General features: G+C 35.8%; 2 protein-coding genes and 1 long non-coding RNA gene across 3 annotated transcripts; 2 read left to right on the top strand and 1 right to left on the bottom strand.

The window, feature by feature from the left end:
- Positions 1-23,061: 23,061 nt before the first annotated feature.
- On the bottom strand, positions 23,062-36,029 carry LOC128558028 (uncharacterized). Its single transcript, XM_053546791.1, has 3 exons — positions 35,968-36,029; positions 26,422-27,074; positions 23,062-24,413 (listed from the first exon to the last, which is right to left on the bottom strand). The coding sequence occupies exons 1-3, from the start codon at positions 36,027-36,029 to the stop codon at positions 24,076-24,078; spliced, it is 1,053 nt and encodes a 350-aa protein (XP_053402766.1). The 3' UTR covers positions 23,062-24,075.
- Positions 36,030-38,329: 2,300 nt separating this feature from the next.
- On the top strand, positions 38,330-40,560 carry LOC128557725 (uncharacterized). Its single transcript, XR_008371346.1, has 3 exons — positions 38,330-38,463; positions 38,737-38,847; positions 40,520-40,560. It is a non-coding gene; the product is annotated as an uncharacterized LOC128557725 (long non-coding RNA).
- A 10,974-nt stretch (positions 40,561-51,534) lies between these two features.
- On the top strand, positions 51,535-66,961 carry LOC123548988 (uncharacterized). Its single transcript, XM_053545770.1, has 5 exons — positions 51,535-52,170; positions 56,040-56,198; positions 56,467-56,718; positions 56,872-56,962; positions 64,252-66,961. The coding sequence occupies exons 1-5, from the start codon at positions 51,616-51,618 to the stop codon at positions 66,882-66,884; spliced, it is 3,690 nt and encodes a 1,229-aa protein (XP_053401745.1). The 5' UTR covers positions 51,535-51,615; the 3' UTR covers positions 66,885-66,961.
- The last annotated feature ends 5,128 nt before the right edge of the window (positions 66,962-72,089 follow it).

Genomic DNA, 72,089 nt, shown 5'->3' with positions numbered 1-72,089 from the left:
CCTTGCGGAAGGATTTTCCACTAAGAAGCGGCTGCTGTCAGAGTGTCCTCCCTGGGCCATTAGCGTATGGCGCTTGTAGCTGGTGACATGTTTCTTGAGGGCATCTAACGTTGTGCACCTGAACATGCAGAGACTGCAGTAATAAGGCGTCTCATCAAGTGAGCGATGATGTTTCAGGACATGGCCTATCACCCGATATCTGGCTTCCTTGTACGATTTGCCGGCCTTCTCACAATAGACACAGCAGTAGAGTCTTCCCTTCTTTGCAGGCCTGCTATCCATATCAACCTAGAAAGATAAACCGAAACCAACCTTACTTTACTGACTTCTATACCCAAGCGAATACATAATTGAATGTGCACCATAACTTACTGACAGTTTCCTCCAAGTCCGAAAGATTTGATTTAAAGTGTTCAACATAATGTTACAGTTACCATGGCCTTCTAGACGGGTTCAACTACTGACAATAATATTTACAGTTAGCTGTTTAAATGTTCATTAATGACTTGAAATACTTCGCAAATCATATCAGTTACAGAGTTAACACGTATATACTCAATATTTAATTCTTTATTCACTGTTAATAGCTTGAAAATAACAAAATAACATGGCACATTCAAACTCATGTGTCCCTAGAATATTCTGTTATCCTTTTTAATCACTAATGTTTTAAGAGGGCCTTTTTCACTTTAAGGGCCCATTTTGGCGGTTTCTGTCCTTCTTAAGGCTTAAGCTTATCATGATGCACCAATCTTTCTTGGCCATTCTGGTTCAATTGTAGGACGAAATTGAACGCAGAACTCTTCTGCTTGATTACAAAAGGCCCATCATAATTCTTTTCCAACTTTTGACTTATGCCCACTTTTCGCGTTTCGTGACGACACCAGACCAAATCTCCCTTTCGATAGTTATGGTAGTTTAACTTGGTATCATACAACTCTTTACTTCTTTTAGCACTTGCTTTCAGATACTTCCTTGCTACACTTTGGGCATGCAGCATTTGGCCTCTTATTTTTTCGACATGGTCGCAGTATTTCGGTACTTGGCCACTCTGCTGGCTCTGTAGGTCATACACCAAATCTCCAGGCAGTCGCACTTCACGGCCTAAGCTTAACAAATTTGGTGTTAACTTTGTGGATTCATGTGGGGTTGCCCTATACGCTCCCGCTAAACAACATTCATCTTGTGGACCTGTCAAATAGGCTTTTATCATCTTTAGCATTGTCCTGTTAAATCTTTCGGTCTGGCCATTTCCACGAGCATGCCTGGCACTTGTTCTGGTCTTTCTCACTTCAAATAATTTGCACAGCTCCTTAAACACTCTTCTTTCAAAGGAGGAACCCTGGTCACTGTGTATGGATAGAGGGGAGCCCCACCTTGCTACGAAGTCGTTGGCAATTCTTGAAGCACATTCTTCTGCAGATTGATTTGGCACTGGCAGGATTTCCACATACTTCGTGAAATGGTCTGTCATGACAAGGATAAATCGATTCCCACGACATGTTATAGGGAATGGGCCTACATAATCCATCGCCAAAGTATCCCATGGTGCCCCACTTCTGAGGTGACCCAAAGGAGCTTTAGGTGTCTTGTGTGGGGGCTTATCTGCTGCACATGTGTCACACCTTTTAATAAACAGGCTGATATCTTGTTTCATGTTGAACCAGTAGTAATGCTGCTTTGTCTTTTCTGCAGTCTTTTTGGTGCCTAAATGTCCAGAAAGAAGAGACGAATGCATCTGGTATAGAATTTCATCTTTAAGTTCTTTTGGGACCAATAGTTGTTTATGTTCACCAGTACCATTCTGCCGTATGAAAGTTCTGAAGAGTACACCATCAAGTAAATGCAGGTTTTCCCACTGGATCCAATAATGCCTTGTGGCTTGGCCTTCTTCTGACATTTCCTCACTAGATGGCCTGTTTCCTGACTTCATGGCAATCATCACTGGCTTGAGGTCTGGATCTCTCTCTTGCATAGAAGACATCTCACTGGGAGACTTGACACTTAGCCAAGTATTGTAAGGCTCATCTTGTCGACCCAGCTTTGAAGGTCCTGGTTTTTCTTTATCTTGAACTGTACATGTCCTAGCCTGCTGGTCCTGTTTGTCTCCCTTTAACTGAAGCATCATGATTTCTGCCCTTCAGCGGCACTTTCTGCAGGGTCCACACTTTAAAGGCTCGCTAGTGTCTACATCATGGCATGTGCAGTCCTTTGGTGTCTCGCATCTTGAAAGTGCATCGCAATGACCCTGTTTGACTCCTGGCCTGTATTCAATAGAAAAATCATATGGGGCTAATATTTCTAACCACCTAGCGAATTTACCATTTGGCTCTTTTAGGCTAAAGAGCCAAACTAATGCTTGATGGTCACTTCTCACTAAAAAGTGCCTGCCTAATAGGTACTGGCGAAAATATTGAACAAAGAACACAACTGCCAACAATTCTTTCTCAGTAATGCAGTAGTTACGTTCTGATTTATTTAAGGCTCGACTAGCATATGAAATGACTCTTTCTCTGTCATCCTGAATTTGACTGCATACCGCCCCAATTCCGACACCAGAAGCATCAACATCAAGGATAAAACCTCCCTTGTTTAGAGGATACCCCATGATATCGGGACTGACTAATGCCTTCTTTAAATCTTCAAAAGCCGCCTCGCACTCTTCTGTCCAAACAAATGCCTTGTCCTTCTTCGTCAATTCTACCAGTGGTCTTGACCTTTTTGCAAAGTCCTTAACAAATTTTCGATAATAAGACCCTGTTGCGATGAACTGTTTAGCCTGTCTTGGGGTCTGTGGTCGAGGCCATTGTATGATTTTTGAAATATTAGTCGGGTCAGGCCGAATGCCATCCTTAGATACAACATGGCCCAGAAACATCACCTCTGTTTGGAGCAAGTTGCACTTTTCAGGCTTGAACTTGAGACCTGCATCCCTGATTCTTCCAAGTACCTCATCTACTCTTTGTAAGTGCTCGTCAAAAGTTGACCCAAACACGATAATATCGTCTATGTATACTAAACAGGTCACCCACTGAAGTCCCTGTAATGCAATTTCCATTGTGCGCTGAAAGGTACTAGCAGCATTGTTAAGGCCAAAAGGCATGCGGACCATTTCGTACTGCCCGAACTTACAAACAAAGGCGCTTTTTGGTATATCTTCTTTCTTCAGTGGTATTTGGAAGTAACCACTGGTCAGATCGAAACTGCTAAAGTACTTAGCACCGGCTACTGCATCTAGACAGTCTTGCACTCTTGGCAATGGATAGCCATCAGGTTTCACAAGAAGGTTCACGCCGCGGTAATCCACACATGGCCTGACTGCCCCCGATTTCTTACGTACTAAGACAATTGCAGAAGCCCAGGGTGAGGTACTTTTTTGGATTACGCCTTTTTGCATTAACTCCTCAATAGCCTTTTTTTCTTCATCAGCATGAGCCAGAGGGACCCTGCGCGGTCTCTGTCTGATAGGAGGGGCGTCACCTGTATCAATGGTGTGTTCAGTGAGATGCGTAAGACCAAGATCCCATTCGTTTCTTGAAAATGTGTCTTGATATTTCACAAGCAGACCTGCTATGACCCCCTTTCTCTCTCGGGTCATGCCAATGGTTGACTTTTCATACAAAGCGGTCAGATGTTCTGGAACCTCTGTTTCTGTCGCCTTAGACTTTAGTTTGTCAGCAGTAACAGTATGGACCTTATTTACAGTGATGCGCCGCACCGACCCCTGGTTATCTTCTTCCCCTTCATGTTCCTGCCCTTGGACTATGCTTACCACCTTTTCAATGCTTTCCGCTTGACCTATCTCAGCATCTTGTTTTAAGACCATCTCTGAAGGGAATGGGTTCAAGACCCTGATCTTGCATGTGGCTGCTCTATTAATATTAACCAGTGTGGTAGCCATCATGAGCCGATATGTTTCCTTGAAGTGTTCAGTTGGTTCAACAATGTAATCTGCCCTCTTATCCCTGTCATCTGCTTCAAGACGTTCGACATAAACATCAACAATCGCTTCAGAATTTGGCGGAATGTGAAAATCGTCTGCCACGGTGACCTTTCTCAGTCCAGAGTAATTGCCAACCTGGATGCATGGAATTTCATGACCATCGAGAATGATCTTGTCTTTACTCAAGAGGATATCTGCAGGTCCAATCTTTCCACCCATAAGGACATCATACCCTAACAAAGCATCGTCTTCTATTTCTGCCACAATAGCGTCACATTCAACATCTAATGGTCCCAATTTCAAGGCAAACTTTGCCTTACCTTGTTCCATTATGGGTGTACTACCTGCCCCCTTCAAGCAACCTGCCTTACTGAGCATTGGGCGAGCGCCTTCCCTGATCTTTCTATATACTCGTGCAGATATGATCGTTCTAGAGGCCCCTGTGTCTGTAGTGAACATCACAGGTACATCCTCAACTGAACCTTTTACATATGCTCCATTACTGAGAGATCTTTTCTCCTGATTACCTAAAAGCGGATCATTCTCCTTCTTCATGTCAACTTTATCTATCCCCTCCCCTTTTACGTCAGTGGGTTGGCCCTCTTTCTCTAGTTAGACCTCCCTCTGGCCACAAGGTATTGTTTCGGGCTGGCTGTGTCTGAGACTTTTCAAGCTTTTCTAGTCTTTGTAGAAGCTGTTGAATAATAGCTGTCTGACTATCTTGAACATCTGTAGGTTTTGTGTCATGGTTTCTTTTCTGTTCTGGGACTTTCTTAATATCTTTAAAGTGTTCTCTGCTTACTCTCGCATGGCTATAGCCTTCAATGATACTTTCATCGGTTGTAACAGCACATTCTGCAACTGCTCTTCTTGTACCTTTTCTATTTCTTCTGTCGTAATCGCTCTTAGGGTATTTCTTGTTTGTATAAAGTTGACAACATGGAACACCGCTTCATCTATATTGTTCGGCTCCTTATGGTACTCAACTTCAAACCTAACTTCATCATCATATAAGCCATCGAGAAAACGCCTTGTCAAATCTTCATCTCTTGTTCTTTGATCACGAAACCCATGGGTCTTATCATAAAGTCTCTTGAGATCAGCTGCAAACTCTTCTGCTGTTTCGCCTGGTTTCTGCATTCGTCTGCTGAACTTGGCAGCAAATGCCCTAGAGGTCTCAATGACCCTATACCTGCTGTTCATTTCAGAAACTAAAGTATCATAGTTGTGTAACACAGCTGGCCTCAACTGTGCAAACACAAACTGAGCTGCTTGACCCTCACGTCTAGGGAGTAGCTGGTCTAATCTATCTTCTGTGCTCCACCCATACCTAGTAGCAATTGCCTCAAATCTTGAGTGCCAAACAGTCCAGTCTTCCTTCCCAGTAAATGAAGGTATCTTGACATCAGTTCTAGAGCGTATTAACGGCCTAAATCCCGGCTCATACGTCGGAGAATTCATTGTGCTGATATTGTACTGGGGCTGACCAACGGCTTGGCCTTGATACTGTCTAAATGGATTATATCTCGTGGCCTCATCAGTAGGTACCTGCCTGTTGTTGCTCTGAGACATGTTATAATATGCATGCTCATCAGCTACTGTATAACCATGTCCCCTACCATAGTTGCCATAGCTGACTGGTTGTCTCTCATATTCTGCAGGAGGTTGACGCTGAGTTTGCGCCGCAGGTGAGTTTGACTGATGGACGCTACGCTCCTTACTGTGACCCTCCTTCAGTGTGTGTAACTCTTTAACAACATCTTTAAGTATCCCTGCCATACTATGTACAGCCTGACCTATATGCTGTAGTGGACTATCACCCTGTTCATGACTGTTTTGAAACTGAAAAGATGTGTTAACAGCAGCATTTTCTACAGATACCCTATACTGATCTTCTACCGTATCAGCATTGCTAGCCGAGGAGTGTTGAGATGTAAAGGATGTTGGTGAACAAGCCGATCGAGGGAGGCAGAGTGTAACTTCGTCATCAACTTCATGTACAGTCACGCTCTCCGTATTGAAGATTGGTCTCTCATCATTAGACATTTTAGACGCAGATTCGTATCACTAGATCCGAAAGAAAATTAAGGATCCCACTTCTGACACCAAAAATAGTGTTACGCTATGGCCGATGTAGTTTCTATGTAAACTTCAATTGATGGAATCTATTTCTATGATTATGCTGACTCGGTATGATGCAATTGGCAGATAGTTGTAGCCTGATTATAAGTGTTGCACTATGGCTGAAGTATAAGCCCTTTGGGAAACTTATATAGACAATTCTTCTATAAGTAATTGTTAAACAACTGGAGGTACTATTAGGCGGGCCGGTTTTCTTGCACTTAACTACAGAAATTATCAACTCCTTTGACAGTTAAACTATAGTTTATTGAAGTAAGAATTTCAACAGAAACAGTTCATGTTCAGCATCAAACATCATTAAAAAAAACGCATGCAATAATTCTGTAAATAATTCACAGTTCTCAAGAATAGTGTGATAATATGGTATTTTTACTTATAAGGTCTATTTATTCATTAAAGATAATAATCAAGCCCAGCCTCTGATAATTTTGATAACTGTCAGTAAGCTTCTAATACTCAACTCAGAGCAACAGTTAAAATTTAAAGTTGATCCAATGAAAAATAGCAGTTTTATTCAGCTAAGAGTTTAATAATGCTTATCAAAAGTTAAAATATTAAAATACTGCAGGTAAAAAAACACACCAAGTATGACTATCTTTGTATAAAATTTGCTAGACTTCTTTAAATATTTCTTTAAAATTATCTGACTGTAACAGCCGCTCAAGGCCAGAGATCTAAGATTGTGAACCCTGAAAACAGGCAGAGTGGGGTATTTATACCTCTCAGACTTCACAAAAATAGTTGTGGAAGTGCACACACAAAAATGTGAGGATATGTGAACTCCACACAAATAAATGTGAACCCAGCTTCACACTAAAAACTGTGGGGTTGTGGAAGCTGTGAACTTAGACTGTAAGGAAACTAAAGCCAATATTTCCATCAAAACATTAAAGATCATAAATAAAATTAGTATGAAAAGAAAGAAAAATGAATAATCTAAAAGATTATAACCTCAAATTTCCTTTTAAGGGAGTTTCTAGGAAGCATATTTGCCTTAAAGTTAAATGACATTTCTATCTACAGTAGAGTAAACAAAGTCTCCAGGCAGCAGTTGCTAAGCAACTACCCACAATGCATTGCAAGTACAACAACAACAGTATGTCTGCAAAACCAGGAAGTCAGCTGTTTCTAGTGATTTAACAAAAATTACTACTTTTATAAATTAATAAAGTAGGTGAGGCTGGGCTAAATCAACAGTTTCAAGATCAAACTAGATAAATAATTACTTAAAGTAGTCTGAAACCTTATAATAAAATTACAGTTAAGCTTAAAGTCCCAATGAGTAAAGTAGGTCACAATACCCTGAAGTATTACAATATAGACCTCTATGCTGACGACTCTACTACACGGTGTATGATCAATCCTATATTTTTGGAACAAAACTTGCGGTGCTTTCACTTTTTGGTATAGGCAACGAACTTTTACGTACAAAAAATGTAAACATGCTACGGAGCAGGAGGCGAGTACGTGGAAAAATACGATTTTAGAGACGTAAGTTGATTTTACTTATGTTATCGCGGAACTTAAGTAACTTCTAAGCTTCCACCTGCATGAAAACGAAATGAAAAGCTTCAGCAGTTTTCGCTAAATAATCGTTACAGTTTGAGTACTGCTGTACAAATGACGCAAAAGTAAATCGTTTATTGCAATCCTTTTACAGATTCGTGATGTTTTGAGCACAATTTCGTACAGATATATTAAAATTTTATCCGTAGAAACAGTAAAAGAAAAGAAACCATTTTTTAAAATCAATTTATACTCTTAAAAACACGATTTCATCAAAATATAAAGCACCTATATTTTACGTATAACACTGAACTGAGGCACCTCCGTTATTTTCCAAAATTTTAATGTAATCTTTAGCAAATTTGTTTTGTTTTTTCAGTGCTAAGACTGGTAAGCGGCGTTCATCGCTACTTTGGCTCCATACGCCAAAACGAAGATCATTGACAGACCGTGTAGATGTGGTAACTTAGAAAAACGCAGCTACGCTCTCCCTTGTACCGCTGCTCATCGCACTATTTACAAAGTTAGATCTACTGTATGAAACACAAATATAGTCCGTGCATTTATAATGCTAGTAAATGATTCGTTAATAGACACTTTGTGTTGAAGTAACTAATTTTGCTGAGGGTACCAGTATTCTTAAACCTTGTGAAAATGTCGTTTCAAAGTTACGTAAAATATCTTGACATTAACCTGTTGCAGAGGTGAATGTGAGTGTAAGGAAGGACAACTGCGTGGCGATTGCGCGATATACGCTGTGGAAGGCGAAGGGCAACAATTTAATTTAAATGTCACGTAACAGGATTACGCAAACTTTTTCTGTAAATTAGATGTTTCAGACGAGGCAGTCATGGTTTTGCCGTAATATGTACCACATACGCTGGTGTTCAAGCGAGAGATTCGGTCGGGAAATGTATCTTGTATTTCTTGTATTATATTAAGCATTCATACTCTATATGAACCCAGTATACATAACAAACAGACTGTGTCACCAAAGGACGAGTTTGAAAAATAGCCTATTTTGCTATTTGAGAAGTTTACATTATGTAATGGCAGTGGCTAGGATCACGGTACCGATTCTGTGATTACCGAAGTTCCGTATCTCCAGATAAACCCATGAGGACAGGCTAGGATTACGAAAGTATTTATGAGACATATAATGTATACGTAAATATATACATTTATGTTGTTGTTAGCTTACTTATTTTACTTAAAATAGCGAGTTACAGGTCTGCCGTTGATTACTTCATTATCTGTTCGCCATTTTTGATTAAACCATTGCATGGAGGAAATATCGTTGTCATTCTCGAATGATTTAAGCTCAAAACATGGTTAATAAAACGCCTTTTTTTCGTCATTGCCTTTTTCATTAAGGAATTTTTTATTAACTTTAAGCATGTTTTAACGTAAATTTCATGCTCATAAACACTTCCGTACTCTTAGCCTATCCTCATACATTTGTATATATAGGTTTACACTGCCTTATGTAAACAACTGTTTAAAAGCAAAGCTTGTATGTAGATCGGGGAGAACATTTTTAGCCCAAAAAAGGACTCTTAAGTTAATCAATGTGATCATGAAAATTTGTATAATATATACTAATACAACTGAAATACAACATTGTACATATTATTTGTTCTCGATTGCGAATCAAGATAGATAAATTGAGAGAGTGTGTGTGTGTTCGGGTTTAACGTCTTTTTCAACACTTTTTCAGTTATATAAACGACGGTGTCTACTTGTAGCAGTGAGCACAGTGCCCAACTTTATAGTGTTGCCTCACTGGAATATCACGCCGTAGACACGTGGCATAATACCCCACCCAGTCACATTATACTGACACCGGGCTGACCAGTCCTAGCACTATCCCCTTAATGCTGAGCGCCAAGCGAGGAAGCTGCTAGTACTATTTTTATGTCTTTGGTATGACGCGGCCGGGAATCGAACCCACGACCTCCCGCACTCGAAGCGGACGCTCTACCACTAGGCTACCGAGGCGGTTAAAATTGACAGAGAGGGAGAGAGAGAAAGAGAGAGAGAGAGAGAGAGAAAGAGAGATCGCTATATCTACATTTACTCAGATACATCCAATGAACACACATACAAAGTTTGCGTCTCCTTTGACCTAGCGTCCGCCTTCAGAGCGGGAGATCGAAGTTCGAATCCCGTCAGGCCGCCTGACCTACAAGGATAGGATTCGGGAGGTAATGCGCACAGAGAAAATGTATCTCATAGTCCAAATTTGACTTGACCATTCAATAAGTCGACACTATAATAAACAAAGTCTTATACAAAAATTAAAAACTGGCACGCGCATGTATTGACAAATAGGCCTATATACCGAAGGATAAAAGAAGGATTTTTCCTGCCAGAAACAGTCGCCCCTCACAAATACCTCCCAAAATTAATGTTTCCTAAGCTCTGGGACGAAATATTTGTGGCATAATATAGGTGCCTTTATACAAAAAATATAGTTGACTTACTAAAAACTAAACTTTGCAAGATTTTTGCATTTGCGAGAAGCTATTTCCGCTATTTTTATGTATAAACAGCATTCTAATATTAAATACCATATAATTAAACATCCGAACAATATCAAAATACCAAGATTCCTATTTTAAATGCATTTTCAACACACATGTTACCTTCCTCTACTATGACATGAAACTGAAAACACATTTTATTTCATACATTGGATACAAAGTTTGGCAAAATACTGTGTCGATTACATTTTTACATCTTCGATTTGTTCCGTAAAACCATCCACGATATGAAATAAAGACGAATTTAAGAATAAAGGGATGATAAATAAGGTCACTACATTTCCGACTTATCTTGTTTATCCATGGCTAATAGAAAAAGTTAGGTGCTTGTACGCACCAGTGAGTTGAAGACGCGACTTTTATACCAACAATATAGGATTGATCATACACCGTGTACTATGTATGAATCAGATTATGATTTAGATAAAGTGCAAACAAAACTCCAGCAGAATTTAGATGTTGTGCAACAATGGTGCAATTTAAACAATATGTCACTTCATCCAAACAAACCGAAATGCATGGTTTTGTGTACTAAATAAAAAAAGTAACAATTCTAAAGAATTATTTTTAAGTATTTCCAAGCAAGTAATAGAAAATGTCAAGGTGCAAAAATTATCAGGTATTTATATAGACAACACATTGTCGTGGAAAGTTCAAATTGAAAAATTCAAAAATAGCATTGTTGAGACGTATATCGTACTATTTGACAGATGAAATGAAAAAGTTATTCTATAATGCATATATAATGTCAATATTTGATAATTGTTGTACTGTATTGTGTCAATGAAATAAGAGTTCTTTAAAGAAAATAATGAAAATTCAAGGTAGAGCTGCAAGAATAATTTTGAATAAAACGTTTCAAACAAGAACAAATGATATGCTAAAAGAACTTGGGTGGATGTCATTTAATGAAAGATGTAACTTCCACACGGGCTGTCTTATTTACAAAGCTTGCAACAATTTAGCACCTTCATATATCTCTGAAATTGTAACCTTTTCCATGCAGCAATGAAACATACAGTCTAAGATCTGCTGCTCATAATGACATAGATATACCTAAATATCGTACAAATTATGGTAAAGAACCTTTCGTTACAATGGTGCAAATGTTTAGAATTCAATACCAAATGAAATTCGCTCCACATGTTCTCTAGCATCTTTTAAAAAGAAATATAAAAAGTATATCTTGCAGTTGACTGCCTAAAGAATCTCTTTGTTTATATCAGCTGAATTATAACTATGCCATTAAAATATAATTGATTATTATAACTAATTGATTGCCTAAATGAAAACTGAATAAATGGATACTTAAAGGCAATATCTATTTTTAGGGGTATTTGTCTAAGAATGAATGTGATATTAATAGTCTTAGTCTCCCGGGGTGTAAGATGGATTTTTCCAGCACCGGTAAAAATACCGGAAATCCCCGTCTGGTATGCAAGAAAGACAGACTCCTATACATATGGAGATATACTGAAACATTCTTCTTTGTCTGACGCTGACGTCAATACGTAATCAAAAGCTTAACGCCACTCTTGGGCGGAAGCAACGGCACATCACGTGACATAGCAACGTTGACGTGGAGACCGATTGTCTGCTACATTTTTGGTACAGCGAATAAAAAATCACCACAGACTGACAAATATGAAAAAATACAAGTAAGTTATAGTTCATAGTGTTGTATAGTTTTTTTTTTATCTTTCTCAGGTGACGGATTCAGAGCTTCCCTGATTTAAAACACTACAGAAATTTAATACTAGAATTCTGAAGACTGTAAATGTTACCGAATCATCCATTTAGTTGAAGTTTTGATTCACTATCTACAAAAAAAATGCAAAAAATATGAAAACACAATAATGACGTTTTAAATATAATTATTTATTATTAACTTAGGGCTTTGGTAGAGTTTTTTAGTCTGTATATGCATCATAAAGCTGTAGATCTACTTCGAGTTAAAAATATCTTATAGTACATGTATTATGATATAAAGGATAGTTGTTTGTTTCAATGAAGGATTGAAATATCTTTCACGAGTGAACACCAGATGCAATATTTTTACGAGTGGCATAACCACGAGTAAAAGTGTAAAAATGCATGTGTTCATGAGTGACAATTTTGATCTTACTTGTGAAACAAACATTATTTTTATTTTAATTTTGACTAATTTTTTTAATTTTGTAGTTTCTTGCCAATGCACAGATATTTGTGTTTTTTTTTTCACTGTGAAAATACCAGATATGTTTTATTCTCATTTTTCGATGATTCAGTGAAAAACATGACATTGTATTAAGTGATAAATATCTAATAATATAACCACAACGGTTGAAAAAAAAAAAAACTCCGGAGTATCTGTATCCAAAGTACACACAATCGTAATTTCTGCAAGTAATTTTTCTAGGACATAACCGAAATAAAAATAGTATTTAGACTTAAAACTATGACTGTTTCTAGATTATAAATAAGAACATATCAGCAATATTTATGTTGGAATTTTCAAGTTCAAATAATCGGTAATTCTGAACCAGTTCGTTCCCTCTAGGCAAACAATCGGCCATTATTCATAGATTTTGGACATTTAATAACACTGCAGAGCTGTGCACTCCCAATTAATACATAAATGTTAGTTACATATGCCTACATCATTGTTGTAAAATGGCAACAATGGGAAAGAACTCAAATCATCCAATTCATGATAATAATGTAAGTCTGTAAAAGATGTACAGACACACAGATGGACTTGAAAGGGCACACATATTCCCGGAAGTAATCGTAGTCATATTTTTAACTTACGTGTTTGTAAACTTTGTACACAAAATGTAGAATCTGAATATCATTTTCTGTTATGCTGTCCAATTTATAGAAATCTTCGTCAAAAGTATGGTATTGTTCAGTCATTTCCATGTATAAATACATTTACAAGGACATTATCTTCAAGTAATAATAAAAATATAAGAAATACAGCCAAATATGTATAATTATGCTATGCAATTAAGAAAGGAAAAACTTACAGATATTGCTGCTTCTTAATGATTAATATATATATTTAGAACCTATAGTTGTTTTTTACTATATATTTTGTGATATCTTGGCCATCCTTTTTATTTCTGTAAATGGCCAAAGGTATATTGTATATGCCGATATGCCAATAAATCTGAAACTGAAACTTTAACACTCCATCGGTCACCGCGAGAATTGTGTACATGTAATTCAAATAATAATAATAATAATAATAATAATAGCAATAATGATAATAATAATAGGGGGACGGGTATGGAGATAAGGATATTTCAAAACATAAGAAACTGAGAAAAAAAGTAAAAAGAAATGTTTTATTTGCCTGGAAGCGGGGGATGTAGTGAACAACATTCGTATGAAGTTTCATGACCCTAGGTCAAACTTTTAGACTTTTTTATTCATGCATATTTCAATCCAACTCGAGAGCAAAAAAATCCGGCCTTGCTGTGAGCATGAAATCCCAATCAAAGCCCACAAGTGCACAACTTCACAATCATGCTGTACAATATTCCTCCAGTTTTATGAACTTACATCATTATATATTTTCAGACCTGTTGACACAGTATATGAAGACATATATGACTTTGATGATATCAATGGTAATATTTTATTTATATTTTCATCGCTTAAAAATGTTATCTCTACATGAGAGGCCGAATAAAGATGGGTTTGGATTTTTCCTGTTTTCTATTTACACTGCAACTGTCCATTTTATTTACCAGTAGACTAAAATTACTATAGTTAGCCGTTCAGTTCAGTTTTTGTTTTCAATAAATGGCTTAGTTCTACACTTAGTCTAGAATTAACGTATTATAGAAATAAAAACGTTTTACTTTCTGCCTACTATGTTAGAAATTTAAATACGCGCCTGTAAAATTTTGCTAGAAGTAGCTATACTTAACATCTCGAGGGCTGAGGGCGAAACTATTGTATCTTGTTCTGTATTTATATACAACCGTTACAATAGTTTCGCGCTCAGCCCACGGTTTGTTAAAATTACCCTATAATGTTAAAAAAGTGGAAAGGATTAACTAAGATATATAAACATGATAAAGTAATATCTATAAAGTTTGGATATTTCAACAATTCGTTTAAACTAAAACTCGACAATAGCATCTTCTCAACATTTGCTGTTCAATATTTACAGGTATATCCTTTGAGGCGCCAAGGTCAGGTAAAACATACATAGCTGATGATTATGGGGACATTGTGCGCCCAACCCACAAACCGAGAGTCACAGATGATAGGGTACGACTTCCTCCCATCGTCGTCGGTAACGCTCTTTGTCCGCATCCTCCGACGGCTAGACATGGTACCGATTATAGACACGAGAAATCATCCGTAGAACTTGGGCACACAGACAATGACCGACATAAAGGAAGGAAAATGCCATATGGTAAGTCGAAAATTCTCACTTTAATAGCAAAGCCAGAGCCCCGCTGAGTTGAGCAATATATATTCAAAGGCAGTCTTTGACAGTGCTGAGAGATTCAGCAAATATTTATTGATTCATGTCTATCTGATCGAAACTCAAGAGGGCTCCATGGATAATATACTTTGCACTTACAAGGTCTTAGTGACCTTGACATTTGATTTTAATAAGGGTCATTCATTATCAATGGGAAACATGTCTGACAAGCTTGAGGATCATAAGTTACCTGATATTGAGAGAAAACAGTTTTTGCGCTACAGTTACTGTGACCTTGACATTTTACTCATTGACCTTAAAATAAAAAAGAACACGATAAATTCGCTCAGTAAGTTTGAGGATCATAAGTCAAAGCTGTCTTAAGTTAATGAGAGAAAACTAAACTGCTAACAGAAAAATGGATTAGAATTGAAGGCCAATGAGTTCTCTCAAACGGATTTTGTACTATTAGCCGCAGTGGCCTTTTGACCTCAAAATCAATACGGGTCATCCCGTGAGCAATGTGCCTATTAAGTTTGAGGATCATAGGTCAAAGCGTTATTAAGTCAATAGGTTTAAAATAGACTGGCTCCCGTACCTATGTTTGTTCTGTCATATTTCTCATATATAAATTTTCTTCATTAAAAGTGAAAGTAACTCCAGCAGGGTGTTTCTGTATTGACATTTTATTGCCCCTGGTTCCGAACAGATAAAATGTGCAATTTTAGAGGCTTAAAATTTACTTATAAAAGGTTTGCAGTATTTAAAAAAATACCATGCAGCCAGAGAGCCAGGCTAGGTTTAAATTAAATTGTTAATAAACAGAGAGATGACCAGCGCCATCATATATGTCCCTTAATTGCAGATTCAGCAGTACCTTTGTCAAATACACAGAAGTATTTATACTCGAAATAATTAATAAATATTTTGTACTAAATCACATTTTCTTTTACAATACAATGTAGTTCCGAAACAACCACAGAAAGAACATAACATCAGCTTAGAGGGACCAGCAACAAAATCACCGCAGACCACTGCATACCTTGATAGATATACAAGGCCAGGATACTGTCCTTCTAGACCGGAACCTGCCGACCATGATGCTCTGTACAGATCTCTGATGGAAGGTGTACAAGACAAAAGCATTCTAGAAAAAAGTCCCCAAGTTCTAGAGTATGAAAGAAGAAATAACATCAAACACGAGGGGTGCAAGAGTGGAATAACTGAGAACAATGCAGACACGTCCATCCATCCCGATGGTGTTCTCACGAAGAAGGTAACTTACTAAGGGCATATAAAGAAGCTACCGTACAAGTGCCGATGATCCGAAACGACATTAATCACTTAAATTCAGATCATAATCTTTCTTGTATATTTAACTTTTGCATAAAATAAGTTAATAACACAAACACTGTAGTGATTATTTTGTCTACTTGTATACATTGTTAGATCGCCAAAGTACCTTTCTTATGTCGCAGTAACATAATGATAAAACCACTACCATAATGGATACTAATAAATTATTCTTTATGATTGACATTCGTGGACTAAAGGTAATTTCACATCTATTTTCCAGGAGTCAGTATACCAACCAGCACCTCCAACAGCCCCTAAGCCCGAGACCCAGCATGGATACAACAGAAATCGACGAAGATTACTACATGCCAGAACTCAGCTTGATCAGGATGTTTCCGTCCACAACCCGCAAAAGCCACATCACAAGCTAAGACCTCCAACAGCAGAAGTTGCGATCGACTACGACGGTGACGTACAGGAAGCGCTCAGGGTCGCGAGAGAGCTTGATCGTCTCCATAAGGCGCTTGAAAAGCAGAAGAAAGCCAATCTGCCATACGGAATGGAAATCCTCCCTCCAACAACAGCTGCTGCAGCCAATTCAAATCTTCCAGGGTGTTCAACCCCATGCCTGATCCCCACTGCCACTGTCCCTTACAAATCAGCTGAGCATGTGAAAACCTGGAATGGCGATACTGCAAAGAGAGGGTTGGGATTCAGGTCAAAGATCAAGAGAGAACAACAGGAGAAAAGAAAGCTTAGTATCAATCTCATTCCTGACAAAATCAGGAAAGAAATGAAAAAGTATTTTGACTAAGTTACTTTTTTTAATCATGCACATTTTTATCTTTTCCCGTATTTTTTTATGAAATTTTAGTTTACTTTCTTGCATTTTAACAATTTGGTACGTGACTGCATATTTCTTTTGTGTATTTGTGGATTGTATATGTCCTTTTGGCATATATGGTCGTCAGCCACTGGAAATATTTAAAGCCAACATGCTCGCGTACAGTAGTTTCAACAAAGTCAATCACGCTATTGGACAGAAAAAAAACTGTAAATAATCCAAACTCTTTTCACAGAAAATGTTAAATATTTGGTACGTTCATCACAGAAACTTAAATATATGATACAAAAAACGTTAGTTCTTCACAGAAACTGTAAATATTTGAAACACATATCGTACGTTCTTCACAGAAACTGTAAATATCCGATTCACAAAATGTACTTCACAGACACTGGATCAAAGCTTCTTAGAAATATAAATAGTGCCTTACAGAAAGGAAAACATTCTGAGTGCTATATTTTGAAACTGCAGACTTTTGACAAGTAATAAATATATAATGGTGAATACTTAAAAATATTATATTTTAAAGTACAGGAATTCTTTGATGTGTGCCGATGTTAATGAAAGAAAACGGAATGGTGGTTACATTCAGCTAACTGAGAGTTAAGCGCCTAATGTATATTATGTGGAAAATGTTTCTTTGAGCAGTAAGGAAAGTAGAGAACTGAACATGGAGATCAAAAGAACATTGTTTAAAAACATGCTATGATCAATTCAGCCTTTCACCACTTCCTCTAAGACGCAAACAATTCTAAATATGACACTTATTTATGATGAATTCGAGGTTTAGTGGAAGAAGGGGGCTCAATGCACGAAGTACTGATTTGAGTGATTAATTCTGAAACTTGCAAATGGTATTTCATGTCTTGTTGTTTTACCGAATTGGGTAAAAGTCATTAGAATGCATTTTGTGTTGTGACCACATGCATGTTGGCGAGCAAGTTTACAGTCGTAATATCTCTGTACCTTCGTGTTTTCAAGAGTTTCGAAATGTCACATTCTTGTTATATTCTTTGATATTTAAAAGGACATCAGTGTGGTTATCGGATATTCTAGTATACTTTAGGACGAAAAAAAAGGTTTTTATTTTTCCTTTTCGTGTGTTTTTTTTAAAGGGGAGTAAACGTGTGTTAACAGAGAGGTGCTTATATATGCGCATTCCATAGCAAAGCGTAGATGTATTACGGTCCCATAATTGATAATTCAAAAGGAAATGACATCATGGATATATAATGACGTTATTGGTCAATATATTTATCTTTTAGCTTTTTGAAAGTTTTATACTGTTCGTCTCGGGCACCAACCAATCAATCTGTTTACCTTAAAATATAGCGTTACTTAATGTTTAATTTCTCTAATACTGACATAGAAATAGTTATCGCGCATTGCGGGGACAAAAGGGCATGCATTTTATATATATACGTTTATCATATTATTTTGTTGTTGGCCCATTTACCATGCATTTGAACACATACTATTGGATTCTGTTGTGGCATGCATTAACAACTTTTAATTAATACTATTATAGTAATTAATTTCAGCTCGAATGCGAAGCAAGTTCTACAACTTATAGAAATCACTCTCGACACCTCTTTCCTGATGGAATCCACCGCCACGAGCGTATGACGGGAGAGAAGTCAGTTTCTCCTTTAATCCTGTGCGCCAGGAAAGGGAGCTATGACGCGGCCGGGGATTGAACCTTTCACTGAAACTAGATAGAGGTGATTAGCGGAACTGATTATCCTGGGTTTCAACATGCTGTATATCTGTAGCGGTTGTAATCATGTTTCATTGTTTTACATTTTTCTTTATAATGGAATAATGAAAATGTATCTTCAAGATATGTACCTGAGACACTGCTTCATCTCTCCACCACAATGTCAACTTGCGGGTAGCCTGTATTGCTGCTCAATGCTATCCTCAATTTTACCCTTACTATTTCATTTTTATGAGACAGAATATATTATGACCTATGGTCAGTACCGCTAATATATACATACAATATAGTCAAATCAAGGTGGTGGTGACGATAATGAATTTATAGAAAAATGACTATACTGAATGAAAGCCTAACTATGACCATACTACAATTACACAACTGGCTTTATTGCAGTTTAGTGCCAAGAAATGTTCTCGGTGGACGTTTCTAACAGATTTGTCCAAACTTTCTACCTGTACCGTTTTTTTATGCTGTAGCAACCAAACAAAAAACAGTTGATGTACTGGCCACACTAGATCAAACTGTTTTTAGTCACCAGATCACACTGCTTTGATGTCACCAGATCACGCTGCTTTGAAATCACCGGATCACGCTGCTTTTGTGTCACCAGATCACGCTGCTTTTATGTCAACGGATCATGTTGCCTTTATGTCACAAAATTACGCTGCTTTTATGTCACCAGATCACGCTGCTTTGATGTCACCAGAGAGCTATTTTATGTCACCAGATCACGCTGCTTTTATGTCACCAGATTACGCTGCTTTTATGTCACTAGATAACGCTGCTTTTGTGTCACCAGATAACGCTGCTTTTTGTCATCAGATCACGCTGCTTTTATGTCACCAGATTACGCTGCTTTTATGTCACTAGATAACGCTGCTTTTGTGTCACCAGATCACGCTGCTTTTGTGTCACCAGATAACGCTGCTTTTGTGTCACCAGATCACGCTGCTTTTGTGTCACCAGATAACGCTGCTTTTGTGTCACCAGATCACGCTGCTTTTGTGTCACCAGATCACGCTGCTTTTGTGTCACCAGATCACGCTGCTTTTGTGTCACCAGATAACGCTGCTTTTGTGTCACCAGATCACGCTGCTTTTGTGTCACCAGATAACGCTGCTTTTGTGTCACCAGATCACGCTGCTTTTGTGTCACCAGATCACGCTGTTTTTATTTCATATGAAAATACAGATTCATGCAGCTTTCATTGTTTTATGCGGGTCATTATTTTTATCATTATGGTCAGGTTGCAGGTTTACCCGAATAATTCATAACCATAGAAAAATACTTGAGGAACAGATGAAAGGACAAGCCTCCACGTGTAATAAATTGCATCGGAATAGAAAAAAAAATGTATTCTTTATGTTGAGCAAATGCCTTTATCGGTTCTGAAATGTACAAACCAATACTATTTAGGCCCTTGCGTATTAGTAGCCTAAACTATACTAAATAACAAGTCTAGCATCCTGTACTATTACTTGTAAAAGGTTACATCCGTATATGACTAAAACGTTGAATTAACTCTAATGACGTCTTTGTGACCATGTTATTTGTTCGTAACGATGCTCTGTTTGTTTGCCCTATCTACATGTAATCTATTCTTTCTGTCGAATACTCACGGGAGACGTACTTTGTATTTGAAGAAGATCTATTCCATATGAAAAAATAGCGTTTAATAAGAGATCATAGAAAGCATAATCCACATTAGAATAACAATAATGTAAAGAAGGCTTCTATGAGTATGTTATAGCGTGTTATTGCTGCTTTTTTGTACAGTTCATAATGTTGATAAGCTATTTTGAAACCATGTAATGTACCAATATAGTTTGTTATATTTTTTACAATTTTAGTACAATACGTTTCTTTTAAGCTACTTGTAGATTGCAATGTTAGATCCTCTAATAATAATATTGATATCTGATATACATCTACACAAAGACATGCGTTTTTCATTAAAATACTAGAGGATTTTTTATATTATCATGGAACGGGGTTGCAAGACGTATCTGTTCACTTGTTTTTTTCCGCAGTGAAGTCGTATTGCTGTATTTTAAATTTGGTTGTTCAGTGTGTATAATTGTTTTTCATTTTAACTCAACGTTGTCAGCACAAGAATCGTTCTTATACATTTTAATAAATTACACTAAATCAATAAGATATTTGACAACAATCACTAAATACAGTCCATCATGTAGTAGCGAAGGTAACTTTAGGTTTTAAACGAGAATTTATTTTGCGTTTATATAATTGTGGGTGTTTTGTTTGCGACATAGCTGACCTGAACGTGTTTTACTGGAGTAGACTGAAAGAAGCTGCATGAAAAACAATTGAGTAATTACACAATTCCATTAAAACCTGAACTAACGGTGGCAAATAAATGAGACCAACAGAGCTGAGAATTGAAGTCGATACGATACTTGCGTTTTGCATTACCACACCGCAGCAACATTCGTCATTTATCAATAGACCGCATTAGGATACAAATTCCAGATAGGCATATTTAAAAAAAACATGAATTTGTAATTTTCGCCGATTAACTCTTTTTCACTACACACATAAAAGAATAATATTATTTTCAATTCTGGACAGCGTGGGTATGTAGAAAGAAGCAAAACTATATTTGCTCTATCACATGGATAATCTTTTACATAACGCTTCATTCTATTTTTCAATTTTTTGATATATTAGACCTAAATACATATTAAGAAAATATGAACAATTTATTTGCAGTACCTATATAAGCATAAAATTAACATGTTTGTGTGTATACACAGTACAGCATGTTGAAATTGTACACATTTAAAATATGCAAAGCTAAGCACGGTATAAATTGTGTACTTCGTCTAAAAATCATGCATGACATTTAACTGTGAATGCAGCTATGCGAGAACATTTGTCAAATTAAATACTTTTGATGAGAATTTTCAACATTTAAAGTAAGGATCTAAAAATAAACCATCTTAGTGAAAGATAATCATTGGATATCTTTAAAATGTTACTTATTGCTCACGTTAATCAATGTTTATAGATCTTGTATAGTATCAAACAGACATTGTTCCTTTGAAATAACACTGGATGTTAAAGGTTGTTCGAACATTCAATAAATACTGAACGTGAACATTTAAAGAGTGTATTTCTTTTCACGCGTTGAATTTTATTCAGAAACCGGTTATGTGACAACGAAAAAACATTTTGAAAACAAACACACAAAGTTTTTTTATATATCAACTTCTCAACACAAGTTGGCTGTTTATTAACACACAATAGTATCATAAACAGAACAACCGACTAAACTTGCAGCCAACATGGAAATGGTTTGTCATTATTGACCAGGCTAATTTTTATATATGTAATACTTGAATAACAACATGTTGCCTATTTAAACACTAAGCGTTAAACATATAAAATAGAGTTTACATATCTGTTCAAATAAATTGTATTAAACGCATTTATATTCTGACTTTTGCAGCTTAAGTGCACATTCATTCAGGATTGTTGTCAGTGCGGCAAACTCTACCAGATCATAGCTAGTGAATCTTTCCTGGTTTATTCCATGTTTTGGCATTTTCCGTCTCATAAAACTGAACCTTTATGCATTGAATACTGAATAAAGTTAAACCCTAATATAAAGAACACATTTGAAAGTTAAAGTGCAATACCTAAATGACTAAGCAATTGAAACGAGTCGTTCTAGTGGTGATAGATTTGATAGAAAGTGTCAATTTTGACACCTGACATAACTCTTGTTTATCTTTTTTTTTTCGAGATAGCCACGTCCACGAATCAAATGTTTGAATTATTGATGACCGACTAATGATAAATCATGAGACAAAAATAGAATGAGGCAATATGAATTCGCTTAATACATAAAAATGCAACAAAAACAGGACAAAAAAGCTTATAAAGATATGTAACTATTAGTATTGACTATCTCATATTATGACTATTTATATGCGTGTTTTGTCATGTTCGTATTTAAACAAATATATCTGCTGTATCACGTGATTTTATCCAGAAAATATTGGTTATACGACCATTTTCGTGTTTTCAATTTATCTGCGGTTGCATTCTATGCTTCCAAAAGGATCTTCTTATCTTTAAGTGCATTGTAGCAGCCGTGAAATATCTACCCGTTCTTTAATTCAGTGTTGTTATGTCCTCTGGTTCTTTGGAATCATGGAGTCCATTCAATATATGTATGTAATAGAATTCTGCTTAGGGGATGTGAGGGGTGTTGCACTTTCCTTTACCTCTCATGTACAGACTCAATCAAACCGAGTCTGCTATTATTTTGCTTGGTTGCATTCTATGCTTCCAAAGGATCTTCTTACAGATTTCATTACTGGTCATATTATTTTGTTCTATTATATTTGTAAGGCTAATAGAATGGCACTTACATAGATGCATATTACCTGATTAAATGTTAAAAATGATTTGGACTAAATAAAGAATTGGCGCTTAAACACTTTTCATTACATTATTCAGGTTTATTTAAGAAATGTTGTTAAAACGATACCGCTAAGCCAAGGTATAAGTACCTACACACTTTTTGATATAATACGATACGATACGATACAATACAATACAATACAATACAATATAATATAAAAAGGTAAAAAGAAATAAAGTAAAGGGAAAAAACTATGAGGAAATTGATGTTTTAATGTTAGTAATAACATCATTTGGTCAACTTTGTTATATCATGTTTTATTGTTATTTTGGTCAATGTTTTTTCATATTGTCATTTTGGTCAATATTTTACCTGCTGCGATTACTAGCAAATATAAAGTGATATACGACACCTTCAGTTTTTGCAAAGAAATGAAAAATAAATGCCTCTGGTTCTTTTATTTCTTCAATATCTGTTAAAAGTGGCTCTAAAATAAATGGCAACGTCGCCGTGAAATATTTTGTCTTACATCTTGCAGAGAAGTGGACAAGTGGAGAAAACACGCCAGCACTTGTATCTAACTTATTAACTTGGTGAATATCAATACAGGCAGGGAAATCATAGTCAAGACCGAATTTTAGATCCTTAAGTAAGATCTCTATCTAATTAACAAAATTCACAGTTTTGCCACAAGAAACACTATTCACTACGCAGTGCCAAAAAGGGTATCTATTAGTGTTTAGTACTTCTCTTTTATAAATAACATGTCAGCTATTGTAGCATCACTAAAATATTATACATTTTTGTCAACAAACAAAATGAAAAAGTACAAAAAAACTGAAAATATCGTAGGTACAATTGCACATAGATGACGTTATCATACATTGTTTTATGCTGCTTTAATCATATATAGCTATGTATATGTAGCCGATCTCTTCTTTTCGCACTAGTTTGTTTCTCTGTTGTTGCACTGGGTCTTTTTTTCAAACATAATTATTTTAATTATTTAGATTTTCCGTATTCATTAATTTTCCTGCACTTAATTGTTGACACATTGCAAAAGCAACGCCCTCAGTTCATTGGAAACCAATGTACATATTGACTAATACAAATTATTCTTATTGGTTGTCCTCACCATACTTTGGACCATCATAGACATTGATTGCCCACAAATTACTGGCAACCATTTAACACATGGATTGTCGTTCATTCTGCGTTTACCATTTTGCACACTGATTACGCCAATTGTCTTCACTTAGCAGAAATCGTTATGTCACTTGTGTCTTATCTAACGGCGATACATCTGTTTGCGGCAAGGGGTTTATTTTTCTGTTAACTGATTTTAACATCCAGTTTCTTATTCTGCAATTTCCAGCAAATGGGTTGCGGAACGCTATCAGCAGAATAAGGCAAGATGACATAATTTCTTCAAATCTTAAAACCGATTGTAGAATCCACCAGTCCCAAGCGTTTACGTAGATGACGTCACTATAAATTCCGAATTCGCTGCAAGCGGCATAAAGGTGCGTCACGGCAATAGATAAGGCAATAAAAGATGCAAATCCTGAGATTTTTATGAGACGAATGATTTTTCTGTTTTCTTCGGCTGAAATAAAAAATAAGTGCACAGCTACTTTGGCAGAAAGAGTTTTTAAATATGTTTGATAATCGAAATACTTAAACCTTATCATATGAAAAACTAAGAAATATACAATCCGATTCCATATTAGACATGATTAAAACAATGACTTTGATGAATTTACAACTAACATTCTGTTATATTATTCAACCAATAAAAACATCCCGATTACATTACACTTCCCTTTCTTTTGACTGAATGCATTGATATATATCCAGAACCTAATGGGCACTACTTAATTGTAAGCATGCTTTTTAATGTTATTACAACAGTATCTTGATCTAGGATGCTGTATTCGGATCGAGTGAATTTTGCTAGGTCAGATTGCACAAGGTGCACTGCGCCGAGTACATGTGATCCGACCTGGCAAAAATCCACGAGAGCCGAATACAAAATTCCAGATCTAGCTACTGTTATAATGACACTTTTATTACATACCTCCAGTTTTAACAGTTTATCGATGTTCAAACAGAACTGAGTGTAGTTTTTTTTTGTGCGCTATTCATAGAACTGTGTCAGGTCATGCATATTAAATGAAAGTAGCTCGGCAACATGCAATACAAGAGGTACAATACGGATTTTTCAGCCTGTTCGTATTAACTTGTAAAACACAAGCGTATTTTTTTTTACAGAATTTATAAAGGTGTTTAATAAAATAATAGTTTCCTAATCTTGATGGTTAATTTGAATTCTACTAAGTATATTATTTTCAATTGTCTGTGTTGACTGCAATTTAGATGCTGAATGTATTGCTGAAAAATATTTAGGTAACGTAAATTATACACGTTTCTGTGCAAAAAAAAAACAACAAAAAAAAAAACCACGGGACCAGATCATTGAAATGATATCAGGACTCGTTTCGTTCGAAATGGACGATACTCAGAGAGTAAAATGTTTCAAGTCTACCTTACGGCACTTATATACAATGGCGAAAAGACTCTCTTTCGTTTGTCGTTGGTATTTAAATTGTACATGTATATAATTGACGGAGGCTGTTGTGACTGTTCTTTGAGTACTTTAATGCATAAATGCATGAAACAATTATATTAACGGATTTTATAAGTTACACGTTTACAAGTTTTGTATATGTATATCACGATTTGAAGATTACTTCCGAAAGGAAGTGTTAAGTACATTGGAGTATATTGTAATTACTTTTACATCATAATATCCTACTGTTGATCTTGTATTTTGATTTTGCAAGATCATATTTTACGGGACTTAATATACGTTTAAGATTCGATCAAATACAGTATTCTTAGATTTTCTCTGTTTTTCCATTTGTCTATCTTGTTTACTTTCGTTTCGACCAAGATAGACTTCTTTTGGACAAAACACATACGCATGTATTCGGTATTAAACTTATCTCGCATCTTTCTTGATCAATTACATTGAACTACATTTGTTATCACTAAAATGATCATGAATACATATTGTTCTTGTTTTGACAATAAATAGATTATGCTGGTATATAATATTTGCTCAAAGGCAGGTATTATTACATCCACCAATCTGATTTTTTTTCATATAAATAAATGTATATAAGGTTGTTAAACATTGAATATGTATTATATATATATATCATGCAATGTTATACCTGTTAGTTTTGAAATTTGTTAGATTCACCATCAATGTGTATATTTCGTCTTGTTAACGAATTATATCTTGCATGTGATTGTGATAATGTTTGTATTATTATATGCTTCTCTTCTTATGAAGGAATAAAAGATTTATCTATCTATCTATCTATCTATGATCTTTTTTCACAGAACGGTTTAAGTTGATAATTACAATGTTTGCGTTTTATTTAGCCGTGAGTTTTAGAACGGAGATGTTACACATTTTTCCAAAGTCAACTGTTACAAAACACAGGACTATATTTCTCCCTTAAAAATTTGAAATGTATCATGCAGCCTATATGCGATAAATATTAAAATGACTAAAACAAAGTTATACTATCATATTAGTATCTTACCACTAATAACGCCGGTGACACATTTTCTGTGTAAAGAAATCGCTGTATAGGCGTAACCGGCTGCCAACAAGGTCCCGTAGAGTATAAACAGAGCTTGACAGAACATCAGCATTGGTGCACAGGAACTCGTGACGAGAGCACAAATAATGTCAGCTGATACAACGATAACAAAATGGCAAGCGGTGAATATCAACAGCACTGACAATTTTTGAAATACTGGAGGTCCTAATGTCATTTTAGTTGTGTCCAAGAAAACTAACAATAACACACTGAAAGCTGCTGTGAGTCCTGGTAAAGAAAATGACCACATCATGTGGAACACTGTGTCGTTAATTTTTTCCTCTGTTTGGTAAGGGTTGATAAACATTACCAATGACCTAAGCAAAGTGAAATACAGCAACAAGCACTGCAAAGTAAATGTCAAGGTTACTTGTTTGAGCACCTGTTTGTTCTTTAAATAGACAATCATACTCATTGCTGCAAGAATGGCTATGAACATGAAAATGCACGCAACTGAATACGTGTGTAAATGCCATGCCGATCCCCATTGTTGAAATGCTAAAGGCCAGTATGGTTCTGGCTCAGTAGAACCTTCCGGTTCAACCTCACTTCTGACTCTGGTTCTACCTCGCCCTCTGCTTCCGCTTCCGGTTCTGCCATAGGTAAACAAGACACAATTTACTTCTTATACTCTTAAACTTTTCTAACTAACGTATAGATAATTCTATATGAAATATATAATAATTTTCCATTTCATTTATATGATATTTTCATATTTTCCTTAAGAATATTTTCATATTTTCTTTCGCATTCGTATTGACAATATTCTTTAACAAAATAATAAAATAACGCATTACTGATATTTATTCACAGCTCTGTCAGTCCGCTGAGAGTGATTGAGAGAGCGTATTTCTCCGTCAATAGCTTAAGTGTGACTGTTAACCAATAACAACGTGGACAAACATATATCGAATTTCGTTCCAAATAAACTCGTAGAACTAATGATATCCAATGCAGTCCACTGGGAAGCTTTGCCATCCCACTTTGGTTTATTTGTTTAACTATTTTTACCTGTAGTGTATCACTCTACAGCGACTCACGCTGTAAAGAGTAAAATGTGTTTGTTGTATAGAGGTTGTATATGCTACTTTTCTGAGATTCCTATCTAATGTGACCTGAAATATTTCACTTTTAAAGAGGTGTTTTGTCTGTAGAGGTGTTCTTAACGGATGTTATAATGAACTGCGTTTGATAATTCTTCTAAGTGAGGGCATTTATAAATTTTGAAAGAACGTGTTGCCCAACTCTTTTTGCTTTATTTCTTTGTGTTGTGTAGATGTTCTGTTTTTCTGCAGTTATTGATATTGTAAAATACAAGGAAAAGGGGAAATAAAATATGATTAAGCTATGTAAACAATTCTTCGTTACAGTTCTATATATAAAGGTGACATGTATTTTAACGAAAGCAGTTTTTTATCAAAGTATAGTAGTAAGCAATAATACGTATCGGAGTATCATACTTTTGTCACTATTTAAGAAATAATAATATCCCAAACAGTAATTTTTCTTTGATTAAAATCATTGTTAGGAGTTAAGATGTTTAAAATCATTGTTTGGAGTTAAGATGCGAAGGAATTATATGACGAGGGCGCAGCCCGAGCAATATAATAATACGCGTCTGAACGACAATGATTTTATTCAAGAGCAAATCACTGTCTCAGATATATCATTTCGATTTTAACACGTTATCAAGCCATCAAATATTTGCCTGTTTTATGTTGGTTTCTATTTCAGCGCGGTGCTATGCCGTTTGACACTATGACGTAATAATTGTAACGTCAGAAAAATGAATTGTTGCATAATATTTCACAATTTTCACCCTTTTTTGTTTAATAGGAAAGTAAATCCAATAGTTTTCGTGTATGTCTGCGATCTGTAACACCAGATAATAACCTTAGTAGAACATATGAAATAAGTCATCAACAACAAAAAGTATTTGATATGGAATGCATTACAAAGCCCTGTAAGATACGAGTAAACCGAGCGAATGAGTTTGCATTTAAAAGTGAATAAATATATAGAGTAGTGTATTTTAGAGCCACTGAATTCAATTTTGATCAGAGAGATCAGACAGGTACTCAAATTTGATGTAGCTTGAAAATCGGAAATTACGTAAGACATTTTTATGTAAACTGAACCGTTATTGAGTAATCCGCTAATTTTAAAATGTTCTGCCATAAATAGTGTATTAACGGACCTTCGTATGACGTAAATAAGCACGGAAGAAATGTATTTTATATTTCTTTTGCATGTTTATGTGACACATTTTGCAGTCGCCTTGACACGATGGAAATGAACTTGGCTTTATTGAAACATTTTCAATGTTACAGAACGCGATTGGTGTCTTAAATAAACAGCATCAAATGAATCTAAACAACTTCTGAAGTTTGTTAACGAAGGCAACAAAAGACTGAAAATAAACTGAACATCCTTCGTAACTGGCATTTTGATTACTATTCGGAGTTGATAATGTTATCCAAGGTTTATATGTGTCTAAATTATATTGTTTTATAGCAATTAAAACAATAGTAGATGCTCATTATTTATAAACAATGTTTCTATCATAGAAGTGGCTGAATGACTTTAAATGAACTACAATATATTTTGTAAAGCGTTGTTTTCCTCGTCTTTATATAAAATCTTTTTAAAAAATCCGTAATTACAATAATGTGAATTAGTTGTACAATGCAAAACTGTTATATATATCTGTATACACACATGTTGTAAGTTAGTTATACAATGCTGTTTAAATATATTTCCGCAATTACGCATGATATAAATTGGTTATTCAACACTAAACTGTTTTTCGTATATTGTTGTAAATTAGTTTGTTTATTTCATATATAATTTTTAATGTGGTAAATTAGTTATGCAATACTAAACTATTATATACTAGTATTTCTGTATGTACACATGTTGTAAGTTACTTATACAATATGCTGAACTATTATATATTTCCGTAATGAGTACGTGGCATGCTGTAAGTTAATTATACAATTTGTCCATTATTACACATGATATCAATAAGTTATTCAATAATACAAAGGCTGCAGGCAACGAGACACAAAATTGTACACGTATGTGTTGATCAAGATGTTATTTTTGGAACTGTTATGATGTTGTTCAATGGTTTTTATTGCATTTGACCGAAATCTAGACCAATGCAGGGTTGTAACTGGTCCAAACCCCAAGTATCTGTGACCAACCACATATTATACACCCCATGCCTTGTTTAATTCTTATCCGAGATTGTTTGCAGTTTACAACTGACACTCGTGTTCGCCAATTTATTCATCCACTTTCCAGCATGTGAATCGCTATATAACATTGCACAAATAGTCCACACTTTCAAAATGTATGTAAAAGATAAGTCTCATCCTTTTAATTAATCTTACTTTCGCGTGTTTTCTCATTATTTTCCTTGAAAATTGAGGAAACACTTGTTTGTACACAATACCGAATAAGCGAAACTATTATTGTAGTCTATAAAGACGTAGTCCGCTCATTTATACTTATTACATGAACATGTTAGATGATCTTTTGTCAAAAATGTGGAAAAAAATGTAATCTATAACTCTGATGTAAAACAAAATGGCGTCATTTAAAAATCTAACGGAAATTACTTCTCCGTATTGGCCCTCTCTTTTCAACCAATCAAAATGCTTTAATTCCGTATTGGCCCTGTTTGTTCGTATTGGCCCTGCTTTTGTCATATTGGCTCAGTAATGTTTTGTATTAGCTCTATCTATTTCATATGATGTTCAAAATTGGCCTAATACAGCGTGTAATATTGTAAAGTTGAATAATAGTAGTAATTGTTATAAATTTTCATATATACACATAATGTAAATTAGTTCTACAATACTAAACCATTATATAATAGATTTAAAGGCTCATAATGCCTTTGTTTAAATGTGGCTGCCACTTTTTCCGTTATAAACATAAAATATATTAGTTTCGTGTTAACACAATTGTTTTCTCTAATATTTGTCAAAAGTTTGAATATTAATGAGCAAAGTAGAAAGTTTTATTGAATCCATTGTTTTTGATTACCTCCCTTTATGACATAAACTGTAAAAGTTCATGGACAGTATAAAAAGTAGCTATTTTCTAACAATATAATTATTCATAACTTCTATCTGGACAGCTGTTTTATCTGTTTTTAACATAAAATTTAAAGCCTTATGGAACTTTAAAAGGGAAAAGAAACGAGCACATCTGAATGTTTTGTCAGTACTACAACGCAAGTGAAATAACATACAGACTGACGAACAGTTAATACCGGAGCCTCTGTTAACGAAATATAATGAAGAAATCAACGAAAAGGTAAAAAAAAATATATTTTACAAAATTGAAAATTAACTTTATTTCGACATTTTCACAAAGGAATAAGGTTCTATCAATATATGAGCCGCGCCATGGGAAAACCAACATAGTGGGTTTGTGACCAGCATGGATCCAGACCAGTCCTTAGGCCTGTGTGTCGTGTGGTGTTCGTAAACCCCCCCCCCCCCCCCCCCCCCCCCCCACTGGTCTCAGTGGTATTACAATTTCTGGTCCGTTGGAACCTCGCAGTTAATTCAGTAAATATATGTACGATAGAGTCCAACTCAAACTGATGCTAAAGAGTTTGAGAGGTGTTTGCACATTTCATTACTTCTCGCGTATAGAGTCAGTCAATGTTTTGATAAATTGTATTTTACGCTTCCAATGAATTATCTTATATTCGCTCGCTGGTAAAACCAGTGCACTATTTGAGCCGCGCCATGAGAAAATCAAGATAGTGGGTTTGCGACCAGTGGGTTTGCGACCAGCATGGATCCAGACCAGCCTGCGCATTCGCGCAGTCTGGTCTGGATCCATGCTGTTCGCTTTCAAAGCCTATTGCAATTAGAGAAACTGTTGGCGAACAGCATGGATCCTGACCAGACTGCGCGGATGCTGGTCGCAAAGCCACTATGTTGGTTTTCTCATGACACGGCACAATATTATATCTTTTACAAAAACAATAAACATATTTTGATATATATTTGGATGTCTTGTTGTCAACCTTTGTGTTATGCTTTGTGCTTTCAACATCGGCTAAAGTAAAATGTGATCTTAATTAAGGCGGCCGGGACCATATTCATGAAAAAGAGTCTTTCATTTAAAAACGTTAGCTGAATGTCTGCAATATACTCCCATTACGGTTCGAAATGACATACGACCGAAAAACGTTTTATTTCAGAAACTAACAACCAATAAATTGACAAGATTCAGAAAATATCCCTTTAGTGCCCTTTAAGTTGTACGAAAAATTCTTGCCGTACTTTTCTTGTTAAACGAACTAAAGAAAGTCACTCAAATAGATCGTTAAACGAGTTTTTCTTTCTACAGAACTTCTAATGAAACACTATATGCAAAGACCTTATCAACAACGAGTACAAATGTACCTCATTTTTTAAAGTTCCGACTATTAAAATGTTATATAAGGGAAACAAGCGTTCAAAATAACACGTCATTTTCATTAAAACGGCAATATTGATGTCAAGTCTGCCGAGAAAAGTGCTAAAATATGTAAATAACTATTTTTACGACGGCATGCATACTGACGCAACCATTCCACGTGATGAATATAAACACGGTAACGTTTATGTCACATCGACCTACTTCTTGGCGGTAAACATGCCCCCTTTTTCATCCATTTTTTTTTTATAAATTTGAGGAATTATTCAACTTAAACGAATCACTGTGTTAAAATAGTTTTAAAAAAAGGGTCTGCTAAGTGTATCATTTCTTCAGTAGTTTCTTTTCAATACCATGATGATATAGATATTGTTACCAATTTAAAAAGTAAACATTGAACTACTTATCATTTTTACTAATTTTTCAGTAATTTTGACATCACCATACATATTTTATCTATGGTGTTTCTTTTAAAATTCCGTTCTTGTGAAAATAATTTTAATAGCAGTCTTTATCTGATTTAAATTTTAACAAATTTTGAAGAAAAATCACGACACCTGTTTATGGATTTAATGAATCATCAATACAATGTACAAAATCAAAAACAACAGCAGCAGCAGTTATGTAGGGTGACACGTGAGTACAAAAAAAAACTATTTTATTTTTAACATTGATGCTCAAAGATTATTATCTTTGCAGTTATAGAAAAATGATGCTTTTCTTTTTGGGCTTTTATACCATTATATTGGGACTGAGCTGAACTATAACGGGCGAATGCTAAAATACCTATCACTTTACATTGATATGCAAATGTTCAAACATTAAACCTATGCTCTGTCCAACTCACAAATAGCATTTGACGGCCCACCTTTTGTTTCAGTAATCCCTTTCGGGTAGTTTTAGGATAAGTTTTTGGGTCTGTAAAGCAATGACATTCATTATTGCTTTTGTAAAAAACAAACTTAAATTCGACCTTAGTCTCAAAGGACGGCTTCGTGTTTTTCATTGAACAAGATTTTTTTTTCTGCTGAGAGAGATCCCCAAATTATTAATTAACACATGAAATTCAGCTCTCTGACAGAGATTTCTAGAATTTTATATATTCTAAAAATGTACAAAAACTCAGCACTAAGGAGAGCTCTTTTTTTAACACCTAGATTCAAGATTAATAAGGACGAATCTTAAAGCTTTTGAATACGCATAATAAATACATGAAAGTAAATTTTTGATTATTAGTCTTTGTTAATCTGCTCGGCGTATCAGACGACAACAATTATTTTAACTAATTTCCTGTCATTTTGTCACTTTCATATTGGCAATGATTCCCCATGCCGTCTGATAAATTCAAATAGCGAGACATTATACTACAGTTTACACAACTTAAAGTGATATAAGTGCTAGGTTATCTAAGGTCCAGAAATAAAATATGATCCAAACAACTTGGGTTATCCGGAGTTACGATCGTGCTTATTTTCAAAGCGTTTCTGTGTATATGATCAATAGATTGTATACATAAAGTCAATTTATTTAAAATTAGAAATTCAAACGTTCGATTAGGATTTAAAATTCTTTAAGGTGGGGTAACCGACAAACTATCTGGGCATCCGCTTCTGTCTGAAGTATTGTATGGACGGACATACGGGGTCTTCCTCTGCAGTTAGGCCTGGGGAAATCGCCGTATTGCCAACGTAACCAAAAACCAAATACACAAAAGATACTTAGAAAGCCAGTTCTCTTTCTAATTCCTATGACATGGATTTACTATTTTACACTAAAAACGCGCCTTAAAATCGTTGTGTCTTTTTCTCTTTTTTTTTTCAGTCTTTAGTTGATGTGAATTTCAGAGTAGCAACCTGCACTGTTTGTCAAAGAACTAGTGTAGCGTATATTTAACATCATATTAGTAGTCCTTAATTAAAAACGAACACAGAAAGCACTTATCTAGAAGTAGACATGTTGGGACCATTATTATATATAGAAAATAAATAATCTCTCTTTTCCAGGTCTTTCAAGAGGACAATTCTCTGTATCGCACTTGTTTATGACAAACACGAAGTCGTTTGATAGTTTTTATGAATGAATATCATTTTTTTTAATTTATCTGCATGACAGCTTTATGTTACATGTATCAAAGTGGCAGTTGATAATTTGAAAGTTCATTTAATTTGCAAAAAATACCTCGATCATGACTTTGACGAAAAGTTTGTTAAAATTCAAAATATTAAGGCACTGGTTCAGGGCTATCCGTTGACCGAGTGGTAAGGTCTCCGACTTCGAATTAAATTGTCCCTCATCGATTTGGTTTTTAAACCTCGCTAGGAGTGTAGAATTCGTGTGTGAGGAAAACCATTCATTTAACAGGCTTACGGAAGGCAGTGATTCTACCCAGGTGTTCGCTCAAGATGAAAAAAAACAAGTAGGGCACATGGGGTCTTTCTACACAGTCACCAGCTTGTAAAAATCGCATTATGATCTACTTTGTGTCGGTGCGACTCTACACCCCAAAACAAAAACAACAAAAAAGCAACAAATTATTATTATTATTATTATACCAGATTTATATCAAATCAGCAGCGCCCTGAAAAACCCAAACATAGTGGCTTTGCGACCATCAGCGCAGTCTGGCAGGATCCATGCTGTTCGCTAATGGTTTCTTTATAACAATAGGCTTTGCATCCTGACCAGACTGCGCGGAGCGCAGGCTGGTCTGGATCCATGCTGGTCGCAAAACCCCCCTATATTGGTTTTCTCATGGGGCGGGTCAAATAGTGCACTGGTTTTACCAGCGAGCGAATATAAGATAATCCATTTGAAGCGTAAAATACAACTTATCAAAACATTGACTGACTCTATCCACGAGAAGTAATGAAATATGCAAACACATCTCAAACTCTTTAGCATCAGTTTGAGCGGGACTCTACCGTACATATATTTACTGAATTAACTGCGAGGTCCCAACGGACCAGAAATTGTAATACCACTGAGACCAGGGGGGTGGGGGCGGGTTACGAACACCACACGACATACAGGCCTAAGGACAGCTGTTTTCATTGTTAAAAGAATTTTTAGGATAAAGAAGCGTACGTAGAATGCGGTCAAAAACATTGTTTGATTGAGTCAGTACATGAGAAGTAATGTATATCACCCTCATATCTCCTGACACAGAGTGTAGCGGAACTCTGTTATACACATTTTTTCAAGTGACTCCATGATTCCAAAAAGACCAGAAGATATAACAACACTGAATTTAAGTATGGACATACAATAACAGCTTCAAAGACGTTTGGAAGCATAAAGCGCAAGTAAACAAAGTAGTAGCAGATTTGGTTTGGATGAGTCTGTTCATAACATTTAATGAAATGTGCAACCCATCATGGCTAGCACCGGCTAATCATACTAAAACATATATCATACATACATGTCCAGTTAAATTTAATCGCAAGCGATGTAAAAGGTATAAAATCATTACTACATCTAACATATACATGTACTGTATCTTACTAATATTAAATTCTCTCTTTCGATAGGGCAAGACATAGACAATGCTTATTTTGTTGCGCTTTTTGCGTGTGATAAATTGAGCCAGCAGCTACTAATGAGAGAGATCCATATAAATATTACTGATTTTGCATCTTTGCAACAAAACTCTCAATTGTATGTGTCAAAATAATATATTTCCCTTTATTACATTGTATGCCATTTACTCTGTATGAAATGGTATATTTCAGAATATACATTTGGCATTTACTTGCCATGTATGTGCATTTATATACGAGTAACCTACAATGACCCCTGGTTGAAATCTAGGTGAATTTCTAATGAACTGAAATGCAGTACACAGTAGATTTACATCCAGCGGAAAGGGAAGACCACTCCGAATGATTTTTGATACACCTGATTGTTTTCTGTTTGAAAAATAAAGCATGCTGTTATTGCCTGGTCATCATCTTGCTTCTTTTTTCATTTGACCGTTAAGATGATTAAAATGAATAGTACTCGTGAAATACAAATGTACCTGTTGAAATATGAATGTTATCAAACATTTCCAAATCAGCATAACCGTCATACTTATTTCCACCCATTGCTACTAGACCCTTTCCCATATCCAATACATTGTATTTCAGACGAAGCATACCCTATGATAAAAAAATATCTTGAAAGCTCTATTACAACCAACAAGTTGCTTAGTATTAAACGTCTCATCAGCACATTGTTTAGGAAATATGTTGACTCACAGTTTGCATGTGCGGAATGAATTCAAAAGGCTTTTGCAAGTGTCGCATTCTGCAATATTCGTACTTAAAGGACAAAACACATGTACTTTTTCTATGTTTATATGTAAGACAAAAAGGGAAAATTACACTGGAAATCTGTATTAACACAGTGTAGTTTCAAAAACAAGCACACACACTTATACAAGGGTTCATTATTTCACTAGTGAATTACATGTAATTTGGAACTATCAAGTCTTTTCAGCATACACCTATGCTTCATTCTACAGTTTTGGGTTGCGGATTTATCCCGCTACCAAAGTTAAGTGTATTTCTGACAATCAAGTAGCATCTTTATTTGATTCAAAATCACATCCAAAGTAGTCCCATTCATGAACAAAACAGATGAATTATCAATGATCAAGCAGTTCTTATTCATCCTCTATCCATTCACATTGGCATTTAGATTATATAAGATCAGTCATGATTTGGTATTCCAGCCCATGGTTACATCACTGACTTCCAAGTGTTCATGTAAGGTCAGGCTGGCAGAGTTCATCTCAGATATGAGGCACATTCGTATATGTTTCTTATACATGTATATTTATAGATTGACATTTAAAATAAATCTAGCAAAACCCGCAACCACCAGACACCCCAAGGCTTTGATTTCATTGTCGAGAAAAGTAGTTTAAACTGTTCTTTTGAGCATGACTGTGCACCACATCATCATTTTTTTCTAAGACAGTTAGAACAAGCGCTTAATACGGACTGACATGAACCAAAGGTAACGTATTCCATTTGATTATTACGGATCGTTTATTGCATGCCTAATTGTTAAACTAAACGGAAAACAATTTCAAATACCTGTGAGTAGTCTTTACGTCAGTTGGGTCGACGAAATGGACGAAACTGTATGTGGACAGACACTAAATGGAATAGTCCATATGAACAAATAGCGTATAAGGCCACTGTCATTCCTCCAATTAAGCTTGAATTCTTTCACAAGTTAATAATTGTTAACTAGTTTCCTGTATCTAATAAAGGTATTTATATGTATAGGATAGACAACGGCACGAGTTGTCTAGACCACGTGACATAAAAACTGCAATTATTGAAAACTGTCCCACGCGTTCTATAGAAATTAGGATTAACATGTTTTTACAAGAGTGCTATCTTTGTACCGTTAGCGCTTTTTTGTCAGTAGGGCATGTGAAAGAATGCAGGTTACTTTGTATAAATTCAGTTTTACTCAAATACCGGATTTACTAAAATTTGACGTTCATTAACACTTTGAGTCATTTGCAATCGCAAATGCTAAACATTTAAATACGTACTTCCTAAAAATACTCAAAATTGAACTACTGAACAATTAGTTTTATTAGTTTTTATGAGGAGTTTGCATGATAGATACGTTGATTCAAGAAGATAGCCAGGTTCCGAAACTGCAAAAAAGGCTGACAGCAAATCGGAGGTACTAATCCACCGACAATTTTTGACAGTGACGTCATTTTGTCAACAAACTATAAATACCCAAGGTATATCCCCAAACAGATGTATTCTTATATTAGATAGAAATATGTCGTTATCATACTAGAAACTCTAAGTGAAGTATAGCCCAGCGGGTGCGTTGGCTACTTGTCACGCAGGCGGTGTAAGTTCGAATCCAGTGATAGACGAGGTATATTTTATATTGTTTTCTTCTTTTTTTTTTGTAGCAAAAACATATATTGTTTTAAAGATCAGTTACATTTGCTTTCCTTCATTTGGAAAATTGTTGTTTTTATATGTTTTCCTTGTAAGTTTTTTTTTTAAATCACCAATCGTTAATTTTATTATGAAGTATACCAAATGTTAATGCCACATATGCCTGTCTCACAGTCAATCCATTGTGTTTTAGAATAAATATTGCTTTCTCGTTATTATCCAAAGGCTCGTTACAGTTAAAAACGTGTTCATAGCCATTTTAGCCATTTAATGTGGAGTGAAATGACAGACGTTTTCTACACAATTCTCTACACATAGGAGGCAGTAAACAGTTTTGAGCCGTTAGTGTCGAATTGGCCGGGATGAAATTTACAAATAAGAGGCAATTTACGGAATGAAGTGCATATTTAAACTTCTAAATAATAATAATTGCTAGAATTGAAGTTTCAGCGGCTAGAATTGAGTTTCACTTATTTAAAAAAAATCAGTTGAGTAGCCTTGATCTTGATAGTATGACGTAATGAGTTGCAGGAGCGTATACATGCTTCCTCTGAGCTAGCTTAAAGTGGGGTTGTCATTTTAGCAGGGACCTCAGGAAAACTGGAACAGTGAAGAAACGGTACGGATGGCACATATATTTGAGCTTATTTTCAGATTTTACAGTGTTACTGGAGTATGGAACAGTGTAGCAGTTGGGGCTATCATTTTCAGGAAATTTTCTGCAGCGATTTAAAAATTGGCAAATTTAGCTTTTTTCGTCATCAGTTTCCGCGACCGGGAGAGCACAAAATTCAGGTCTTGTAAACAGAAAACTAGATATTAGAGATGTATTGTAAATGGTTTGTAACGATAGACATACAGTGATGTTAATGTTGCAATATCTTTATTTCAGGTGTGTGGTTACAGACTTTTGTGTGAGGTTTTGAAAGTTAGGTAGGCGACTCTAGGCTGAGGAGCTCAGAAAACTGTTTACTGCCTCCTTAAGAGCAAATCTTGAAAATTTGTAAGTTCTTCCATGTGCATTTATTTGATGTCTTAGAGGTTTTTTCAGTATGATTTGTGAATGAATATGAGTTTTAAAATTAATTTTGAAGCAAAATGAGAGTTTTTAAGAGCAATAACTAAGGGGAGATAACCGCGATTCAGACATGAAAGTCAGTTTTACAGTGTTTTACGAGCCGATATAATGAAAGATATATCTGTTCTGACACCATTTTACTTAGACATATGCTTACTGTGACATTAAAGTCGTCAAATAAGGCATTTAAATGCAAATTCATTGATTTCTATTAATTCAGTAAGCTTTTTAACAGCAAAATAGCGGCTCGGACTGTGGAACAGACCTCGGGGGTACTTTCGGCAGTATGTCCTCTGAATCAGTGTTTCGTTGTTCGTTTCAGTTTAGAAGTTATGTACATATTGCATATAACATAGACGCCAGTCACAGCACACAAAAGTTTAGAGAATAGACATCTTTTCCCCTAAAATAGATAGGTTTTGAAAGGTTTGTCTCAAAAATAACGTTTTTCTCATATTTCATCACTCGCGAAAAGTGATCATTATCAAATTGAGGTCTTAACATGGACTCGTGGTCTGATGCAGTCAGTTCTATGGGTTTAAAGTCATGTACATCATAGCTAAATATCACAGTGCAGATAATTATCTTCAAATAGACACCATTTAGTGTCTAGGAATAGACAAATTAGCATGTAGTGGTATTTTTTGAAACGTTGCGACGGTGACATATGGTGCTCATGCATGTGCGTGTAGCTTCCTGGAGCAGGTCCAGCACAGTACCAGTGAGTTAAAATTGCTATAATATTCAGCCAGCTTGGCAGCTGAACATATCTAGATACTAAAAACATGGTTGAGACCTCATTTTTGTATGCAATGGGCCCTAAATGAAGCTGTAATGTTACTAGTTAATTTCGGTACGCGTTCCTGGTAGAATTTCTGCATACATGATGTATTTCAGTTGTCAAAATTTTCAACAGCATATGTTGGATATGTATGAAATTGGGTTTCTTTTGGTCTGAATTGATTAAATTACAAAATAAACAGCAAATGTCATACTATTGGGATCACTTTTGTCTCCCTTAAGGAGGCAGTAAACAGTTTTGAGCCGTTAGTGTCGAATTGGCCGGGGTGAAATTTACAAATAAGAGGCAATTTACGGAATGAAGTGCATATTTGAACTTCTAAATAATAATAATTGCTAGAATTGAAGTTTCAGCGGCTAGAATTGAGTTTCACTTATTTAAAAAAAATCAGTTGAGTAGCCTTGATCTTGATAGTATGACGTAATGACTTGCAGGAGCGTATACATGCTTCCTCTGAGCTAGCTTAAAGTGGGGTTGTCATTTTAGCAGGGACCTCAGGAAAACTGGAACAGTGAAGAAACGGTACGGATGGCACATATATTTGAGCTTATTTTCAGATTTTACAGTGTTACTGGAGTATGGAACAGTGTAGCAGTTGGGGCTATCAGTTTCAGGAAATTTTCTGCAGCGATTTAAAAATTGGCAAATTTAGCTTTTTTCGTCATCAGTTTCCGCGACCGGGAGAGCACAAAATTCAGGTCTTGTAAACAGAAAACTAGATATTAGAGATGTATTGTAGATGGTTTGTAACGATAGACATACAGTGATGTTAATGTTGCAATATCTTTATTTCAGGTGTGTGGTTACAGACTTTTGTGTGAGGTTTTGAAAGTTAGGTAGGCGACTCTAGGCTGAAGAGCTCAGAAAACTGTTTACTGCCTCCATAATTTGTGAAGAACTAGAAAATCAAGATAACTATATAGCTGAATAAGAAAATGCCGTGCGGGAAAAAATGTTCCGCCGACCGGATTCGAACTCGGTATTCTTTCGGTTACTACGACAGCGCCGTTAACCTCTGGGCTACGTATCCATAAAGATTATAAGTAAAGAAATATAATGATAATCCAATACAATATAATGTAAACATTGGAAAAGTAAACACAATATGACGTCACTGTCAGGTATCCCTGGTCGGATAGTAAACATGTTGGATAACAAAAAATACTGTTGTTTGAAATAATCTGGTATTTTAAGTATGGACTAGTGCTTACTGGTATTATACATAACCACATACAAATTATCAGATTCTGTTAGAAATCACTTTTCAACAATCGGTATAAAGTGACAAAATATTTATGGTTATATTCATTTTTGTTCTTATAAAAACAGTAACCAGTGTCGGTGTTTATTTATTTATTATGTTTATCAGAATATAGTTAGTGCGTAGATGCTCATAGGACTATGAACTCTTTTAACCATAGCGTGCCTTTCTTGTAAGAATGATGTAGTTGTTCGGCTTTCTAACAGGGCCTAGTTGTTCGAAACTTTAACGGGCGTTTAGTTTAGTTTAGTTTATACTAATTTGTTTAAGCTCGATTGTGATGAAAGCTACAAGCTTATTGTAACCACTCTCGAGTCCGTTTTCTGGAAAAAAACCAGTACTGGTGCCATATGAGAAGTCATGGTCGTGACCCCAATGATGCTCGAACCCACGTCCCCTGCAGTAGGCTGTTAAACTAACCGCCGGTTAAATTTCTATTCGGGGCCTCCGTGGCCGAGTGGTTAAAGTCGCTGACTTCAAATCACTCGCCCCTCATCGGTGTTGGTTCGAGCCTCATTCGGGCGTTGAATTCTTCATGTGAGGAAGCAATCCAGTTGACTTGCGGAACGTCGGTGGTTCTGCTCAGGTGCCCGCTCGTGATGAAATAGTGCACGGAAGGGCACCTGGGGTCTTCCTCCACCAATAAAGCTGGAAAGTCGCCATATGACCTATATCATGTGTCGGTGCGACGTTAAATCCCCAAAAAAACCTTTCTATTCAAGATACTGGTCTTGGTGGGTGGGAAACACTAGTATGATGTTTTAATTTTACTGTAAAGATGATTTAGTGTTTATAATACTTAACAAGTTCATATGTTTTTTCTAAGTTTTCTAAACTGTCGAAATATACTAAAAAAGTTAATCGACCTTAAGCTTATTCGCCTGTTAAAGTTTCGAACCACTGGATCCAGTTGTTTGCAAATGTAAAGATCATGCTGACATGTCTATTTCATGATAAGTGAACATAAAAAGTTACAACTGTTGGAAACGTTTCAGTGAATGTGTAAATTACGTATTTACTCAGTTTGTTTTTCACTATAAATGTGGAGTTTCTTCTGATACAATTTCATTTTTATATGTTTAGTTATTCAAGTCTTGTATTTCAGTCATGCGAACCCTTTTTACTGATATCCAATATCTTAATTGGTGTCATTTTTACGATATTAATATTTAAACGTTGTCAACTGAATTTACCTCCAAGTCAATCTTATTTTTTATCCCATTGATAATTGGTGAGAATATTGCAAGGTCATTTAACTCCGGCGTTAGCCTGTATTGGACACGAAATTCACGCGTATTTTTTTATTTTGCCCAAGTTTCCCCCCGATATTTAGACCACGATAATCCGTAAATAGCCAATCGCAAAGCAGACTTGTACCCGTCTATATTTCATATACAACGGTAGCGTTGTATATATATCGGGGGAAACTTGGGCAAAAAACGCGTGAATTTCGTGTCAGTTTACCATCTAACAATACAGGCTAACGCCGGAGTTAAATGACCTTGCAATATTCTTACCAGTTATCAATGGGATAAAAAATAAGATTGACTTGGAGGTAAATTCAGTTGATAACGTCTAAATATTAATATCGTAAAAATGACCCCATGTTATTGGATATCAATAAAAGGGTTCACATGACTGAAATACAATACTGGAATAACTATACCTATAATAATAAAAATCAAATTGAATTACAAGAAACTCCATATTTGTAGTGTAGAACCAACTGGGTAAATACGTAATTTACACATTCACTGAAACGTTTTCAGACAGTTGTAACTTTTTATGTTCACTTGTTATAAGATAGATATGTAAGCACGATCCTTACATTTGCAAATAACTCGATCCAGTTGTTTGAAACTTAAACAGGCGATTCAGCTAACGGTCGATTAACTTTATTAGTATATTTCGACAGTTTAGAAAACTTAGAAAAACAAATGGATATAAACACTAAATAATTTTTACAGTAAAATTAAAACATTGTATTAGTGTTTCCCACCCACCAAGACTAGTATCTTGAATAGACATTTAACAGGCGGTTAGTTTAACAGCTTAATGCAGGGGTCGTGGGTTTGAGCATCATTGGGGCCACGACCATGACTTCTCATATGGCACCAGTACTGATTTTCCCAGGAAATGGACTCGAGAGTGGTTACAATAAACTTAAAGCTTTCATCACAATCGAGCTTAACAAATTAGTATATTAAACTAAACTAAACTAAACTAAACTAAACTAAAGTAACAGCCCTTTAAAGTTTTGAACAACTGGGCCCTGTTAGAAAGTAGCACAACTACATCATTCTTACAAGAAAGGCACGATATAGTAAAAGTGTTCGTAGTACTACGAGCATCTACACACTAACTATATCGTGATAAACAAAATGAATAAATAAACACCGACACTGGTTCCTGTTTTTATAAGAACAAAAAAAATGAATATAACCATAATTATTTTGTCACTTTATACCGATTGTTGAAAAGTGATTTCTAATAGAATCTGATAATTTGTACGTGATTATGTATATTACCAGTAAACACTAGTTCATACTTAAAATACGAGATTACTTCAAACAACAGTATTTTTTTATCCAACATGTTTACCTCCGATTTGCTGTCAGTTTCGGAACCTGGCTATCTTCTTGAATCAACGTATCTACCATCGTGTTTTGCCAACATGCAAACTCCTCACAAAAAGTAATTGTTCAGCAGTTCAATTTTGAGTATTTTTGAGAAATCCATATTTAACTGTTTAGCAGTTGCGATTGCAAATGACTCAAAGTGTTAATGAACGTCAAATTTTAGTAAATCCGGTATTTGAGTAAAACTGAATTTATACAAAATATCCTGCATTCTTTCATATGCCCTGCACAAATAAGCGCTAACGGTACAAAGATAATATCACTCTTATAAAAACACGTTTATCCTAATTTCTATAGAACGCGTGGGACAGTTTTCAATAATTGCAGTTTTTATGTCACGTGGTCTAAGTCGGATAGACAACTCGTGCCGTTGTCTACGGGATATATACAACTCGCTTTGCTCGTTGTATATATCTATACAACGCTACTGTTGTACTAATAAGTAATAGTTATTGTTCGAGGAATAGGTCTGCATTGTGTTTATAGACCTGTGAGGGATTTGTGAACCGAGCGAGCGTAGCGAGCGAGCTTTTCAAATCTCCTCACAGGTCTATAAACACAATGCAGACCTATTCCGAGAATGATAACTGACTTACCTACATGCTTCTTTGTTTTACATAGTCCAGATTGCTTTCGGATTTGAAGAATGTTTGATAGAAATAGTTTGAAGAAAGAACAAGACAATATGTGTCACAATTTATATTGATATAACATACTGCCCAACGTGCTACGAACCTGTAAAATCATCTGTCAGCAATTAGGACATGACATTTTGTATTGCATGAAAAATCCGTGCACACTTAGGAAATACTAATCCCCAACGATAACAAGGTTCCCGCCGAAACGCGAGGACGATTCTATTTCATGATAACCGATGAAATACCAACCCATAATGCTTACACATTACCTTCTAAGTAAATATTAGTATTTTTTTCATCTTAAATATACTATGATTACATGGAAACATAGCTCAGTCGGGTAAAACGCAGATAACAATTGAACATGAAGAAATCATTTTGTGGGTTCGAATCTTCGTGAGTTTTTTTTTCAATTTTTGTCTTTTTGTGTTTTTTTTTCTTTTCGTTTTCATTTTTACTTCCGTATTTTTGTTTCTTTCTTTGATGGTTTGTATTAATAAACTTTGATAATGTGACAAATGACCTCAATACAATCGACACTGTTAATTTTCCAAAACAAGTAACTAATAATTGCTTTGCAATATAGCTCCAAGATAATTTCATGATGGTTTATCTTTGAACACCTCTGGACTTATTGGACTCAACTGCCACATTATCAAAGTTTATTAGTATCTGTATGTATGCCTTTATATAACACAACAGTATGTTTATTATTTGCATGGCTTAAATGCATGCATTTAGTCAACATCATCTTTAATATAATGCAAAACTTTTCTGATCTGCCATATCGGCTTAAGATACTTCTCTGTTGTGTTGACACATAGTTTATGAAGCAATCTACATGTTTATAGAAATAAAAATTTAATGTCGATGCTGAGTTTCGAACCCACACGGCAAAAGATCTGTTTAACATGGACTGTATGCTTTACCACTGAGCTAATTTCCAATTGGTACAAAATCTAGAAATATTTAGATTGTAACATGTTAGAAAAAATGTTGAATTCCCTATGTTCCATTTTAATCTATTTATAGTCATGTTTGTAAATATCAAGTTATCGTTGGGGCATAGTAGTCTCTCTCTGAGAACATTAATGTGTGTCTAGTCAATCAGTCAGAATTTGATGCGAATTATATTTTATGTTGTTGTTTTTTTTCATAATTATTTTAAAAAATAAGTTTATTAGCTCTTTAATTTGACACTTTAATATACATTGTCGTATAAAAAGTACTGATCTAGATTTATCATTACATTATCTCAGGAAATGCGTAACATAATATACCAAGATTTAGCATACGTCTAAAAGACCCAACCAAATGTGCTAAAAAACTGAGCTGACAGCATCGAGAAGATATAAAAAGTGTAACGCTGCGCGTGTTACGTAAAGTTTCTGTGGGGAATATTTTTTTTTAGCTCAAAGTCAGTTTTTTATTATTTATTTGTTTCAAGTCCGCTTAAATTGAGGGAATTAGCAAAATCCAGATTCTGTTTTTTCTTTTATTCAGATTTCAACAACAATATATGGATGTCCACATAATAACAATAATTTCTATAAACACAATTGAATTAATTAAAAAACTTTGTAATTATCTAGTCGGATATCTCGACATGAAACACAGAAGTATATGTCCTTCTTATTTCGTAGGTAAAATTCTTCTGTCCGTCGTTATCATTGACTTTTTATGATTTTCATGACAACAATAAAATTAACCAATGATATTGCAGGAAACATACATGTCCCCTAGCAACAAATCTCGCATACCGCGATATCTAGTGAGATTTCATGTGATTTCACACGACCAGGGACCTCTGTCCTTGCGTGTCAAAAGATTATTATCTCATAAACAGATATTAAGAGTATATAAAAAAATTCATTAAGTCTATTAAGGGGACGCATATTGCTACATTCACAGTTCATACAGAAATGCGGAAGGGGTGCATATTCAAGAAATCAATGGTGGGAAAATAAAAAAACATATTCTTAAACTGATATAATACTGATGGACACCTGTAATATTCAGTATTTTGTGGATAAGGATGTGGTACTATGAATGTAATAGGAAAACAGAGGTCTTTGTGAAAGTACATTCAACACAAAATATTAAGCTTTTGTGTAAGGAAAAAACAGGTTTTTTACAATAACAGTGTTCCAAATAATGTTGAAGGGATGAGATTTTCTTTCTAACACACCAGGTTTGCTTAAACATGTAAAAATTTAACGCCACGTCAGTTCATTTCGGGATGGACGCCATATTTCTCATTGATAAAAAATGTAAACAAACAAATCAGAGTGGGATTAGCATTGCAAGTGCATAACATGACATTCTACACAATGAATACCTTAGAACAGATATCTAAGATGCTACACAGGTCAGGCGGGTTAAATGCATAATGTCGATCACTTGAAATTCATCTTGAAAAGGTGGTTAATTTTAGTTTATTTACATGGTTTTTAATTTTCCCACGACCTCTCGGCGATTCACTGCAAATGTATTACTGCGCCGGACGAAAGGTAACTCTAATAAACAACGGGAGACAACTTAGGTGTCAGCACGTGTACGATTTTTAAAAAAAACATGTCGTTGATTATAATTTCTCATCAAATAATGAATCCTATTCAAATATTCGTCTTTAATATTATAAAATTATTAATTTCTGTGGACATTTGTCAAAAAATATTACTTACAGTGGACTACTTTGCGCATAAAACTGGTTTCCGATTCAGTTGTGCGGCACTTCCGTTATACTTTTTGACAACAATAACAAAACACAAAATGAGTCAATAAAGTCACTTATAAACCGACTGCTACTTAAATCAGTGTAAGTAAAATTGTTGTTACAACATTATACATGTTCGTTACGTTATGAGATAAAGTTAATCTTGAACTGCATAATCCATTAATTACGTTTAGATGATATTGCATTTACAACTTATTTGACACCGTTTTTTTACGTGAATGACAGCATTCTCGTGCAACTCGTGCAAACAGAGTTATGAAAAGTATGGTGGAGAATTCAAGGACAAATTATAAATGACATTAAAGTGAGGACAACTGTATATTCGTCCAGTTTTGATCATTGACATTCCTGCTGTGTATTAGTAACTTTTGTGAACAAGATTAGAATGTTACTTTTGCACATATACACATTGATCATTGGACCTCTCAACCAAATTTCATACCTTATTTTAGGGATTTTTAAGACAATACATTTTCAAAAGTTTGTTGAATGTGTTTTGATATTTAAGTGCATTGCAGTTCATGAATACCAAGTTAAAAATTAATAATGGCATCATTTCTAGGCCTTTATTGTAAGCCACTAGACTTCTGTAACGATAAATGTTTAATGTATTAAGGGGAATATACTCTTTTAGTTTTGGAATGTGGCATTCCTTGACCACCGTATCTTTTCTTATGCACTACTTTGTAAACAAACTAAATAATGTGTTTTAGCTCACATATGCTAAGTGAAAAGCAAGACAGTGAATTTATTTCACATTCTTTCTTAAAATTAGAATCTGTAGGACATTGATAAATGTTTGGACAAGGTGAAGCACTATTATTTTCGCACCAAAATGTCTTAATTGTTGACTTTGAATGTACACAAGAAGTCTTATGTAATTCAACAATAACTTTCTTGTTTCAGTTTTTCTCATTTTTATTTTAGTGAGCAATCCTTTGTGTACTTATAACAGTTGAAACAGTATTCATTTCATTTACCAAAACCTTGTACTTTTTTGCAGGTAAATTTTATAATACCCCACCCACTTTTTTCTAATTTCAAAGTATGCGTCCCCTTAACAGACGTATAATAGCAATTAGTTTGACACTGCAATATTTTATCAATCTAGTAAGAAATAAAACATTTCTGATATAATGACAGCGTGTATTTTTTTAAAGATTATTCACAAAATCCGAGTTTTTACATAGATCTATACCATTTTTAAACATTTTTAAAACAAATTTTATGAAAGTTTTTAACACTAATGTCACAGCTTCAGTTTGCTTGACAATGAAAGTAATGAGTACAACTAATTAAGATGTTTGTAGTTAGAGGCCTTCGTTTTGATGGACATGGCAACGATTTGAATAAACACTATATAGTTTAATGTCGTTTTGTTTCTCCACACCTGATTCACGTGTAGAAGTTGTCATATACTTGTGGATGTCAATACAAGTACAGAATCAATGAAACCTTGTACAGTGCAAAATATCTAATAATATTTAAAGGCATAAAAATGTCAAATATTAGTTCGATATGAATTAAAGACATTTAGCAAATTTAGAACTTTTTTCAGAAAACAAGAAATGTGCTTTAACCAGTTTCCCATCAATTTCCACTACCTAAAAACTGCCTTTAAAACTGTTTAAACTGTCAGTCCAATTTCAGACACGCTCGGAATGTCTGTTCCATGTTAATTGTACAGAAAATCGTCACAATTTTCATTAGCAGACTATTAATTAACTTGGATTAAGCCTGTTTCATGAAGCATTCTCTGACGGAAGAGTATACTCGTTTTAACTTTCTGACAAATATCCAGTTGTTCGAAACTTTAACAATTGATTAAGCTAACAGTCAATTAACTTTTAAAGTAATATTTCGACATTTTAGAAAACTTATGGCTTAAGGGTTTTGAACACTAAAACGTGTTTACAGAAAAATTAAAACATCTTACTAGTGTTTCCCATCAAAACTAGTATTTTGACTCAAAAATTAACAGGCGATTAGTTTAACAGTCTGTTAAGGTTTCGAACAACTGGGCCCAGACCTGCTCAGAATTGAATGTTAAAATTTTACAGTAACGTCATGTTTAGATTAATTTTCAAGAAATGTAAAACTCGTCGACATTTTTTTCACTTAAAACGTACTTTTTGAAGCCAATTGATACTATATTAATTTTACGGAGTCAATCGCGCGTTCACCTTAAATGTCATGCACGGACTTCTCATGATTCTACTGCATTGTTTCGGTCGCTTACGCATAACTTTAAATTTAATCTCTGACAAGTGCATAAGTGTGTCGACAATTTGGCTCAGTGGTTAGATCGTTGGACTTGCATGGAAGAGACTCGGGTTCTATTCCCACTTCAGGTACTTGAGATTTTTGTGAAGACAGTAGAAATAGGAGAGGTCTGGAAATTCTCATAGACCTCATAAGCGGTCTATAAGGTATTTATAGACCTCATCGGAACAAAGAAGCCGGTAGGTAAACTTTGATAATGTGGCAGTTGAGTCCAAAGAGTCCGGGGCTGTTCAAATATAATCCGTCATTTATTGCAAAACAATTATTGGAAAATAAACGGTGTCGATTGTATTGAGGTCAACTGTCACATCAAAGTTTATTAGTATATGAAATATAGACGGGTACAAGTCTGCTTTGCGATTGGCTATTTACGGATTATCGTGGTCTAAAAATGTTGAGAGAATATGTTAAAGTTTTTTTTCCATAAAATCTTACTAAGTGTCAAAATGTTTACGCAAATCAACATATAAATATCTAAACTCAATAAAATGGTAACATACACGTAGGGCTGTATTTTGTTTCATTTTTATTCTTCTATTCGTGTTTGCAAATTAGAAAAATAGTATTCTAATTATGAAAGTTATCTACAAAAAATCTACAAAAGAAAGATGTGATTTGAATATGATGTTGATAATGAGTCGGAGACTGTCCGTCTATGTATCAAATTAAATATTTTCTCTGATCGAGTCTATATCGATTTAACAGCATTCATTTTAGCGCCTACAACCTGTTAAAAACGGAGTCGGATGATAAGAGAATGATTTATTCATTCGTATTAATGCCATGTCTGTCTATTTGTTGTATTTCAGGTGTCTGTTATACTTCCTGGTAGAAAATAAATAAGGTTAAAGCAAAATAAAACTTGATTTTTATCTGCATTGATTTTTAAAAATCACGCGATTTGTACTGTTGAGACAAAGAGCGGAAGTGTATCATGTTACAAAGAAAGGCAACTCATAACAAATTAGATGTTTCTTATCCGGCAATGTAAAAGCTGTTTGCAGCCTTATAGTGATTGTTAGATTGAAAAGACCTTAAAATCGTCCGACCCCCGATCGCGTCCGCGTCCGACTTAAGATCATATTACCCTAATTCATTTTTAAACTTAATATAGTAACTAGATTAAGTACGTTACATGTACTGCAGGTTTATTTGATCGTACATAGGCAATACAAATATTAACATGTTTCAAAACATATATTTACCAATTAAATATCACTGCACAAAGAGAAAATATCAATTTACATATTTGAGATGAAAATTAACTCCATTATGTTTTCACGCTAAATACAAAGCTAGTACTACATTCGAATATAGAAACCGGACTATATTGTCAGTATTGATTATTCCCAATGCAAATCAAAAATACCTTATAAAATTTGCTTTAAGATCTCTCAGATGTTATGAAATCATATCTCCTCCTATTTTAACTCTAAAGGATGTAAGATATTACAGGATCAAAGAAGTACGTACGGTTCATTAAGCGTCAACAGGAAATCTGTCAAAAAGAGAATTTCGTTGTTAGGTTAAAAATGCATAAAAATGCTAAGTACTAGTTCCAGTACTAACTGAAATAAATTTATTGTGTATTGTTCCCATTTTATATAACAGTGAAATATCATTTGTATTTTATTGAATATTCAAATGAAGACATTGCAAACTTGTTTAAAATTTATATTGGCCTACCTCAAATAGATAAAGATTGTGCGCATGTCAGTAACTATAGTGAGATGAATCACTACATGGAGAGGTAAACATTTAGATAAACTTTTAATTGATTTAACAGCATGACACTATTTTACAATTTTATTTTAATATGTACTCAGATGCATGAGTTATTCTTTCTCTTCTGGTATATTAAACTTTATAAGCTGATCATGATTAATGTATTAAACAATTTCTTTTACCTGTCAAAACATTAACATGAACACCAGAAACATGTTTTGACAGGTCCATTAGATAGTACAATACATTTCGGTTTGTATCATAAATATATGGTGAATGCTTAAAACTTCAGAAATGCAGAACAAGAAACGATTTTAACAATTAAGTCTTTACACTGAACTTGTTTAACCAAATATAGATTCGTGAAATTGCGACTAATAAATGACTTTTTAAGCGCTTATTTCGCCCTACTTTCGTTTTCATCTTCTACAATGTTTCTTCATTTAAGCTGAATTTATGATGTACTCATACACAAACTTACGTACATGTATACTGAAAATCAACATAAAATCAAAATCTGTAAATAATCAGAACTTTTAAAGTTTTGTTTAATGTTTAGAATTCATCGAAAACGAAAGTTGGATAACAGAAAATAAAATATCTGCGAAATGACTCATCAAGAAGAGTTGGAGAAAAAGAAATACAGGAACTGGGTGAGAGGTGGACTGGCGTATAAATATCTTAAAGAAGGTATAAAAGGATTTGCTGATGATGTGGTTGAAGAAGAACACAGGAGAATTAATCAGGATGTCATATCCGGACGCAGCTGTAACCAATGCAGTATTAGAGACCTGCGACCACTGCATACTTGTAAGAAGGATCATGCAGGCAGAAACAAATGTCCATGGGGCCAAAACAGCTGTAACTGTCTGTATAGAAAGAAACTTGGATGTCCTGCTAAAGTATGCGACCTTATTATGGAAGAAATTCTGGAAAATCACGCATCGACACCGCCTTCACCAAACTGGAAAAATACAGATCTACAGAAATGGTGTTCAGCTCCATGGGAGATCGCAAAATGTTTCATCAATGCACCAGGATATTCTGACAAGTCTACGGCAGACGATATTGACATTTCAGGGTTACTTCATGTTTTCATCAACAATATCAGCTACAAAACACACTTGTCTGACAACATAAACAGGGGCGATATATTTCAAAAGGTTCGTATCGTGAATTCATTTTTCTTTTTAATGGATACAAGTACTTGTGTGAATGAGGGCTGTTGAAATTATCAAAGCTTTGACTATAGTTTCTTGCGTTCTGTTCTCCCGATGCATGCTTTTTACCATGTCATTGATGTCAAATCTTAAATGTGACTATATCCTTAGTTTCAAAGCTTAATGACTTTTGGCCTATAGCCCGATAATAACTTTAGTTTTACAGCATAGTCATGACTTTAATTACTTGATTACTTAAATCATGATTTTGGTGTTATAGTTACATAATAACTTTAGTTCCACAGTCTGATCGTAAGTATAGTATCATATCTTGAACCTGATTAGTCTGTCGTCTCATCAGGATTGTAGTTTCACAACCTGATCAAGACTAGATTCACAGCCTAATTATGAGTTAGTGACACATTCTGATAAAAGATTTAGTGTAACAGCCTAAACAAGTCTTTATGCCTCATAGTCGGTTCGTAGCCTTATCATGTCTCACGCCTCATAGTCCGTTCATAGCCTGGTCGTGTATAAACCTCATAGTCAGTTCATGACCTGATCATGGTTTAAGCCTCATAGTTCGTTGTTCATACCCTGATCGTGTCTTAAGCCTCATAGTCGGTTCGTAGCCTGATCGTGTCTTAAGTGTCATAGTCCGTTCATAGCCTGATCGTGTCTGAAGTGTCATAGTCCGTTCATAGTCTGATCGTGTCTTAAGACTCAAAGTCCGATCGTAGCCTGGTCATGACTAATCCTCATAATCCGTTCATAGTCTGATCGTGTCTTAAGCCTCATAGTCCGATCGTGTCTTAAGCCGCATAGTCCGTCCATAGCCTGATCGTGTCTAAAGCCTCATAGTCCGTTCATAGTCTGATTGTGTTTTAAGCCTCATAGACGTTTCATACATTGATCGTGTCCTAAGCCTCCTAGTCCGTTCATAGCCTGGTCGTGTCTTAATTACTCATAGTCCGTTCATAGTCTGATCATGTCTTAAGTCTCATGGTCGGTTCATAACCTGATCGTGTCTTAAGCCTCATAGACGGTTTGCAGCCTGATTTCGTGTCTTAAGCCTCATACTCGGTTCATAACCTGATCGTGTCTAAAGCCTCGTAGTAGGTTCGTAGCCTGATCGTGTCTTAGGTGTCTTTGTCCGTTCATATTTTGAACATGTCTTTAGCCTCATACTCGGTTTCATAACATGATCGTGTCTTAAGCCTCATAGTCGGTTCATAGCCTGATCGTGTCTTAAGTGTCATAGTCCGTTTATAGCATGATCGTGTCTTAAGCGTCATAGTCAGTTCATAGCCTGATCATGTCTTCAGCCTCATAGTCCGTGCATATTCTAGTCGTGTCTTTAACCGTAATTTTCACACATATGAATTCGTCACATGTGTAAAAATAATACATATGAATATGTAACACATTTGTGAAAAAAAAAGTTCTGTACCTATACCACACTCAAAGCAGAAACGTATACTTTAAAAAAAGTAGGAAAACATATGTAGAATATTGTTCATACGAAAATTTCACACATTCCAAACAAAAGTTTATGCCACTTAGACAGATCGGGGTGGGAGCATATTGTGCTATGCTTAGTAGAGCTTCATTTTTCACACGATGACAGGACATACTAGTATTCAGTAGAGTAGATAACCCATGCAGAATTTTGGGTAGTTGGATCAAAGGTCAAGGTCACAGGAGATAAAATATCTTATTCTTCAGCACTCAATATCTTGATAATCCTTTGACACTGATACTTCTGTCCGTCACATTTCGTATCTTGTCAATTACTTCATGATTCATGGATCATGACAATGTGTAGGTGCAAGACCCAGGTCCATAGCATAAGGTCAAGAGCACAGTGCACTTTGAACTTTATTGTTTATCACCATATAAGAATAGTGATGTTGTTGTTGGTGTCTGGGACATTACTTTGCCATGCATAGTGGGATTAGAATTTGACCTGGCAAAAATGTTAACAATAAGACGTGCGGTCCACTTACAGCCCAATACTTTGCGGAAGAGTTGCCGGTAAAATTTTGCTAGTTTTGAGAACCTTTCGGGATCATTAATCAATAAAATATTGAAGAGTTGCCGAATCGTTGCCGATAGAATGCTGAAATGTTAAAATTTTAAAACTTTTAACATTTGGATGCCGAAGTTTTTTCGATACTGTCTTGGCCTCGAAGTGCCAGAAAGGTTTCCAGAAGGACACTCCAGGCTTCCAGAACATCGCAAATACATCCCGATTTTGCGAATTCCGCCTTCGGGAACTCTTTCGTGGCTTAGTGGACGACATGTCTAACATGAAAACGTGTTGCGTGTAATGCCCAGGTCCATGGTCAATGGGAAAGGTCATGGCGCACTTTGAACTTTGTTTAAGTATGGTGATCGGCCTGTGACTTTGTTATTCATGATGGGATTTTAAAATGACTTAAGCATTCATCATATTACACCACGATGTGTCGTATTAAAAAACTGTACATATACCTTGAAGGTCTAGGTCACAGTGCATATTTAGACATTTTCTTAAATGTAGTGTATTGATGGTACTGTTTGTGTTGACTCGTGCCTTTTGAGCGAAAATAATAGGCTTTTAGTCCCTTTCTAGTTCAATGTTCACCTTTTCAGAACAACACGCAGAACTCACGTTTCAAGGACGCCGACTCAAGGTCAAGGTCACAGTACAAGGTCATAGGATTTTGTGCCTTCTCCAAAAGTCCCATACCAGTTAAAGGATTTTCTTCAAACTTTGGTCAAATGCTCAAATCATCAAATCGACATGTTCCAACGACATGTTCCATGTTCTAGCCACACTGATACAAGGTCAAGGTCACCATTGAAGGAAGCATTGGAATTTCGTTTCCGTTCCGTATGTCCTAGCCAACTGAAGATTTTTCATGAAACTTGGCTCAGATTATTACCTCATTGTGACAACATGCGGAACCCTTAGTAAAATCAGACCATGGAACCTGACATTAACAACAGTAAATTTCCCGGTGATAATATTAGCCGGAGGGACATTGTACTGCATGGCAATACTCCATTCACTTGTGTATGACTATGTAAATGGTCACTATCACAGGAATCACTCAATACGTAAAGAGTTTTTTGTAACAGAGATTTCATACTTCACCGGATGAATAGATGTACAAGTATTTTAAGGTACACTAGACTTAAGGTCAAGGACACAAGGTAATGGCGGTAAAATCTAGGTCAAATTTCACCTAAGATTCGTTGATGAGTACATGTATCTTTAAATTTTACGGTATGATTTTAGTGGTTTATTTATTCAAAGGTCAAACTCTACATGCTACAGATAATTACATACCCAATGTTTGTGCGTGTGTGGTAGGGGTGGGGATGTGGTTAAGGCGTCACTTTCATAAACACATCTTGTACTACTCAAACAGCTATAGTGAAAAAGAGCGGCCCCAGCAAGAGACGACTGGAATTCGTTAAATTTCTCACACATGTATGACTTATTTGTGAAAATTTCGTTGGTACTAAGAGGTGGTTAACAAATGCGGCTCGAAAATTTCACAATACCTAATTGTGACATATTCGTACGTATTTGTCACGCAATGTGTGAGGCATTCGTACGAAATGTTCACATGTGTGACGAATTCGTTTGTGTGAAAATCACGGTTCAACATAGCCTGATCAAGACTTCCATTTTAAAGCCCGATCCTGTCGTGTATATTCCTGCCTGATCATGGTTTGTAACCGCGACTGTTCCTTTCGATTTATAAATAACATAACGTTGCCATTTCATTTATTAGCAATAATAATTTAACTAGCTATCCACTATTGTCCGCTTTGTTGTATCTTGTTTGTGACAAGACCATAATGACGTTTTGTTTCTTCAGATTCTACAAAGAAGAAATGAATTATTTCATTCACCGACCATGGAAATGGAAGACACCAAGTTGAATGCATGTATAGATGAAATCATTGCAATTCTGGAGGATGAAAAAGAGCTGAAAGCAAGACATGATGCTCAATCAACAGTCGTAAAACTTAAACAGGTAAGGTGTTTGAAACTATTGTATTACATGATTTTATGACAAAAAGAAAATGATAATCTTAGACCTGTTTACAGTTGTATCACTTACATTTAAAACCAATCTGGAATTTTCATTTTAAGCAGCCGGACTTATAGTGATTGTTCGAATTGTTGCATATAATCTCAGACGTATCCAATTTATAAGCTTCACATTCAGTTGGTCGGTTATTGCAGCTATTTCTTCACAACCTTTAAAACATCCGTAATAACCAATATAAGTCTTCTGTCAGTTGAAGCAAGAGAACTTTATCATCACCACACACAATGAGGTCGATGTTTGCAGAGAAGCTCTAACATCCATTACCAACGAAGCAGAAGAACTGAAACAAACGATTCAAGATGCCAAAGACGACATTGCTAAGAAACAAGCAGAAGCTACTGAAGTAGTAGGTGATGAGGCAAAAAAGGTTCTGCGAGACGTTTTGGGAGAATCAGACAATCAGAATGAGACACTATATGAAAGAGTTGGACGGCTTGAACAGGTAACTGCTTTTACTGTATGTAATATATGTTCTATACGGAATATGTTCAATACATGCCATTAATTAATTCCATTAGTTTTATTACCACAAATGCACTACGTTACAATTAAGCGGTTTACTTCTAGAAATCGCCACGTTGTCATTTTATTTCAGCGGGTTACAATACTGGAGGTTAAAGTAGACAAACTGGAAACAATACGTCAAAATCACCAGAAACAGTTACACTACGTAGAAGGAAAAAGAGGTAATTATGTAAACTACATGTAGGGAAAGGTTTCAGTTTTTTGACAAATGTTTAATATTACCTATTTCCGTTCCATGTTTGCTTATGAATATGAACTAGAAGCCATGCAGAGGCGCACCGTATCCAGCTAATATTTATACTATCATATATCATTTGCAGAAAGCTATGATATTAGTTTATTTTTCGACAATCGGTCACAGTTTGCTCTGTAAAAAGTCGAAAATTCTCTTTCTTTGTTGAAATGATTTATAGGCTGAGCTACTTTTGCTGCCCCCGAAGATGGGCATATTAGAATCACACTGTCCGTCCGTGCGTGCGTGAGTCCGTGCGTCCGGTTAATTCTTGTCCGGGCTGTAACTCTTCCATCCATAAAGGGATTTTGAAATCACATGGCATAAATGTTCACCATATCGAGACGACGTGTCATGTGCAAAACCCAAACCCCTGGCTCCAAGGTCAAGGTCACACATAGAGGTCAAAGGTTATCATGGTCTGTTTTATGTCCGTGCGTACGGTTAATTATTGTCCGTGCTGTAACTCTTCCATCCATAAAGGGATTTTGAAATCACATGGCATAAATGTTCACCATATCGGGACGACGTGTCATGCGCAGAACCCAAACCCCAGGCTCCCAGGTCAAGGTCACACTGAGAAGTCAAAAGATTTTCTTGTTCATAACTATGCTATTTATGAGTGGATTTGAAAATAATTTGAAACAAATGTTAACCATATTGAGAATATGTGTCACGCTTATGACCCGGGCCTCTTAGGTCAAGGTCAAGGTCATGAAATGATGTGTGATTTTTTTACGCATACAGCTGTAGCATTCTTGGGCACGCTTCGGAGGCATTTGTCACCAATTGTGACAGCTCTTGTTGATTCTCTTATTCTTATGAGTAGTAATCGGAGGATCGTCTAGTTAGATACTTATTCCCGATTAGCGGGAACTGTTTTCGTCCCGTACGTGGCTTGCAAGTGTGCTTGTAACCTATTTAAACAATTTTTTTTCATTTATAGAACCATATAACTCAAAATCTGGAGAGTGAAATTCTTTTTAATGTCGAAACTTTAATTAGCTAGATCTAATGACCTATTCCCGATTCACCTGTTCGCCGGCAAAACTTACTTGTTACCAGTTCAAACTTATTTTTCATTAATATTACCTAGTAAGATTTGGCTCAAAATCTCATCTCATGCAAAACAGCACTGCTTTCAAAACTGCCGCTAGATACGATCACGTAATTGCAAGTCTAACTTGCAAAGATACTTTCAAATTCAAGTAATTTTATGTGTTATCATAAGAACCATGCAGATGGAAATATCCGGCTCGAAGGTAACAGTTTAGGCGGTAACAAGGCTCTGCCGAGTTACCATGAAATCAGTTACCCGAGAGACAGATATTCCGTATGTACCAACTTCCAGAAATAGATAATTTTTCTTGGATACAGTATTATTCAAATACAGTGCAACCTCTGTAGAGCAACACCCTTTCGGAGATACAGATATTGACTGTTTTGTAGAGGTTGTTGTTCTGGAGAGGTAACTTTGAAAGTATAGTTCAGTTTAGGGAAATTTTGATGATGTTGTTATAGAGAGGTTTTTGCTGAAGAGAGGGCCGATCTTGAGAGGTTGTACTGTAATAGAAGAATTCTATCCATCACGAAAAACGTTTTTCTCATATACGCGTATTTAAACGTAGCACAGAAAAAGTACGTAAAATAACGTCATTGCAGCTAGAACTAAATTCTCAACAGTGATAACCCCCCAAAGCGCTTACGTCGTGAGAGTCACGTGACCAGGAAAACATTATATTTTCATTTTATCAACCACCGTAACATTAAATCTTTGACACATAATCAAACCAATTTTAGTACTAGTAATTAAAAATCTAAATATCAGTTATGAGTAAAATGATTGATCAAAATATATTGACAATATGTTTGTGATGGCAGTGCATGGTCTCTTTCTTGTAAGGGGAGACCACTGCTCGGACGTGCAGACAACGTCAGTTCTGTTTTAGTATCACTGTGTCGTAACGTTATTTATTTATAGTATAATAACTTTTTTAAAGCGCAATTTTAATTTTTTTATTATGCCCCCCTTTGAAAAAGGAGGGGTATATTGTTTTGCAGATGTCGGTCGGTCGGTCGGTCGGTCGGTCGGTCGTAATGTAGACCTATCCGTTTCCGGATGATAACTCAAGAACGCTTGGGCCTAGGATCATGAAAGTTGATAGGGAGGTTGGTCATCACCAGTAGATGACCCCTATTGATTTTGAGGTCTGTATGTCAAAGGTCAAGGTCACAGTGACCCTGAATAGTAAAACGGTTTCCGGATGATAACTCAAGAACGCTTGGGCCTAGGATCATGAAAGTTGATAGGGAGGTTGGTCATGACCAGCAGATGACCCCTATTGATTTTGAGGTCAGTATGTTAAAGGTCAAGGTCACAGTGACCCTGAACAGTAAAACAGTTTCCGGATGATCACTCAAGAACGCTTAGGCCTAGGATCACGAAAGTTGATAGGGAGGTTGGTCATGACCAGCAGGTGACCCCTATTGATTTTGAGGTCAGTATGTCAAAGGTCAAGGTCACAGTGACCAGGAACAGTAAAATGGTTTCCAGGCAATAACTCAAGAACGCTTGGGCCTAGTGTCAGGAAAATTGATAGTTAGGTTGGCCATGACCAGCAGATGACCCCTATTGATTTTGAGGTCAGTATGTTAAAGGTCAAGGTCACAGTGACCCTGAACAGTAAAACAGTTTCCGGATGATAACTCAAGAACGCTTAGGCCTAGGATCACGAAAGTTGATAGGGAGGTTGGTCATGACCAGCTGGTGACCCCTATTGATTTTGAGATCATTAGGTCAAAGGTCAAGGTCACATTGGCCAGGAACAGTTAAATGGTTTCTGATCTTCTTGTCCAAAACCATAGGGCCTAGGGCTTTGATATTTGGTATGTAGCAAAATCTAGTGGTCCTCTACCAAGATTGTACAGATTATTTCCCTGGGGTCAAATATGGCCCCACCCCTAGGGTCACATGGTTTATATAGCCTTATATAGGAAAAAACTTTGAAAAACCTCTTGTCCAAAACCACAGGGCCTAGGGCTTTGATATTTTGTATATGACATCATCTAGAGATCCTCTACTAAGATTATTCAAATTATTCCCCAAGGGTCAAATATGGCTCCGCCCTGTGGGTCACATGGTTTACATATACTTATTTACAGTGTGCATATAATTTCTGTTCCTTGTGCAATTACTAAATGCATCAAGGGGGGCATTTCGTGTTCGACGAGCTCTTGTTTTATATCTTATTCTAAACAAAATGGTATACACGAATCTACTTGATAAATGTAGTTCGTTATAACGGACGTTCCAACATCCGGAACTCCCGTCCGATTTGATCCGTTCTCCTGCATCTACTTTTCGAATATGTTTGAAAAGTACCGCCTCAAATGTTTCCACTTACCCGAATTTACCCCAAGGCAATGCTAAAAGCCTGAACGAGTATTCCGATATTTAATCTGGATGGAGACATAGCAGAATGCATGTTATGTCAAGGACAGCTGGATCCCGGCCGAAGTACTGTACTTATGCCGCCGTCTGCACTATACAATACATGCCAGGAAACGTAATTTGCACAGGTCTAACGTTACGTCTGGTACTGTTGTTTACGTCAGTTTTGAAAAAAATTAAGTTCTGGAACGGTTCAATGAAGACTGCCCTCTTTCCAGCATTGAACCGACTTCGAACTTGAATTATAATTGAATTTCGAGGCGTCATAAATAGAAGATCGAGAAGGAGCGTATATCGAGCTGACATTGCATTTCGAACACGATCAGAGATCGAAATGCAAGTTAAAAGAACACCAAATTGTAATAAAATCTTTAACCTTTTCTTGGATTGAATCTATTCATGAGAGCTGGGAGATTGAAAGTATTGTTTTTACCCATGACCAGCAATTTGTAGGGTGCGCAATGGATCTTGAGCTCTGTTCTGTCACCCATACTAGTTACCAGTTCAAACTTAGAGACTGTGTACCAAGTACTGAGGCAAAGTTACAGTTAGTTACAACAGAAGTCTTGTTTTTTTTTTTCAAGATAGTGTTATCCCCGCCGGAGACAAAGGGTACAGATTCAACGTGGTCCGTCTGGTTGTTCGTCCGTGTGTGCGTGCGTCCGTCCGCCCGTATGTCCGAAATTGAAAATGTTTAGTATTCAAAAAGCAGTTTAGTAAGAATCATCAAACCTCAAATAATTATTAATTAGCACATGACCTTTGCTTACATGTATAATCATTCCCATTGATTCAGTGAAAGCAGAGTTTTCTTCTTGATTTGATTTGACTGTCCTGTTGATGGATCATGAAATTTATCACAATTGGCGGTGGTGCATGCCTATCTTCCAGCAACTCTCTTTTGTAACTACATAGTTATTGCCCTTTAATATTTTTTAAATTCATTTAAGAAAACAAAGTAACCCATTGATAGATCTTCATGCAACTTAATACAAACATAGATCAATATATGGCAAAGGTTTTCACTATTTTAAAAGATAGGAACCAACAAACCATGACACGGTCCAAATTTGGTACATAACATGTATTTATCTAGAAATTAAACATCTTTCAAAATATAGTCCACTCATTCACAAAATACCCTATTCGATGGGGATATAGACTCACCGAAGTTGTTGTTAATTAATAGTTAAGCTACAAGTTTGAGTTATATGGTATTGGGAACAGGTTAACTGTACTTTGTGTACTTATATAAAAAGAGGCTAAATTCTAGTTCTTTAGACATCAGTTTAGTCAGTGTCTGTAATGAAACTAATAAATATCTATCACACGCAAGTTTTGCAGATTCGTAAAAAAAATCGGTCTTCTTACCCCCAACAACCACCCTTGGGAACTCCACATGTAGAGCACAATACGTTAAACTGACAAAATCGTTAGTTAGAGAATCAGACGAACTCTCAGTACCGATTTGAAAAGCAGTGAATGTCTGCAGCCGTTTGTGCCCCCCCCCCCCCCCCCCCACCATCTTATATGACGGACTTGTCATTTACTTGCTCATTAGGGAGAGCGTAGACGTACGGATCGCTTGTTCGTAAATTCGATCCCCGGGCGAGGCGTATGTTGTCCGTGACGATTGAGAAAAGTCATTATGTCTGAAATTATTTATCCTCCACCCCTAATTCAAGTGGAGAAGTTGGTAGTTACTTACGGAGAACAGGTTAGTACTGGTAAACTTTTCCAATCACGCACAGTTAAACTACATCTTAGCATTCGGTCAATATGCTACATGTATTACAATTCACATTCCGACCGGAAAGCACAACAGAACGGAGTTTTTAGGAGTATTTATATAAACTAGAAATCAAACAATTCACACTAGCGTGAATAGAATTATCACTATTCAGAGACTTTATTTGACACAGTGTTACGATCTTAACTTGTGTGTGACGAGTCTGACGACAAATCCGCATGACATCAATTTTATGGAATTTCGGAGAATAAACTTGATTATGTTTTACAACCGTTTGCCACTGGAGTAGATCGGATATGTTACAGTCGGGGTAAAATATAACAGCCAAGCACATTTTATAAATCAAGGCCTTCAAATATGGAAGCCCTGGAGGGACAATTGATTTCCGTACTTCCCACTTCTGACTTGTAACTTTTGCACTTCTCACTTCCAACTTCTTGACTTCCTACTTCTAACTTCTGCACTTCTGACTTCTAACTTCCACACTTCCGACTTCCAACTTCCTGACTTTCGACATCTGATTTCCAACTTCCACGCTTCTTACTTCCGACTTCTTACTTCCTTCTTCTTACTTCTGCACTTCTAACTTCCGCACTTCTGACTTCCAACTTCCTTACTTCTTACTTCCGACTTCCAACTTCCACACTTCTTACACCCGACTTCCAAAGAGGGAAAGTTGGAAGTCAGAAGTGCGGAAGTTGGAAGTCGGAAGTCAGGAAGTTAGAAGTCAGAAGTGTGGAAGTTAGAAGTCAGAAGTGCAGAAGTTAGAAGAGGGAAGTAAGAGGTCAAGAAGTTGGAAGTAAGCAGTGTGGAGATTGGAAATCATAAGTCGAAATCCGGAAGTTAGAAGTCAGAAGTGCGGAAGTTAGAAGAGGGAAGTAAGAAGTCAAGAAGTCGGAAGTAAGAAATGTGGAAGTTGGAAATCAAAAGTCGAAAGTCAGGAAGTTGGAAGTAAGAAGTGCGGAAGTTAGAAGTCAGAAGTACGGAAGTTAGAAGTAAGAAGTCAAAAAGTCGGAAGTAAGAAGTGTGGAAGTTGGAAATCAGAAGTCGAAAGTCAGGAAGTTAGAAGTCAAGAAGTCGGAAGTAAGAAGTGTGGAAGTTGGAAATCAGAAGTCGAAAGTCAGGAAGTTGGAAGTCAGAAGTGTGGAAGTTAGAAGTCAGAAGTGCGGAAGTTAGAAGTAGGAAGTCAAGAAGTTGGAAGTGAGAAGTGCAAAAGTTAGAAGTCAGAAGTGGGAAGTACGGAAATCAATTGTCCCTCCAGGGCTTCCATATTCAAATGGTTTGCCGCCTGATTTATCACAATTCAGGGAAGGTTCACATAATGCATATCTTGTTTGATACATGTTTATATAGCAATTGTTTTGGTAGAATCTGCGATAAACAACTGTTGACGCGCTGACCGGCAAGAGAGCATTATGACGTCAACTTTAACATCAAAATCACTTGAACAAAATATGTTTGACTATAAGTCCTTGGCCATGCAAGTTCGATAACTAGTCAAATCGGCCTAGGCACTTCGGAATTATGGCCCTTTAATTACCCCAAATCGGTTTTTTTATTCTTGTCCGCGCTCTAAGTCGAACATTTCTCATCCGATCTTTACCAAACTTGAACCAAATGTTTTTGATCATAACTCCTCGACCAAGTTCATTGAGTTACCCAAAATCAGCCTTTTTAGTCTTCAAAGGTATATTTATAGTGAGTAAACAGTTTATAAAGACTGACTTACTATTTAGATGATTAGGTAGTTATTGGAGATTTTTCTCAAAAGCAGCTCTAGATTATTTCAAGTAGCTTTGTTCAAAGATTTAAACACTTGTTTAGCTGACGCAGTTTTTGAAACGCACTAGTGTCATCATCCCGCCTTATTCATCCGTTACTTAAAGTCGAGAAATAGAATATATAAACAGAAGCATGTGACGTTAAGAAGTCAGAGATTGTCTGAAAAATAGTTTTAATTAACTATAGATCATTGTATGATATTATAAACTTTAAAAATGTTGTGATTCTTTTCCAGCGCTTCAGAATGGCTTGGTGAAATTATATCAGCAGCATTATGTAAAAACATCTATTTCACCTCTAAAATCCCGAGAGAACGACATCAGCATAAACGAAGTTTATGTTTCACCACAAATGGCAGTAGAAGGACAAACAAAGTCCAATGATGGCCAAGACAGAAAAGTAGAAATGCGCACGCCACAGAGAAAATATATACATGGATATCGTGAAATATTTCAAACAAATGGACAAAAACATAAAGCAATTTATATAGTTGGCGATGTTGGAACTGGGAAAAGTTCTTTCTGTAAAATGTTGATTCAAAACTGGTGCGCTGCTTTTGCAAATAATTCAGTCAATATTGTTTCTGGCAGTAAGCGTGGCAGTTCTACTGAGATTGATACCGGAGGTACTTGCGAAGATATACACGAGTCACATACACGTGACGAGTTGACGTCTGAATATTCATGGTCGTCTGCGTCAGATGCAAGTGACAGCGAATGGTCGTCAGTGTCTATGTCAGAATCTGAACTAGATAGTGACTCTCTATACGATACTGATCAGCCTTCAAATACAGACGATGGAAATATCAATGAGTTTAGAAATTTTGATTTTCTTTTCTTCGTGCCCTTGCAGAAAATGCCAGGACTAAGCGATATAACTGAAATGATCAAAGCGATAGTTACAGACGCCGGTCTTGCGTCAAATGACGTGATAGACGGAATACTTGAGCGAGAATCGGAACGTTGTCTTATCGTTGCAGACGGATTGGATGAATGGACTCTTCCAAAACATAAATATCGTTTATCACATGTCAGTTATGGTTTGCCAAAAAGAGACGGAGCAAAACATGCAACGGTCATTACACTTTCTCGACCGTCAGCTAAAGGAATTCTCAACATGAAGTCTTCGGAATGTGATACAAAAGTGGAATTATTAGGAATTAAAATCGGATCAGTCAAATGTTTCATTGAAAAATACCTGTCAAAGTCTAACAATAAAGGTATATCTTCAAGGGCATTCATGAAGAAAGTCAAATCGGCGAAACTTAAACATCTAGAGAAAACCCCTCTGCTTTTGCAACAATTAGTATGGTTGTACTGCAACGAAAATGAATTTGGAAAATCTATCAGTGATACATACAGTCATATTATTAATATCATGCTTGGCTGGACAGAGAACAAAGAAGAGGAAGAAGACGTGGAAGAAGATGAAATTGGCGATACAAATGAGGATAAAGACGAGAAGCTCCCTGTAATGTTACATAAATTTGACAGATGTGAGGCAAATAAAAGATATCTCCTTCCATTAGCTAGAGTTGCATTTGAAGTCATGACTTCAGAAACGGGGTCAAACACATTCGGCCGAAAACAACTGCGAAAGAGAGGTGTGTCAAATAATTGTATAAATACACTCATAAAGTTTGGAATTCTGGTAGAAGAGAATTGCTTTGATCCGACAAAAGAGAACACTAGGTTAGCATTCATCCACATATCCTATCTTGAGTTTTTCGCCGCTGTACATGTATCCGGTCAATATAACAAAGATCAGTGTTCAATACATCAAGATACTGTTTTGGAAGAACTATTTCGAAATTGTAAATCAGCTGCCGACATATTACAGTTATCTAATGTTCTTAAAATGATATGTGGAATATCTCCATACTTAATATCAGAACTGTCAAAAATGATTTCAGATATTGTATCTAGGGATGAAAATATGATAGCATATAGAAACACTCTGAGAGAGTATTGGTGGCACCCACGAGTCCAAGAAATTAAACAGATTCAGCATCTTATGTTCAACTGTCTATCCGAGGGAGATTCGGATGATCAATCGATGTTCAGTCTTTGTGATGTTATCATAGACAGGTATACAAAGATGTCCTTTCTACAAAGAATAATACCAGAGAATGTGTTATCTGTTAATGCTGCTGGTATCTCAGATGAAGAAGTACGGAGATGGATTGTACAACTGAAACAACTTCAGTATCTGTACATTCAGTTTAGTGATTTACCCCATAGTGTGCTGGTATTGTTATGCTCATTTATACAAGAAACACCTCTAAGATTTCTTTCATGGTTCTTTGTAAATTGCACACAGTGTGATTGTGAAGGTCATACGATTGATTTTTCTAAAAATGATCAGCTTCAGATACTTCAACTTGTAAACTGTGGCCGAGTGATGATTCCTGACATTAACACTAAACATCTTGAAATATTACATTTGGGTTCATCCAGGACATTAGATATTATTCTTCTGTTAAATGCAAGCAGTCTGATGGAACTTCGATTTGGATCTTTGCCGCTTTCTAGATTTACATACAACAAACAAGTGGATTCTGTGGTTCATACCTTACATAAGTTACGGAAACTCAGATTACGGGATGTAGATGTTGATACCAATGCTCTCACTGTTACATCCGAGATGAGAAACATTGAACACATTGTACTACTTGACATCGAAATGAGCCGGGAAACATGGCGTACATTCGTTGATAGTCTCCTCACTCTTCAACAATCAGTATCTGTATCTATATCGTTTCGTTATCCACCTTTTGAAATAGACTATAAAAACTATGTAAGACAGAATAAAATGTTTGAAGTGATAAAAGATCACAGGGTGGGTTTAGAATTTAGGACAAAAAAATAATTGTAACTAGCTCAGCATTTTCATACCTGAAAATACTGAGAACTGAAAGTGAAAACGTTACATTATTTCTGGCAGAAGATGAAAGCATTACATTATTTCTGTTGGAAAGTGAAAACATCACAATATTTTTGACCGAAAGTTAGAAATGACAAGAGATTATATAAATGTACATTAGATTTTTAAATTCCATTTGCTATAAAAATGTGAACGCTGTGTTCAGATATCATGATGCAACACTTGTTACTCTTACTGAAAAATAAATAGAATCATGAAACTAAATAATCATTATAACCGTATGAGTTTTATTAATTATATGCAGTTAAAATACCACTGTGTAGCCGTCATACGTTTTTAAGTATGATAAATCTTATTTGCTATGTCTTATCTATCATAGGTTTTCAAACACTGAAAAACATTGTTCAGTTTGATTTACAAAAATAGATTTCTCCACAACTTACTGGTAACTTCTCAACATTGAAAAGAGGTGGAGAAAAATACTTGAAACGTCCTTTGTAAATAGTCACAAAAATCTTAACAAATTTGAGACGTCTTGATTGATACTCATGTAGATAGAATTTTATACTTAAATTCCAAGTGACCCGTGCATACACTTGTTAAACGTGTTATCGACACCAATTCAAGGCGATTACAGTTACATCACTATCATCATCATCATTATAATCATCATCGTCGTAATCAAATATCACCTATTCCTCATCAGTCATTTATCATCACAATTTTTCGCCTCTATAATAAAAGTTTTCGTCACAGAATAACAAATGCCAATACAAGTATTGATGAATTTGTATAAAAATAATAACAGCGTCAAATAATAAAACATTTGTTGACCAATAAAAAACAAAAGGTAATGGTACATTTCCCGGAAGCACAGAGCACCCTAGTCCCAATCCGTGACTCTAGTTACCTCCCCTGACGGTAAAATCAGACTTGAAATGAAAGTGATAATTACGTCACGAGTTGGACTAAGACCACCAGAGAGCCATGCATCACAAAGTAGGCCCACAACAAAACGAAACTGTAACGAAAAAATATAGATGACTGGTTGCTTCAAATTTTCAACAACGAGTAAATTTTAATATATGCAAAATACAAAGATGGGTAAGCCATAGTGAATGATCTAATATCCACAGGTAGAAAGTCTAAGATGACTTTCTGCGTATTCTTTGGCTCGCAAGTCAATGACTGTATGTTTACTTTTCTAAGTTACTTTTACAAAACATACCTTTATACTCAATGTACACCACGTTATTTAGAAGTTTGGATGATAATTCCGAAAATGACAGACAAACAGCACAACCGCAGACACTGAAGCATGTTCCAAGATTTGCTTGTCTTAAATGTAATTCCAGAGTTTTCCAGTCAACATGCATTTTCACAGATTTCAGTTAGCTTTAACTCCCCATCAAAATGCTCATAGAACAGGGGCAACTAGGAATTGTTTATTCATTTGAGCCGTGCCATGAGAAAACCAACACAGTGGCTTTGCGACCAGCATGGATCCAGACCAGCCTGCGCATCCGCGCAGTCTGGTCAGGATCCATGCTGTTCGCTAACAGTTTCTCTAATTCCAATAGGCGGATGCGCAGGCTGGTCTGGATCCATGCTGGTCGCAAATCCACTATGTTGGTTTTCTCATGGCACGGCTCAATTTTGAAGTTGCATCCAACTTACATCAATCAGACCGAGACTATTCGAGCAGGTTATACGGCAACTGTCCAAACCCCAGATACCCGTACGGGTATTTGTTCAGGCACAAGGGCACCTTGATTGAACCACAACCAGTTTAGAGGCTTCCTCTCATGAAAGAATTCTATGCCCAAAGTGAGGTTTTAAAACCACAGATATGAGGGACAAGTGTTTCGATGTCAGTGACCTTAACCACTCGGCCATGGAGGCCTCCAACTGGATGTCTTCCTCGCATGGCGACTCAAGCAGGGTACCAACCCACGGAGATCAGGGCGATTGATTTGAGATTAGTGAACATAGCCGCTTGGCCACTGAAGCTGAAATATATAACTGTCATTTTGAAATACCTAGATAAGTTTCAGTAAGTGCCACCACGGTCACAGTCAGTGGATAGAAAACAATTAAATCTACTTGTAAATCGGAAGAATATAGAACTTATATTTGACGCTGTCAAACTTTAATCAAAGAAAAACACTTTAAAAAGCTATGAGAATGTTGTTTTTTTTTTCTTTTTTTTTTCTTTTTTTGTTTTTGTTTTGTTTTTGCAGAAAGCACAGCAACAAGAGAAAATCATTAGTTAGTCCCAGTTGACTTATATATGGCTATAATTGAGTCCTTTTCCTGCACTGTGTACAACATAAAAATGGCTGAACACCAAACATTTGGTAAGCAGTGTGTCTCCAAAATTGAAATAGTCGGGTCTAGACCTTTCTAAATAAAACTTTTCATACTAGATCTATTACAAAAAAGACTTGGAAAACTTCCATAACCAATAATCTTACGAAGTTTGTTAATAGCATTCCTTTAAAATGCAGAGTGTTTTTATTAACGTTGTCACAGAAGCATCTTCATGTTACTAGGAAATTTCAAAACCAAATCTGACTTCCCTATAGCAAAATATTTTTTTGTAAGGAGCTGTTTGGTAATATTGATCCCATTCAAAATAGGTTATCCATATTAAGAATATCATTCAGTTAGCGTAATGTAGGCTAACATTATATGCAATATTATATGATGCTTTTTCTTAACAATATAGATTGTGCACAATTAGTTCCAACATGAATGTCAAAAAAGAAGACAATTCAAGCTTAGGCGTAATTCCAAATTGTACAGTATAGTCTTACTCCTAACATAAACAAAGAAGGCAGTCAAGCGTTGTATATTCTGCGACAAAAACAGTGCATGCGCGGACCGGTGAGAGAACATAATGACGTAAGTGATGATGTCAATCTGCAGCACAACGCCCGGTTCGTTACTATTCGGATAAATGAAGTTCAGCATAATTTTTATCATTATGTTTGAAAAGTGGTCTATTACATTTTAGCAACATTTTATGGCATTTTTCATTTTTAGTACGAAAGAGTTTTATTTTTAAGAGATAAAAAAGGACTCGTTTCATAGAGTTAGATATCTGTTAGAAATGCATGTTTTATCATTTTAAATGAAATTTTGTAATTAGTGTAGATTTAGGCTACTCCCCACTAATGCTAAAGTATGAAAAATTTTGACTAGATTCTATTGCTTCTGATTTCAACATAATTTCCCATTTTACCTTATTGACACATTCCAACAATTAGAACCAAAAGGTATGTTTCGAAACAGTGTTCTGGCATTTGCTTTGTATGCCTATACAGGTTCGTCAAAAACGTGTAGCAATACCTATTTTTTTTATGCATCATATCACTTGTTTTCACAAATGAGCCGCACCATGAGAAAACCAACATAGTGCATTTGCGACCAGCATGGGTCCAGACCAGCCTGCGCATCCGCGCAGTCCGGTCAGGATCCATGCTGTTCGCTTTCAAACCCTATCCGTTAGCGAACAACGCGGATGCGCAGTCTCGTCTGGATCCGTGCTGGTCGGCAAATGAAGATAACTCGAATAACTTTGGAAGCTGGTCATTAAACAGCATATCAGAATGATTTTAATATTTTCCTTTTAGTTCCAGTGGCATCCAGTTATCTCTATTTGAGGAGTCTGAAAGAGGATCATCTAAAACATAATCTTGTGAATTTTGATTGAAATTGGCCATGCGTTTTAGGGTGAGAAATGTTGACAACGGATACTTGTCTACAGTACATGTAAACTACAAAATGCGATGCTAAGAATTGTCCCTGTTGTAGGACAGCCTAGCTTCGACAAAGAAGGACGATACTGACTGATTATATCGATCCTAGCATCTAGCCACATACTGTTTGGTCACTTTGTTCGTTTTTTATTTAATGAAACTAATATCGTGCTGTTATATAAAACGCAACATTAGTTCTTTAATAAAAAGGATTTTACCAGTTTGCTACACCCTAGTTCACATCAAAACAATGTCTAAAGAAAATGTACGAGAACAGTAAAGTTACAAGCGGAAATATACTTGTACTACCGATCCGTTTAAATACAGTGTACTACTATGATTACAAAAATGCAGGTTTACGTGTTCTAGTTACTGGAAAACGGCATTATTACGTTATTTGGTAATGTTGTTTTTATGTCAAATCGATGGATTTTTATCTGCTTTATTGTTAAATTTGTTCTAGTATATAGACTTTAGTCTAGATTTTATGTAAATGATTGTAATAGATTTTACTCGTCTTTACACCCTACTATCAGAGTTATTGCCCTTTAAGCAATTTAAGTTTATGTTCTCCAATATCACATCTTTGTAATGGTGAGTCACATCCAGCTAATATTAAGTGAGAATACTTGTACATGTATACACCAAAGCTGCTTCCCCGCAAAAATATGTGTTAAAAAACTAAATATCATCAGATATTGCTCCTGAATTTGCTAAAAATGATGATTTTTTAAATTATTTTTTTGTCATTAAATACTCTCACTCGGCACAGAATCTATCATTTCTCTGTATAGGTCTTTGATCACAGAAATTACAGCAAAATACATCTATTACAGTCTTGTTAATGTCAGATTTTCTTTAGTCAACAAGATTAAACAAGCACAGCCAATTAATTTTGATACAATTCATCTCAGAAATATGTATAATTATCGACAATATACGATTCCAAATGAACAATTCTAAATACTTATTGTTGTATGTTCCTGTAAAAACGTTCACGATCCAACCAAGAACACCAAAACAAAATAAGAGGTGTTTGTTAACACAAATGACAACCCTCCCATGAAATGACCTGTTGGAGGCAGCAGGGTGTGTAATTTTCAATCTCACGTAGCCTGTGACCTTGACATTTGACATAATAGACTGAAATATATTACGGTTTATCTACTGACTAAAGATAAACATATTCTTAGTAGTTTGGTGATTGAAGGCCTGAGCACTAGTATTCTGCAGCTATACACCATAAAACGTTTTAGTATCAAGGTCACTATGACCTTGACTTTAAACCTTCAAAACGATAGCGGTCATTTACTCGCCCATGACAGTCATGCTATAAAGTTTGATATCCGGAAGCCAAAGCATTCCCCGGCTATTGGTAAGAAGCGATTTTAAGTCTGAACCTCAGTACGACTTTAACATTTAACGTACT

The sequence above is a fragment of the Mercenaria mercenaria genome, chromosome 6 (genome assembly GCF_021730395.1).
Source record: "Mercenaria mercenaria strain notata chromosome 6, MADL_Memer_1, whole genome shotgun sequence".
Classification (NCBI taxonomy): domain Eukaryota; kingdom Metazoa; phylum Mollusca; class Bivalvia; order Venerida; family Veneridae; genus Mercenaria; species Mercenaria mercenaria.
This window is presented reverse-complemented; position numbering and strand designations above follow the sequence as displayed.

Excerpts from the sequence above, each read along its gene's own strand:
- LOC123548988 (XM_053545770.1), top strand. The coding sequence starts at position 51,616 with ATGACTCATCAAGAAGAGTTGGAGAAAAAGAAATACAGGAACTGGGTG. Across the intron at positions 56,199-56,466 it reads CAGTCGTAAAACTTAAACAG|TTGAAGCAAGAGAACTTTAT; the intron begins GTAAGGTGTTTG and ends GTCTTCTGTCAG. Across the intron at positions 56,719-56,871 it reads GAGTTGGACGGCTTGAACAG|CGGGTTACAATACTGGAGGT; the intron begins GTAACTGCTTTT and ends ATTTTATTTCAG.
- LOC128558028 (XM_053546791.1), bottom strand. The coding sequence starts at position 36,029 with ATGGGAAAGGGTCTAGTAGCAATGGGTGGAAATAAGTATGACGGTTAT. Across the intron at positions 27,075-35,967 it reads GGTTATGCTGATTTGGAAAT|AACCGGAAGCGGAAGCAGAG; the intron begins GTTTGATAACAT and ends TACCTATGGCAG. Across the intron at positions 24,414-26,421 it reads TGTCACCGGCGTTATTAGTG|CCGAAGAAAACAGAAAAATC; the intron begins GTAAGATACTAA and ends TTTTTATTTCAG.